General features: G+C 34.7%; 3 protein-coding genes across 9 annotated transcripts; 2 read left to right on the top strand and 1 right to left on the bottom strand.

The window, feature by feature from the left end:
• The first annotated feature begins 18,939 nt into the window (after positions 1-18,939).
• LOC113710379 (uncharacterized) lies at positions 18,940-21,479 on the top strand. The gene is made up of 4 exons (XM_027233342.2): positions 18,940-19,191; positions 19,854-20,480; positions 20,784-20,868; positions 20,947-21,479. The coding sequence occupies exons 1-4, from the start codon at positions 19,131-19,133 to the stop codon at positions 21,128-21,130; spliced, it is 957 nt and encodes a 318-aa protein (XP_027089143.1). The 5' UTR covers positions 18,940-19,130; the 3' UTR covers positions 21,131-21,479.
• A 548-nt stretch (positions 21,480-22,027) lies between these two features.
• Positions 22,028-25,561, bottom strand: LOC113710380 (cold-regulated 413 inner membrane protein 1, chloroplastic-like). The gene is made up of 6 exons (XM_027233343.2): positions 25,239-25,561; positions 24,687-24,818; positions 23,725-23,820; positions 23,538-23,602; positions 22,456-22,525; positions 22,028-22,363 (listed from the first exon to the last, which is right to left on the bottom strand). The coding sequence occupies exons 1-6, from the start codon at positions 25,433-25,435 to the stop codon at positions 22,198-22,200; spliced, it is 726 nt and encodes a 241-aa protein (XP_027089144.1). The 5' UTR covers positions 25,436-25,561; the 3' UTR covers positions 22,028-22,197.
• Positions 25,562-41,485: 15,924 nt separating this feature from the next.
• Positions 41,486-69,735, top strand: LOC113710421 (uncharacterized). 7 transcript variants are annotated; one of them, XM_027233423.2, is made up of 13 exons: positions 41,486-41,813; positions 44,055-44,155; positions 45,565-45,794; positions 54,386-54,553; positions 55,789-56,149; positions 56,244-56,387; positions 58,032-58,190; positions 58,264-58,380; positions 63,246-63,326; positions 63,720-63,869; positions 65,875-67,323; positions 67,468-67,698; positions 69,269-69,735. In XM_027233423.2, exons 1-13 carry the CDS (start codon positions 41,654-41,656, stop codon positions 69,461-69,463), a joined length of 3,546 nt encoding a protein of 1,181 aa, XP_027089224.2. In that variant the 5' UTR covers positions 41,486-41,653; the 3' UTR covers positions 69,464-69,735. The 7 variants fall into 7 exon arrangements, with proteins under 7 accessions (XP_027089224.2, XP_027089223.2, XP_027089221.2 ...); XM_027233422.2 differs by having other exon boundaries at positions 41,487-41,813; positions 65,875-66,532; positions 66,614-67,698; XM_027233420.2 differs by having other exon boundaries at positions 41,487-41,813; positions 44,058-44,155; positions 65,875-67,698.
• Positions 69,736-72,089: the final 2,354 nt, after the last annotated feature.

The raw sequence follows: 72,089 nt of genomic DNA, 5'->3' as shown, positions 1-72,089 counted from the left end.
TTTCCCAATGAATGATTTCGATATTGACTTCTCCTTCTCCTGTGTTGGGATCTTGTTGTAGTTTTTACTCCAAGGGTCGATGTAATTGAGCTGCGGTCCAAGTGCTTCTCCCAATTATGTCTGGTGTTTCGGATAAGCTTGTCCCAATTATGTCTGGTAATAGGATAGGGAACCACTATGATTAATCTAAAAACGGCCCCACGAAGTCTTTTATGACATGCCCATCACTCGCATCTTTTTCCCTGTATAGCATATTTGACAGGAGATTGACACAGGCGGTAGAGGTGTCCCCGGATTTCCCTTTTTTAATCCTTTTTTTCCTTTTTTTCTAAAGGTTTTTTTGTTTAATTCAACTTGACTCGGAATAACTCGAAGTGATTCGGTGTGATTTGACCAAGTCAACCCGTCGCAGCGACGTCTCGGCCGATTTCTCGGCGAGTCAAGTATTTCGGTATCATTTCGTCATGATATCGTATCGGGAGAGGTCGAAACGGTGACGACTCGGCCGAGTCTTCAAACCATGGCTGCGAAGGGTAATCACCATTGCCTGCCTGATTCAATCTTGTAATTGCCTTCACAATTATTTAGTAGTATATTAATATTTTTTTGGATATTGATAACATGTATTTTGGAAAAAAAATGTCTAACTCACGTATTATGAGTGACCAACTAGTATTTATAGTAATACAAATTTAACAAACTATTTACAAAAATACCTTTACTAATGTATTATCCACAAGAGTATTTGTATTCTTTTAACACTCCCCCTCAAATTGGAGCATATTTACCATAAAAGTCTAATTTGTTACAAATGTATTTCATCCTAGAACCTCCTAAATTCTTAGTAAACAAATCAACCAATTGATCTACAGATGGTACATGAGATGTCTTGATAACTCCATCAAACAATTTTGTTTCGAATGAAATGACAATCAACTTCAATATGTTTTGTCCTTTCATGAAACATTGGGTTAGACGCAATATGAACAGTTGCCTGATTATCACACACTAAATTTATAGACTGTTTATACTCAAACAGTCAAACCCAATTTCAAATAATATGTTTTTCAACCAAATCAACTCATACACAATGTGAGTCATAGTGTGGTATTCAGATTCTACACTTGATCTAGAGACAATTGTTTGTTTATTACTCTTCTACGACACTAAATTACCACCAACATACATACAATATCATATGATCGATATTCGATTTGAGACAGAACCAATCCAATCAGCATCACTATATCCTTCAATATCAGCGTGTCCATGATTTTGATACAACAACTCTTTTTCAGAAGCACTCTTAAGATACCTGAAAATTCGTATAACAGCATCCCAATGACTGGAAGGAGGGCTCTCAAGAAATTGACTCATGACACTCACTGCAAACGAAATATCAAGTCTCGTTATAATGAGATAATTTAATTTACCCACGTTTTCGATATTACCCAAGATTATTTAGTAATGTACCTTGATCTCCTACTAATTTCATACTAGCATCCATAGGAGTATCTGCAGTTTGGCAACCTAACATTCCAACTTCACTCAACATATTGAGTACATATTTTTTTTAACATAAATAAATCTCATATTTAGACCGAATTACCTCAATATTCAGAAAATATTGTAAGTGATCTAAATTCTTTGTCTGAAAGTTTGTCTGCAGATTGGACTTAAACTTCTGGATCCCCACAATATCATCACATGTAATCACAATATCATCCACATAAATAACTCATAAAATTTTACCAGTATTAGGATGTTGATAAAATATAAAGTGATCTACTTTACATCTTATCAGATTGAACTCCATGATAACACTACTAAATTGGCCAAACTAAGCCCTAGGAGATTATTTCAATCCACATAAGAATTTTTTCAAACGACAAATCGACTGTTAATTCTCCCTCTGAACAACAAACCCAGGAAGTTATTTCATATATATCTCTTCTTTCAAATCTCCATGTAAAAATGCATTTTTCACAATCAATTGATGCAATAGCCAATTATAAGTTGCCGCCAAAAAGATAAGAAAACAAACAGAGGTAATCTTTGCAACATGAGAAAATGTGTCTAAATAATCTGTTCCATACACTTGAGTAAATCCTTTAACTACTAGACGAATCTTCAATCTATCAATAGAACCATTAGATTGCACTTTTATAGTGTACATCAATTTACAACTAACAACAGACTTACCAGAAGAAAGAGGGACAACATTCCAAATACCATTTTGCTCCAAAGCAAATATCTCTTCTTGCATAACTAATCTCCAACTAGGATAATTGAAAGTATGGGTAATAGACTTAGAAATGGATATAAAATCAAGTGAAACAACAAAAGAACAATATGACGAAGAGATATGAGAATAAGAAATAAAATTAGAAATAGGATGAGAATTACAGTGTCTCTTACCTTTGCGTAAAATAATAGGAAGATCTAACTCACAAGAGGGCGTCATACCTGGATTTGAAAATTGAGAGTTAATTGGCGAAGTGCGTGGTGTATCAGGAACTTTCTCAACTACGAAATGACAAGAATAAACTTAAAAATTAGGACGAGATAATCTAATTGTGAAATCCGGTGGACTGTATAACTCAGGTAATAAAGATGAAAGAATTGGTAAAACAGGAGAAGGAAAAGAGGAATACTATTCTACCTCACTAGACATACCTTGCTTCATAAAATAATAAGTGGATTCAAAGAAAATAATATCAACACAAGTAAAAAATCTATTTAAAATTTGACTGTAATATCTATATCCTTTTATGCTCGTGCGTATCCTTAGAAAATACATTTAATAGCATGAGAATCTAATTTATCCACCCCAGAAGCAAGTTGATGAATAAAACACACACATCCAAAAATACAATAAGGTAATTTAAACACAGGTTCACAAAGAAAAAGAATTGAGTGAGGTAATTGGCCTCCAAAAATATTAGATGGCATGCAATTAATTAAATAACATGCAGTTAAAACTGCATCACTCCAAAACTGTTTAGGCATATTCATGTGCAACAAAATTGTTCGAGCAACTTTGACTAATTGTCCAATTTTTCTTTCAGCAACTTCATTCTGTTGTGGAGTGTAAGGACAAGAGAATTAATGAATAATACCGGACTTAGTTATAAAAGTATCAAAAAGAGTGAAAAAATATTCTTTCGCATTATCACTGCGAAATATACGTATAAGTATACTAAATTGATTCTTTATTTTTGTAACAAATGCACAAAAAATGGAATATAATTCTCAACAATCTTTCATTAAATAAGTCCATGTAACGCTGGAAAAGTTATCAACAAATATTACAAAATATTTAAAACCTAACTTTGAAATGACGTGATTAGGACTCCAAACATCAGAATGAACTAACAAAAAGGGTTCAAAAATCCGTTTATTAATTCTAGGGGCAAAAGAAATACGGTGATACTTTCTTAACTGACAAAACTCACATTCTAATGAAGACAACTGATTCGAAGTAGGAACCAACTTCTTCAAATTTTGTAGAGACGGATGACTTAAACGACAGTGAATTTCAAGAGGAGAAACAGTTGCAGGACATGCAATCAGACCATTGGTGTTAAGAAAATAAAAATCATTATGCCCATGTCTTCCACCAATCTTCCTCTTTGTCTTCAAATCCTGAATGACAACAAAATTAGGAGAAAAAATAATGAACACTGTAATTTATTAACAGACATTAGATTAAAAGGTACATTGGGTACGTAAAGAATAGAAGATAGCAAAAGAGATGGTTTGATTTTTACAATGCTTAGTTTTTAACTTTAGTTATAGATCAATCAACTAAAGTAACATGAGAAAAGGAAGTAAACTCTTGAATATTAAAAAAATTTCTAGAGATATCTAATATATAATCAGTAGCCCTAGAGTCAATAACTCATGAGTCAGAATTAGAAGATGTGAAGAGACAAGCCATAACATTACCTTTTTGCTAAAGAAGCAGAGGGAAGAGATGCATGATTTACAATTTAGTACTGCAGGAATTTAACATAATCTTTCTCGAAAATAGTAAAAGTCTTCTAGGACCCTTGTGCTGAAGAACCTGATTTAGTTTGATCAGTGGTAACTGCATTAGCAAACGAAGGATGTTTTCCAACTAAATCCTAACAACTATCAAGCGTGTGATTTTTCAAATCACAATAAGTGCACTCACGGGTGCCTCGACCTCCATGACGCCCAAGACCTCATCTACTTCTTCCTCCACGAGAGCCATATCCAGAACTAAGTTGCTCATGTCCAGAACTAAGTTGTTTTATCCAATTATTGTTAGTAATTAAAGCAGACTTGTCATTAATTAGAACACCATCACCCTATGCATTATCCTTAGATCCAGAACGTAAGACACAAGCATACGGCTCTGCAAAGGATGGTAATTGTTCATCAGCTAAAATTTGAGATTTGATTTGTTCAAATTATGGCTTAAGGCCAATCAAGAATTTGAGCACAAGCATTTATTCACTTTGCCTCTACATAATTGTAATATCACTTGAGAGAGACATTACAGAATTCAATTCTTCTGAAATTCACTTGAGATCAGCAAAGTATTCAGTTACTGTCTTGTTATCTTGTTGCAATTGAAAATAATCCAAAAAAATATCATACATCCGTGAAAGATTACTGCAGTATAATAATCTGACACAATTCCAAATTTGTTTTGTTGTGTCACAATGAGAACACATATAAGCAATTCGGGGCTTCATAGAATTCCATAGTGCTCCAAAAATTTGGACATCCTCTAAATCCACATTAGTCTCTTGTTATCTTCCATAGGAGAGTTATCTATGAGATATCGTTGTTTTTCTAAGTCTGTTAGATAAATCTTAACAGCTTTTGACTACTGTTGATAATTAGTATCGTTCAACTTCCAATATGTGATTTGAGGCGTCATCATTGTCATAACATTAGTGGATGCCATGACACTTTTTGATAAATTTTCAGCCATAATGAATAGCACTTCAAACCAAAAACAATCAAAATTCATGGTGAATAGTAACCTGAAACAGTAACGCGTGAACAGTAGCACGATGAAAAGTATCACCTGAATAGGACTTTTGCTAGATGTTTAACCCTAACCTTAGGACTTTAGCTCTAGTACCATAATAACATGTATTTTGGGAGAAAAACGTCTAACTCACGTATTATGAGTGACCAACTAGTATTTATAATAGTAAAAATCTAACAAATTATTTACAACAATACTCTTACTAATTTATTATCCACAAGAGTATTTATATTCTCTTAACAGATATGATCATAGCTTTGCAAGAAAGAAGTAGACTAAGTACTTGTACTGCCAAGTCAGCTTGGAGAGAACGATTTGCATCTGTGCATCACTAATTACTTAAAAGTATTTTGTTATCATTTGTCATCCAAAAATGCTCATGGCCGGTCTGGACCCTCTTCCGACTTAGAAGTTGCCCTGGAATAGCTTTGCACCTTGCACTTGGATATCAATGTGCATCTGAAGGTTGCTGACATTTTGAAGGACCCTTTGGAGCATGCAATTTGGTTTACCTATAGGACAAAAGCAGCCCACCTAGTGTTTGTGAAGCACCATGGGTCTTTCCCCCCTGAATAGGGAGTTTCGACTTCCTTTTTCCATTTCTTTACCTCTGCGAGTGCTTGGGCTTATGTATTGGGATGTGCAATTGAGTGTTTTTTAGGCTCATTCAGCCGAAAGAGTTTAGGAACTTGAGTGGAGTTTGTGCTTATGTACCATGGCATAAATTTTTCCTATTTTTTTTATTTGGATTGTTTGGCTAGCATGTTGTTGTAACGATGGTTAGGAGTTCATTCTTGAGCTATCTTTCACAGGCATGGCATGGTTTGGTCGTTTGTAGTGACAATTCTTTTATTTTAGTGTTTCAATTGCTTGCGGGGACATTTTAGCTTTAAATTTTGTTCCATCTTTCTACTGCCCCGATAGTTGGAGTCATGTTTGGACTAATTGCTAAATACTGGCTGGAGTATTCGTGGTGTTTTTGCATTTTTGGAAATGTTGTTTGAGTCCTGTTTTGTATCTCTATTGCTATTAGCTGATGTCTAGTAGGTATCTTTAGGGTTTAAAATGGACGGTAAAGCTTGTTAAGGTGCATACATGGGATGTTTTATGGTGAAATCAAGTAGGTTCTTTTAATATAAAGGTTTAGAGTGCATTTATGGCATGGTTTAACCATTCTTTGTTTGCATCAAATTGCAGGACAAATCTTGTAATCCCTTGAGGAAAGTGGTGGCTGTTCAAGCATGGATAATAGCATACACATCCAGGACAGAGATTTGGATGACAATAGTGATGAAGTTGATTTGGAGCTCGCTTTCGCCACATTGGTCCCACTGGGATTGGCTCTTTTTGACCCATACCTAAACCCTCCACCCCCGAGACGAAGGATCCGAGATAGTGCACTCTCCAGGAAAGATTGGGTTACTGAGTTGATAAACGGCCATTGGGATAGAATATTCGAGAACTTGCGCATGGAGGTTCCACTATTCATGCACTTGTGCAACTTGTTAGTTGAGCGGGGCTATTGGCAACCCCACCCCACACAGAGGGTAGGAGTTCACGAGTCTATTGCCATTCCACCGGTATGTCTTAGCCATAACAACCATCATTAGGTATTAGCCAAGCGCTTTGAACATTCCACGGAAACAATTAATCAGCATCTACGCCGTCGTCTCGGAGCAATGGTGCACTTAGGGCGGGATCTAGTTAGATTGAGGAATAACCATGGAACTCACCCACAAATTCTTAATAGGGAAAAGTTTTGGCCATGGTTCAAGGTAAAGAAATACCATATTGATATGTGGTAATATCAAGGTTAACCGAACCATGATGTGCTATTTTAAAGGATTGCATTGGAGCAATAGATGGTACTTATGTCTCGGCCTAGTGTAGAGCTGATATTAGGGAATACGTCCGAAATAGGCATGGGGGCTTATTACAAAATGTGTTAGCAACGTGCGACCATGACATGAGATTTGTCTATGTTAGAGTAGGGTGGGATGGCAGTGCACAATGGACGAGTTCTGCAAAACACTTTACTTGATCCAAACATTGCCTTCCTGATGCCACCAATTGATACGCTGAAACTAACCCTCAAACTTCAAATTTTTATTTCTTACATCCAAAGATGTTATGGCACCCCGTGGTTCAAATGAATATTTGGATGACATCAGGGAGTTGACCCCGCTTAATAGAAGAAGGAGAATCTTACATGAAAATTATTTCATTTAAAAAGTGAAATGAGACTTGTGTGGACATGTAGTTGACACCACATATACTAATATGCATGAATTTATGGTACCATTTAGGGGTGCTCAGGGAACACCTCAAGAGAGTGCAACTAAATCTCTATTCAATAAATGACATGGATCCCTTAGAAGTATTATAGAGTGCACATTTGGTGTACTAAAAATGCGGTTCCTCAATACTTAAAGGCTCAAACTTCAAATTTTTATTTCTTACATCCAGAGATGTTATGGCACCCCATGGTTCAAATGAATATTTGGATGACATCAAGGAGTTGACCCCGCTTAATAAAAGAAGGAGAATCTTACATGGAAATTATTTCATTTAAAAAGTGAAATGAGACTTGTGTGGACATGCAGCTGACACCACATATACTAATATGCATGAATTTATGGTACCATTTAGGGGTGCTCAGGGAACATCTCAAGAGCGTGCAACTATATCTCTATTCAATAAATGACATGCATCCCTTAGAAGTATTATAGAGTGCACATTTGGTGTACTAAAAATGCGGTTCCTCATACTTAAAGGCTCAATGCAAAATTATATGATGGTAACCCAAAATAATATTGTGCTTGCATGTCATGTCCTACACAATTTCATGAGGGAGCATGTGGCCAACGATGACTATTTCAGCCAAGAAACTGCTATTGAAGCCTTTGCAGATGCACACGAAGAAGGTTACCAAGTCCCACCACCACAACTGTCGCAATAGGGAATTGTTAAGTGGAATGAAGATTGGCAGGCAATTGCCAATCATATAGATCTTAATTGACACTACTAGAATAAGGCAAATGCGCGGTCCCCAACAATAACAGTTGACAATTATTGAATCTAGGCCATTTTGGGAAGTCGGTCCGGTTCTGTTTCTTTCTGAATTTTTTTTGGTGTTGTGTTTTGGTTCAATGGAAGCAGATCTGTACTCAATTCAAGACTTTCCTAACTACTAATACATCGAGATGATTTGAAAGACCATGCAAAGTTACTTTTGTGGTGGGGCTAGTTAGTTTCAACGTAGCAGTTGTATGTTTTTGTTGGATTACTAATTTCTACGGATTTATCTCCAAGATGGGGCACACGCATTTGTCTCGGTTACCATGTTGTTGAGTTTGGAAATGACCAGTAGTCCTTAGCATCTCTTGCCTATGTAAGGTAAAATGAAGAACAATTAGCAATCACCGGAAATAGATTGCAGTTGAACACGCTACATGGCCGTTCCTTTCCAAAAATACGTGCTTTATGTGCCCCTAGGTTCTGTAGAAGTTTTTGGAAAAGAAAAACAAAAATTACCTATTTTTCAAAGACAAATGAATCCAAGCTATGGGTTTTTTAAAAAACAATTAGTTTTTCATATACAAACAATCCAAACGACAATAGTTGTTTTTGGGTTAATTCCACTTTGTCCCCCCAAACTTTGGACAAGAACCCACTTCACTCCCTAAACTTCAAAATAGGACACTTAAGTCCCTAAAATTTATAAATTGGGACATTTAAGTCCCTAAACTTATAAAATGGGACACTTTGACCACCAACGACATTCAGGATTCTGTCAACAAATTTCCTTAATTGGGAGATATTTATAAGTTTAGGAATTTAAGTGTCCCATTTGAAGTTTAGGGACTGAAATGGGTAATCGTCCAAAGTTTGGGGGGACAAAGTGGAATTAACCCGTTGTTTTTAGATGTAGCATGTCGTTACACGCGAAGGCAAATGGATGTTCAACTTTTTAAACTAAATGGAGATTTAAGGTATATGGAAACATTTGTCATTTCTATTTTCTTTTCGCTAACTTCTATTAGCATAAAAAATCATGTGGCTAAAGTAAATATATCATTTCAAAAATTAGAAGATGAATAATTTATAGGCCAAGAAATAAACTCACAATATCAATCAAACCAAGACATTGATTAGTCAAAAAATAAAAGAATAAGAGTAGGGTTCGGGTGATTAATCACATGTAATTTTTGGATGGGACTGTTTTTCAAAAACTAGTTTTTCAAATACAATCAAAATTTTTAAAAAATACTCTAAAAGGTAATCTAAAAATTAGTTTAAATTTTTTAAAATTTTAAAAAATATCTCAAAATATTTTCTAGAAACTCTTCTACTTTTAAATATCCCAAAATATTTTCTGAAAATATACCAAAATATAATTTAAAAGCTCTGCTACAGCAATATTTTTCAAAAACACTCCTAAAAACAGCTAATCCAAACAGAGCAAAAAGCAACTAAAAAAAGATGCGGGGAGTAATGCTTAACATATACTAACTCAACTTTTACATGGAATTGCTCAATTAAGCTGATAAGTGACTAATTTACGTAATAATTGTATGATATTTTATATTATTTTTAGTCACTTTAGTTATATTATTGGAAGAAAATGAATCATTTTGGCTATAATTGGTGAAAAATGCTTTTAAGTGATTAAATGAGGTTTTTATCACTTTTTAACGGGATTTTGTGTATTTTGACAGTTTTGACACATTTTCGTATTTCGGTTATAACTTGAGTTACAGTGATTGGATTGAGATGATTCTTGAACCAATTTGAAGATAAGAGATAGATCTACAACTTTGGTAAAGATATCTGAATCCAGTTTGAAGGTTTTCAAAGTCAAAAAGCTAAATTACAGTAGCAAATTTCTACTGGTCGAAGCTGAAACAGGGCAATGAGCAGGCAAGGCTATTTTGGTCATTTCGCAGTCTACACAGATCCAAATGAGGTGATTCTTCATGCATTGGAAAGCTAACTCAAAGGGCTACAAGTTTCATGTTTTGGTCAAGAGCTAAATCAGCTTTTATCATCAAGAAAAGTTCAGTCGAAGTTGATGCAAAATTGGAACAGAGCTGGAAATTGAACCAGAAGTGACCAAATGGTCACTGTAGCAATCCGGCCGGAATTCGGCCCGATTTGTGGCCGGATTCCTGGCCGGATTGTGGTCAGAAAAGGCTGCTATGTACGCGTAAAACTCAATTTCACCTCCACCCAATGATGGAGCCAAGGGGGGGCAGAGGGGGTGTGACGACCCTACCGTACCCAGAGGCGTACCAAAGGGCTTAGCAGGCCGTCTGCCTAACTCGCGCCAGGACTCGAAATAAAAAAAACTAATAACAACTATTCACACCCAAACGGTTACTATACACATTATATACATGCTCAAAAGTTCACTAGGTACATCATATACAGCAGCAAAAGTGTTCTATGTACAATTCAAAAGTAGAAGTCCGGACTACTGTTTCATGCTACCACTACAACTATAACCATAAGGTGGACCCTAAGGTGGGTCCGAACACGTATCACTATTACTATTACACGCATTTCAATTGACCAAGGAAAGGTATTAAACCTAACTAAACTAGTCGAACGTCCAAATGTGGTCCCCGCGTCGACCCCTGTAAGGAAAACAAAGGGAAGGGGTAAGCTAAACGCTTAGTAAGTATGCAGGGGTAAAAGCGTAAATTTCACATGGTAGGAGCAATTAAAGTCACATAGTACCAAGTTAAAAGCAAAATAATAGCATAGATGTAGGATACAGATTGGCTTCAAAGCCAAGTAGTTTGTCATGATTGACCACCTGCCGACACTCCGTCGACCACCAATTATGGTCCGTAGAGCTCCACTTGTCAACCCGCCGTCCACCTTAGCACCCACACTGGCCAGTCACCCACACACACATAATAGCTCGAGCAAGGTTGGTTCATGCACACAGGTTCACATATTTGGTTCACAAACCAATTCACATATTTAGTTAACCTGATGATCTCAAGTCTAAGTTAGACTAGCTCCGACCAAGCCCCTGCCGGCTCGAATAGTCCAACTAGGTCCTGAGATCGGGCCCCACACATATCACATGTCACACATATCACAAATGCCACCCCGAGCTACAAGCTCTAGGGGTTCAGTCCCAACAGCATGCTATTTACACATATCAAGTACAAGTACAGGTACATTTTAGGGTTTAGGTCGAGTGTGATAAAGTACCCCCTCGCCTAAAGTCCCTTTCATTCAAAGCATAACACATAAGGGCGTTGACTTAGACACATAGCCCTAGATACTTACAAAAGTACAAAAGAGCTACAACTAAGCAAAAACGTCATCCACTCCGCTAGCGGGCCCCAGCAGCCGCCTCTTGCTCGTCGCTGTCTACAATAGATGATTGCGTCACATTAGACCATAAACGGTTATCAAATAGCAAATCATAAGCAAAACGGCAAAAACGACACGCGCGCGCGCGGAAACGACAGACGGAAACGGAAACGGAAACGGTCGGTGAAAACGGAAACGGCCGTTAGTGCGGAAATGGCAGATTTGCTACCTCTTTTCATTTTGATCATAAGTTGGGCTACAAGTGTCGGTTTAAGACGTTTGAGATGCCGTTTCGAAGCTAAGAGGATACACTATAACTTTTGTGAAGACCTCAAGAACTGAAACTGGGATCTTCTGTACCAAACGAACCAAACAAATTGGGTCACGAAAACTGTCCAAGGTCAAATGGTCAGTTTCAGGGGTGCTGGACGTTTTATATGCTACACATATCCAATTGATCTGAAACTTGACAGTTAGAAAGTTCATTCCAAGATGAACAACTTTCATGAAGGCTGGAAAACCTGAATCCAAAAGTAAATAGGTCATCTAGACCAAAACAGGTTCGGACAGATTAAGGTCATTTTCGCGGACAGGCCCTGTTTGATTGGCTATATCTCAGGTTTTATAAATCCGATTCATGAAATTCCAAAGGCGTTGGAAAGCTCTGATATAGGGCTATAAGTTTGGTGTTTTGGTCACAAGTCCAATCAGCTTGTAACCTGGTCAAATGCGAAGCCAAAGTTCCAGTTGTAAACTGTCCTGGTTTGCTGTTTTGCTGGACTAACGCGCGCAATCGCGTGAAACGAATTCGCACCACACACACAAGTTTCTAAGCCATTGCTACACCATTCTAACACATATAAAGCACTCCCTAATTGCCCTATCAAGACTCCCGAAATACCTCATGAATACAGCCCCTAAACCCTAACCTTTTCTAACCAAAAGGCAAGTTCTACATTCATTAACATCTCTAACCAAAGCTAATCCATATCTAATCAAGGCATAATCATTTAAGCCCTAATCAAACCCAAAACATCAGCCCCTCAACCTAGGGTTTCTTACCCAAATTTCGAACACCATCACACCTCACCCAACAAACGAAATTAACAACTTAAGCAAGTCATTTACAAGCTCAATTTCACCACCAAAGCATTAATCTAACATAAACCATAGAAACCCTAATTTGTCTTATCTTGGCCGAAATTCAAGACATCCAATTTGAGCAAAATTAAACCATAAAACCACTCCAAATGCAAGCCAAACAACATGAATTCACCATAACATAACACAACAAGAAACCCTAGCCAAGAAACTTGTCTTGGCCGAACCTAGGGTTTCAAATTTCCTCCCATTTACACCATGGTATATCATCACAAACCACCACGAATTACAACTATATCATCAACAAAGGCAATAACAACAAGAATCAACAATTTCAAAGGCTACAAGCCTTCATCCTCCAAGCAACTTTCAAGAGGAGTTTCTTACCTCCAACTAAGATGTAGTACAAGAGTAGGACAACCTCCACCAAGCTCCAAGATGCTCCTAGCAAGCTCCAAGACCAAAGATGAAAGCTCCAAGTGCAAGAATTTTGCAAAGTTTTTTCTCCTTTTCTCTTGTCTCTCTCACGGCTCACTCTCTCTTTCTTTCTCTTGTTGTTTTGGCTTATGACACTTATGTCTTATGACTTAAGGGTTATAAGACAAACCCATCCAACAACTAAAGATATTTTCCTACATCAACCAATCACAAAATAGCATAGGAATTGCCTTTAAGTCCTTGCAACCTTGTCTTACCAAATCCTCCACTCTTGCCCTAATAACTTTCATTTTCTATCATTTTACTCCATAGGACTTAATCTTAGCTTAATCCAAATGCCCTAATCTCACTTAGCAATTGCACTAATCACCCTTAAACCTTACTTACCTATTCTAAATCAATCTTTATCACACTTAAAATCAACCAAATAACCACTTTTATGTCAAGGCCAAAATTAGAGTATAAACTAACTTAAACACTTTAAACCAAGGGTTAACTAGGGTTTCTCCTCGTTTAGGGTTTTCTAATCTTTTAAACCCACTTAACCCTATATCAATCTATACAAACACATACCTACACATATCTAATACACATTCAAACATGCAATTGCAATAGAAATGGCTATCTAGGGTTTCGCTTAAAAATTTTCGATTTTTGAGCAATTAGGGTTTCTCAAATTCCCAATTAGGGATTTTCGGATTATTTGGAATAAAAATCACACTAAAACTTATTATTTTCACATAAAATCACAATTTAGGGCAACCGGGGTCTCACAGGGGGGCCATGGCCCCCCCTAAGTTTTGAAAATTTTAATTCATAATATGTAGATATGTGTGTAAAATAAAATTGGCCCCCCTAAATTTTTACAATTTTAGTTTATATTATGAGAGTTAATATATATATATATATATATATATATATATATATATATATATATATATATATATATATGAATTAGTCATCTTTGAATTAATTTTTTTCTTCAAAAAAAGTTATTTATTTTTTATTGTTCTAATTATTTAACTTTCAAAAATTAAACATATAATTTGATGTTCCATAGTAAATTGACCCAATGTGATGTATTAGAATAAAAAGACCCAATTCATAATTGTTAATGGGCTAAAAAGACCCAATTCATAATTGTTAAAAGCAAGAACTAGTACGTCTAAGAATAGAACTTCAACATTTTGAGCTCGACATTCCAAATCATCTTGAATTGCAAGAATTATCTGGTATTCATGAGTTATGTCAAGACTTGGTGAAGACAAGAAAATCAGTGATATATCCTCTTATTGATAGATTGATTAGACTTATTCTTACTCTTTCTGTATCAACTGCAATTATAGAGCGGACATTTTCAATTATGAAAATAATCAAGACAAAGCTCCGAAACAAGATGGAAGATAATTTCTTCAATGATTGTCTAACTGTGTATATAGAAAAGGGAGTTGCTGAAAATTTAGCAGTGATTCAATCATAGATGAATTTAGTTCTATGAAAGAGCGTAGAGCTCAATTTACTTCTAAGAAAAGATGTTGAAATTTCAAATTATGTTAACATAACTTTTATCGTTTTTCAATTGAAAATAGTTACATTTATATTACATGGTTATATATATATATATATTGCATAGGTGACATATTGGAGAGCATCTTCTCATAATGTGCAAATTGGATGGTTTGTGATGTTATAAGATATTTAATCAAAAGTTATCTTTTTTGTTAATTTTTGTTATGACTATAGGCATACCTTTATAATTAAATTTAATATTTGATATTTTTAGATGTTATATATTTAAATAGAAGAAAATTATTTTGAACATAATATATTAAGATAATTTTATTAGGAAAAAATTTTGCCCCCCCCCCCTAAAAAAATCCTGGCTCCGTCACTGCCTCCACCAACTCACATGTGATGCTAGACATGTGAGAAACATTTCCAACTGTAAAAGGGAGGTGTAAACCTCAAGTCTTAACCAATCTTTCATCTTTATATAGCCAAATTCATTGCAAGATTGAGGAGAAAAGAGAGAGATACGCGAGAAAGCTTGGACTGCAAAAATGTAGCTCTGCCATTCTTCTTAGTTTAGGATAGTTTAGCTAGTAGTTCATCCATTCTTGTTTATTAGCTAGGCAAAGATGAAGATGGAGGATGAAGAAGGCAAGGAGATGAACTCATGTGACAAGGGTTACATTCCTTCCAAACTCTTTATCTTTTGTACTTGATTCCAAGTTTAGTTAATATGCAAGTTCTGGATTTTGTGTTTAATATGTGTCTCTAAAGTTTAAGCCTTGGGTTTGGTTGAACTTTCTATAATTGTTAGTGTTTATTATTTGGTTATTTGATCGCTATGATTTGAGCAAGTTATTTAGCACTTTGGCTCTTTAAATCATGATTAATCTGGTACCATTAATTGTGATTATCTAAGGCGTTGTTTCTGCAATGAAAATTGAGATTTAATACTAGTTCAAGAAGTGCTAAACATAGGGAGTACACTCACGAAAGTAGAGGTGCACCTATATGGTTTTTAGTGATTCATTTCATGTAATTTCACTGAAAAAATGAACTTGTAGCTAATTTCATAACCATGAGAATAGGTATGGATTAGTTATAAGTATAGTTGATTCACTACGAAAGTAGGTTTCACATGTTTAAGGAAATTACACCATAACTAGCCTAGATAGTAGTAATAAATGATCCAAATATAGCACTTGCATGAGTAGTTAGGGATACCACTACCTAAGGAGTTTTTATTTGTTATTTTGTATAATTTCAGTAGATTAAATTTGTTATAATTCATTGATAGTCTAAATAATAGAAAAGCTTTAGTAATACCGGTAATTGTTCACTTTTCCATGTGGGATCGATCCAATATATACCCTAAACTACTAGTTGATCTGTATACTTGCAGTGAACGGGTGTAATTCGGTTTTTTAACTTGTACGTATATGTAAAATACCCGTCATAAGCATTCAGCCATAAGGCCGTATATATAGGAAAGAAACTAACAACTGCTTATTAGACTTTACTATCGTAAACTTGTCCTAATTGTGATATCAAAATACAACTTAATTCTAGTTTCTAAACCAACTTTGACGCCAATTATAATCTAATTACTAAATAATAAATATAATTCTAAAATTACTAAACTTCTAAAAAGGCTTGGTTTCAAATATGACAACAATGTTTCCCTTAAATCAAACTCTCAAAACTTTCAAGTCCAACTTCATCTCTAGCAACAATCTTCATGCAAATTTCAGCCCCAATGTAGCTGACATGCAACTCCAATTTAATTTTGATCTTTATTTTCACCCGTAAATGTGAGGCATACTAATACTTTGCACACAATTGAAATGCTCTTGCTGCTTGACCAAAAAATTCATCCATATTAACCCATTCACCATTAGAGCCTTCATGTACGTGATTCACACAATCTTTAAAAAATAATTCATGCATTCTTTTTAAGTAAATTTTATATATACTGACAATTTATATGCTATCATGGTTAGATGCACGCCATAACAATTTCCCAATTGTATGATTGTCAACGGATTCATTCACCCTACAAGTACCAACAATTTCTTTTACATCCTCATTCACAATCAAATTAATGCACCCACTAACATATTCTTCTTCATCAATCACCCCAAACAAAGCATGCGAATCATTTTTTTCAACCATATGAAAAGTTTCACGAGTTCTTTTTCATAATCAACAAACGCATCTTCTTCCAAATTAACTTTCCATGTCAAACCAAATTTTGATTTATGATTAGACTCATAATTATATTTCATCAAAATATAACAAAGATCTGACCAAAACTACAGAGATGATTGAAAACTAATAAAAACTCTCATGTAATATTCTTCAACCACGAATTTCTGCATTATTTTGAGAAACAACTTGGCCTTCCTTTTCTTATCATCTTTTGATGAGTCATAGAAAAAATTGATTTTGAGAATTTCATCCAAATTACGCCTTTCGAGATATTTCTCCATTGTTTTCTCCCATTCTAATATTTCATCATACATGCTCAATATGTGCAAATTTTTTAATTTTTTACTATTGATAAACTTTCTTTCTATGACAACTCAAAATAATTTACATACCTTGACCAACAATATTTTCATTTTCTGCTTGAATTTCTTAGCCTCCCTACCTTTACCCTTGGGTCTTTTTTTTTTTTTTTTTTTTATCACTGCACAACACCAACAATCTCGACAAAGTTCTTTTTTTTAGACCTCTGTCCGATTAGGGCCAACCCTCATGGTCCAATCCTTCAATACTCTACTACAATCTTTGCACCTTTTTATGGCATAGATTTCTCTATCACAAACTCTGCATACCATTCAAGCACTACAGATACCTCAAGTAACTCTTGAACATAGGATTCTGATAACACTTGTAAGCATAAAAATTATACAGCGAAAGTAAATATATCATCTCAAAAATTATATCATTCGGCTATTTTGCCATCTTCTCAGAACATTGTGAACGTAACCTAATGCATTATGCTGCTATTAAACCGGCTGAAAAAACTGGAGTAAAGATCGTGATGTTTAATTACTTGAGAAAAAGAAAGTAAAAAATCGGATCTACTCATTTTTATTAGTGTATTCTTTTTTATTAGGATAAAGAGGATTTCATCAAATCAACAAACATCGGTTAAGCTCCTTTTCTGTGTGTTCTTTTTTCTTTTTATTGTTTAGTGGTATTGCAAATATGTTTAATAAATGTTAGGGCCTTGGGGATGGGGGGAGGGTTTTCCATGCCCTTTGTAAAAAATAACCCAGTGATGTCAACAGAAGTTACAGAACGATTGCTTTAACATTTATTTAGTGTTTCCATTAAATTACATACTCCGGTGTCTCCCTGAGGACAATTAGCTTCTGTTTTAAAAAAATAAATTTTTTTAATTAAGAGATTTTCCTGTTTTGGAATTAGCTGGCAATCTTCAGATGTAGAATGCTTTGCCATTTAGGTATCCGATAGGCCATGGGAGAATAGTGCAGAAACCTTATGCAGTCGTTTAAAATAACAAAAAAAAATGTTGGATCACGTAATTATTTTGCTTTAATTGTTAATTTTATACACACTGACAGTGTATACATTATCACTTTAAAAGACTTAATAACCAATATGCAAGATAACGGTTTAAGCCTTAATGTAAATGAATAAGTATCTAAAGATTTGCCTGTGCCGCTTTATCGTACAAGACAAATAAGTATATTTTCCATTAGGGTTTGTCATTTTAGAGAAAGTATGCCAAATTGTCATAAAAAAAACAAGTGTTCCAACTCCTACAGTAGACTTCAATTTTTGTGGTATTTGTTGGCCTGCAGGACCAGAAAAAGAAAAAGGTTTGCAGCTTGTGCACTTAATTGTTATTAATGTTAGCGAGAGATCCAATTTTCGCTTTTGCAGCACACACAGAGAAAGGAAAGGTGTTGGATACGTTTTTCCTTTAGACAGGTTGCATCTATTCAAGTTCCTATGTTTGAGAGATCCAATGCGCTAGGGAGGCAGACATTTGAGAGCAAACCTTTTAGCGTCATCTAGGGTATTCTACTTGGAATAAAATCTCTCTTATTTCTGTGTATCTGTCTCTGTCTTTACCTTTTGAGCAAGTCCTATAAACAGTAGAAAGATAGGCAGAAAAGAGAATAGAGAGTTCTATACCAGCAGCATCACATTCACGAGTTATAATAAATGAAAATGATGATTCAATTGATTCTTTGTTTCTTTTTTGTGTTTTCAAGAAATGGAAGAAAGAGTAGTGAGAACTGAAAGTTCATCCGAATGCTAAGAAAAAGGTTTTTGACCATTGGAGTATGCTTGATTCTCCAATATGGTGGTATGGTGTGGATTCTAATATTCGATGAGCAGAAATACAAGAGACGTACATTCCAACCAGGTGATTCTTTAGCCTTTTCTGCTCATTACAACTTTTTCCCTATTTAGGCACCTCCTTGCTTGCAGTTTCCAACTACCAATGCCTCCTCTCTTAAGTTTTCTTATATTCCCCCAACACCAGCCTCTCTTTCACAGCCTCTTCAATGCAAGAAAGCTATGATTCTTTGTACTTTATTTATATACTACATGCAGGAGATAACTTCTTCTTGACAAACATCAATAGTTCTTCTATCATTCCAGAAATCCCATATATGTCATCCGTATTATCTCAGCCTAAGAAGAAAATTTCAGAACATCCATTTGGAACTGCACCAGATACACTATGGATGCTGGAGTTTTTCAGCTTTCCATGTTCTTCCTATTTTGTATCTTCTTTGTTTCAGGTAAATATTTAGTAATCTTTTACTCAAATTGGGTGCATGGAATCATTTTCAATCTGGCATGCTTCTGTCTAATTGCAACATATGACTGCAAATCATGAATGTTATGTTCAACTGGAATTATTCTACAATACACCCTACATGCTCTTCATGATTTCAGCTTTTCTTTTTTTGCATTTTTGTTCTGTTACACTCTTTAAACCTGCTAGAAAACAATGAATCATATTCATGCTTTCGGACTGGAGGATGGCCATTATATAACAAGAAAAAGTTTATAGGAGGCATACTAATCATTTTGTTTGGAGCACCATAACTCGTTAATTAATTGAAGTTATCAGCTAGTTCGTTTAATTCTCATAAATAGCGAAAACTTTTCCTGATCAATCACATCATATCTGGGGCAATAGGCTAAAAATTAATTAAAACACACTTCACACTCTTAATAATAGGCTAGTTCTTTTACCGGCCCTTATCTGCCACAGGGGCATGACTTTTAACAAGACCGGACTTTATCAGAAAACTGGAAAAAGGGGAAAATCAGAGCGCTGGCTCTTTAACATTTCTTGTCTTGGAATGGTAGCATGGAGCCAACCTGCATTTAAGGTCATCCAGAGCACAAATTCAAAGAATTAAAGAGTAATTGATGGTGGTTGTTTTGCCTTCAGATAAAACAACTGCACAGAAACCTCCTATCAAAGCTCTCTTTCAAAGTGGAAAGCTGACTTCTGAAGAAAATGAGATTTTCTTTTCATCTTCCAATGCTGCTACTGAGCTAGATGAAGCTCCAGGAAACATTCCAATTGTCAATCCAACAACACCAACACCAACTACTCCGATTGTAAACCCAGGAAACCCCCCCCAACCACCAGCCATGCCCGGACCAATAACAAATCCTACCCCAGCAAGCCCACAACCACCAACCATGACCGGACCACAACCACCAGCCATGACCGGACCAATAACAAATCCTAACCCAGGAAGCCCATCACCACCCGCCATGACAGGACCAACTACAAATCCTACACCAAACACTAACGCTCCTGCATCAGCAGGGGGAGCTTGGTGTATTGCCAACCCTTCTGCTTCGCCAACTGCATTACAGGTGGCTCTGGACTATGCTTGTGGCTATGGCGGTGCGGACTGTTCACCAATTCAACCAGGTGCCAGTTGCTATGACCCAGACACGGTCAAAGATCATGCTTCTTATGCTTTCAATGACTACTATCAGAAGAATCCAGCTCCAACCAGCTGTGTTTTTGGAGGAGCAGCTCAGCTTGCTTACACTGACCCAAGTAAGTTGACATTTGCTTGTGTTACTCTAATTGCAAACTCTAGTCCTAACTGCAATCATCTCTCCAATGCCCGATTGATACAATCAAAAGAATCTAATTCTTTTATTTGGAACACTCAAACACCTCTCAAAATCTAGTTAAAGCAGCAGGATGGCTTTTCAAACTATTCGGAAAACTAATTCCTGTTTATAATAGTGCCAAAGTTACTGTACAATTACTATGTCATGCCCTTTATCTGGTTCTCTTCCATATTGTGATTGAGAAAAATAAAGGCAGTACTTATGGAAAACTTGCCTCATATAGGTTACGGGAACTGTCACTTTGCATCAACATCTACCAAAACACCAACAGCGCCACCAACACCCATGACTCCCACTACACCACCCAGGTAAACTTTTTAGAGACATGAACTTTTTCTGATTATGAGAAGCTGGCAAATGAAAGCTTACAAGGTTTGATTTTACAGCACAACTACACCTGTGAATCCTTACACTCCTCCTGGATCAAGTGGTTTTGGTTCTGAACCAACAGAGTATGGTTCTGAACCAACGGGTACCCCCAGCTCTGCGGAGATGGTAGCATACAAACAGCTGCAGCTCTTAATCATGACATGTCTCACTCTATCGTTTTCTGCAGCAATTTACCTTTGAACAACTGCAGTCGTAATCAGTTAATGTCTCAACATTGACAAGGCTATTCACTTGGCCGCCTCCAGACTTCACAAATATGCATGGCGGCCTGGGAATTTTCATGGCTTAATCATTTCAAGACCCTCATTTAGGTCAATGTTATGCTTCAACTTATGTATGCCTTTTAGTTCAAGGGCAAACAGGCAGATAGCAAGTAGAGGACCTAGTGGTTCTTTATACCTTCACATCAGAAGTAAATAAATATCTTAGATAAGAGGATCTAGTTCTAGGATTATATTAGTGAAGCATCATGTACAATGTCCAATCACTAACCAAATTCCAGAAGAGTAATAAACTATTCTTCCCACTATGTACATCAGCATTATCCCACCTACCATACATGCTAAGGGTATCTGCTGCAATATTTCTCTGGGGAGTATTCATGTACTAAAGAGAAAGATCTAATTAGAGGCACCGGAGCTTTACACCTACTATCTACAACATTATTGGATAACAATTACAATCTCACAAGGTTCAACTTCTACGCTTAACTGCCAGTCAGCCAATGGACACTTATTGTCCATAAGGTCCAGAGAGCCATAAGAAAATCATGCAAGTGTTTCTTCAGATATGATAACAACAATCTTTTAACATGGACAAGTGAGAGTGGCAGTCCTTTGATCGTATGAGCAAACCTAGAGGCAATTGGCATAAATTTTTACAGCCCCTGCCATTCATTGTTCTTCTGTTTTTTCTGCTTTTGTATTACCCTGTAAATACAAGGCTCTTACTTCCAAGGAAGAGTCATAGAAACGTCTAAACATTAGTTACCTGACTCAGACTTGCATCAAAACAGTAAATGGAGAAAACAGATTTTTATCATATAGTCAAGTTAATTACCTGTAATGACAGGCTATATAGTTAAAACTAAGAAAACATTAGTTATAAGCTCCAAAATAAGCATTTTCAACATAGCGAACAAGTGGTTCAGTTACTACATTACAATTATTCATTGTCCATCGCTCCTGTATGTCAGACGATAATCTACGGACACTGCTTAGAAGTCATGTCACAAACTCCTATCGCAGTCAGATCAAGAGCAAGCATGGCACAACAACAATACAACTGATTGCTAATGAGGCAATGACAGAACCTTGGTCAAATGCTCTACGCAAGCTACCTGCCCGCGAGAAATGCTGGAAAGCCAGATAAGCCGCAATTATCAAGGAGATAATAACACCTTCCTGCTTTCCCCTGCCAGAAACAACCAAAAGAGACATGTACCAGTTTCCACAAAATGAGGATGCACTACAAACTAAAAAACCCTTATACATACTTTTACTAACCTTAGGTTCATAACTTGGTAGGGTGCCACAATTACCAGAAGTAGTGCTATAAAAAGCAACTCAAGTTCCCCTGAAAACAAAAAAAAAGTATGACTCAATGTCTCAAGAAACAAATCCTCTAAAAGTAATGCAGAGAAAAGTCGACTGGCTTATCATTTACTTGAATCTGATTTGAACAATGTCCAAATCTATCATTGCGGTATATTTTAATATTTGCGATCTTATTATGATGGGCTCAGATCAAATTGAGATAGATTTGATCTAATTAAGATGTAAGCTAATAAGTATGCAAATGAAATATCTCTCCAGTAGCAGAAATTATGTGGAGACTGTTTAAATTTCACTTGTACAAAAAAATACATGGCATGAGGCTTCTGCAATAGGTGTACAGCGTATCCTCTATAGGCCCACAGATATATGACCTCCAATGTCAAAATGAAGCAACATTATCACCTGATTTAGTTGCATCATTATTCACCGAGGAAATGTAATCCATACTATTTTTTCTTCAATTTGTCTTACTTCTAGCTCCAAGTCCTTCTCCATAATCTTCAAGTTCAAACTTTTATTAGTAATTTTTTAGATCCAGACATTCATGCTGTCCGTTAGATCCAAATTGTGTCTGGACCGTTGCAAAATGTAGCAAAACAAAAATCTGCGTTAAAAATGCCCCTGACAAATAGAATCAAGCTTCTTATATTTCAAAGGTTAAACTTTTTTACCAGGTCATAGTTAAATCCCTTCAGTCGTTAATGCAAAATACACCATTAATTTATGGATAATACTACTGCAAACTTATAATCTTCACTTGTTAGTTTCTTAAATTTGAGGTTGAATAGAAACAACATCGTAAATTTTCAATAGACTACCCCAAAATTAAACAAATTTGATGTACCTCAACCGCCATAATAAAGAAGGATTCCATCTTGTTCACAGACTTCACTTAAACCACCTTAAAAAGTGCCTAACAGAAACTACCTATAGAGCCACCAGAAAATTCCAGGGAAATCTCCCGAATCATCTAAATAACATAGCCATACAAAAGAAAATAATGTATAAGCTAGAGAACAAGAATTACTTACCTGGGATGGAGAAAAAGAGACGGACAAGAAGAGCCAAGAATGCAGTCCAATATCCATACTCCCCCCTGCACATCGACTTTCTTTTAGTTCAGTAAGACTGAAACTTAATAATCAAATAATTTCAAATTTAGATACACACAATGACCAATGTAAAAAGCAGGATACAATCTGCTAAAGAAGAGTTAACCTGATCCATGAGACAATGCTGTTAGGAGCTTGTAAAGCGAACAAAGGAACAAGAAATGACTTGTGAATAGGAGTGCCCCTGGAAAGCGTTAGAATTCTGCAAGGAGAATTTTATCCATGTAGTGGGATTCACAAAATAAGTTGGTTAGTGCATGGCACTTGGCAAGAATAAAATTTTGTTGTTCTCTTGTAACTGAAGCAAACAAATTTGTCATCCATATTAGAAATGAAACTACATTCTACAGGAGATTCACTAAAAAAATTGCCTTCCACTTTGAAGAGTAGCCATGCAATGGACTTTTCAGAGTGAAGCCCAAGGAAAATGCATTAACAAAAGACAAAAGAACAAAAATTGAGAGCTACTGATGAAATCCTCAAAAGAAGATAGCTTTCAAGCCTATGCAAACACTAAACACAATTGTTCTGCTTTTCCTCATCAGTTAAAATTAAAAACCACATTCACAACAACATAACCGTGTCATATGCGCTCCAATTTGATTGCATGTTTTGATGAAATGTACATCTTTGAGAATGCACAGTGCTCACAGTTGTCACACGTAACTTTATTCAATTAAACTTTCAAATTCATTTAATATCTAACACTACCTTTCTCTTCGATTTCTTAATATATATATATAGGCACCAAAACCAAATTCTAGCAATATAATAAACAAAATTTTCAATCCAATTTGCCACTAACGACACAACAACAAATTAATTTGTTTTCACCTTAATCATCAAAAAAACTATGCAATGTAATAAACAAAATTTTCAATCCAATTTGCCACTTACGACACAACAACAAATTAATTTGTTTTCACCTTAATCATCGAAAAAACTATCTAATTCCAAATCTCACTTCATCCGATCATCAGGATTCGAACTTCATGAAAATTCAATTGGACATCTAGTCTCAAAAATCCACAATTAACAATCAAAACAAAGGTGCAAAGAGAAGTTTACGCAGTACAAACAGCAGCAACCCATTCGAGATTAGTAGTAGTAAGAGAGGCAGCATAGCAAACTGCACTCAACCCGTGACTCCTTTTCTTCTTCATCATCACATCCACAACCTTTTTGCCATTTTCCGAAACTCTGCATCACACAAACAAAACAAACAGTTATAGCATAATCCCAAGAATCCCCAGTCAAAACCGACAAAAAAAAACTTAAAAACTCACAACCAAACTAAAACTCTGCATCAGATAAACAAAATAGCCAAAAGTAACCCAAGGATCAGCACCAAAAACCCACAAAAAACAGTCTTACAAATTTAACCCTGATTACACCACCAAACATTGGAACACCACCCCAAGAACCCACAGCCAAAAACCCACACAAAATCTTGAAACTCTTTTGCAATAAAACAAAAACTCTGCATCAGTTGCATAAACAGATTTTTCAGAACAAACCCACGATTCAACAGCAAAAACCCAAAAAAATCTCATAAGTTCAGCCTTTGTTCACTCAATCATCTCTACGCAGAGAAGCATGCAGTTCTTCATATTCTAGTACCTTAAGGGATTAAAGCCAAGAAAAGTAGAGGCGGGCTGTTGTTGCTGATTTAGCTGAAGAGTGTGAGAATACTGTTGACGGCGGTAAGAGTAACAAGACTGAGGAGCATGACACTTCGTCTTGAAAGTGACCAATCTTTTGTTCGGGAGAGACAGAGAAAATGCAGAGGAGGTAGAAGAAAGAGAAAGGGTCTGCATTTCTTCCTTCTCGTTCTGGTTGCTGTCGTCGTCTTATTATTTTCTAGCTTTATTTTGGTTTGATTGCTTCTTTCGGCCTTCGCCGGAGGGAGAACTTGGTTTTGTTGGAGTACTAATTAATTTGGGCCGTTAAAGATCTTTAGTTTTTTCAAATAGAAAAAAGAAAAAAGAGAAAGTAAACTTAAAATCAACTGTCTAGATCGGGCCACCCAATCCTCGCTCGATTTGGCACGCTAATGTAATTATTGTCACGCCAGCAATGCAAATGATCCGCATGTAAAATGTAGATATTTTATTTTGGTTCAATAAATAGTTCAATCAATTAACCACACCGCCTCTCCTGATGGGGTGGGAGGTCAGGTTCAACCTTGACTCCCACCAAATTGTCTGCCCCTCATGGGTAATTCAGTTGGTCTCAGCAAGTATCCTTAGGAGCTGGTGTCCAGTGCCCGCAATGGTCCGAGTCCCGTGATTATCGTGTTCGGGGGATGGGGTCTCTCTTCCCGGGCCGGAGTGGGATTAGTCGGGTCCCGCAAGGATTGACCCGAACACCCACTCCGTCAGCAAAAAAAAAAAAAAAAAAATAGTTCAATCAATCGCGATGACATGTATGTTTACGGTAGAAAATGCAGAACATGATCAAATGGGTGATGTAAACCAACTGGCTTAGGAAGAAGACCATCAGGTGAAGAAGCATAACATACATGTCCGGCTGTAAATCAGGTATTTTGTAGTAAAATTCAAAGAGCTAGTAGTAATATATCCCTTTGATCTAAATGTGAGATTATCGCCAATAGTTCAATTGGGTCCTCGATAGTGTAGATTAAAATAGGAATAATGTAAATGTCAGTAATTAATCAAAAAAATATGTATTAATGTATACTTTGCTTTTCTGTAAAATTTTATGGAGGGGCTTCAAAATGATTTTAATGCACAAGCATCATAGTTTGAAAAAGGACCAGCTTGCCTTCAATAAGTTGGTCACCAAGAAAGGATTTTGGATCTTTATAGACTATGGATCGTGTGTTAGAAACCAATGTTGTCCCTTTTATAGTTATTGTATGAGGGGGGCAAAAATCATAGTTTGAAGAGGGGCAAATAAACAAAAGCAAATGCCAATTTTATATGTTTTCGGGGTTATTAACATGCACCGTTCGACGAAAAAGAATTAAATACAATAATTTCTGCAAAATGTAACTAGTAGGATTTTGATTTTTTTTAAATATTGGTAAAAGATTTGAACACTAAGCATGGTTTGATTTTAAATCAAGAAGATTCTATAAAGGAGATTATGTATGCCCTTTTAGATATCATATTCTCAAGCTAAATTCACCATTGAATGGTGAAATAAGTGTTTTTATCTTTAAATTGTAAAAGTTTTAATGACTTAAAATACAAAGTGTTTTCAGCCTCATCATTATTAAAAGATATAAGTTGAGAGAATAGTACTTTAAAGGGACTACAAAATTGTTCCTAAAGATGTCAATTGTGCTTTTTGAACCAGAGATTTCAGCAAGCCCAAATTCGACTCACAAGTTATATGGATTTTCGGGTTCGAATTTTCGAGCTTCGATCTCATATTAAAATGGGTCAAATTCAGCTCACACTATTATATGAGTTTCAAGTTCAAATCAAACTTGGCTCAGATTCATAATTATATATCATATATATTTTATAATTATGAATTAATACAAATTTATATATAAATTATTAACATTTTATGTCATAATATATACTAGTCTTCAAGGCACACACTAATGTGCGTGCTACTAATAGAAAAATATTTGTGAAGTATTTTGAGTATATTTATTGAAATCATTTTTAAGAAAATTGGTTTTATATTTTGAAAATACATATGTTAAAAATTCAACAAAATAAAAGTTATAAAAAGAAGTTATTTGATAGTTATTCATAACCATAATTGGTAGTTGCTAATTAAAATTAAGATTTACTGAATAAGTTGAAAAATAGAATATGAAAAAATACATGTTACTTGGTAAAAAATCATGTTGGTAGTGGGTAGTTATCAAAGATAGATAGATTTTTGTTTATACCAAAAGTTTCCTCATCATCAAGGGTAATTTAAGAAGTATACAAAGTAACAAATTTTTGTTTACCTCAAACCCCCTCTTTTTCCTTTATAAATCATATAGATAATTATAAATTATAGATATTATTATATATATTTTACGCATATAATTATATTCATATATGGTTGGGCTTTAATTGAGTTTGAGCCTAATATAGCCCAAGCTCAATTCACATTTAATTTGAATCTAATATTTTGGTTCAATCTCTATCCAATTCAATTAAAACTTAAAACTTAGGCTTAATGAGCTTTTTTTCTGGCCGAACGTGACGAGCTTGGATTGGTTCGACTCCATTGACATTTCTACTAACTAATAGGCATTTTGCTTTCAAGCATACAAACATATGCAAAGAAGACGATAAATGGGGTTGAAATTTAGAAGAATCCAATTTGAAAAAGCATATACGATGTATAAAATTAGCATAGAAGCGTAATTCGTTTGTTCACATTTGCTTGGGGGACATGTAAGCACTCATACTTGTACCTTTTCTTCGCATTCTTTATTAGTAATGTCAAGCCGTCCGGATCCAATTTCGTTTTGGAAATCAGTGCCCTATAGCATTTCGAAGCTAAAGGCCTTAATCATGCATACAAAATTGAACTGCATTAATTAATCTGCTAAGACATTGATGGTTGAATTTCACCACATCATTATGGTTGAATGGGTTACACCATTAGACATTTGAAATCACATTTAGAGTCCGTGATCCAAGACCAACCACATCAATAATAGTCTATGACTTCACCAAACTCTTACATTTTTTGTATTGATTTACGAATGAATGAATATTTAACAATTGGCCAAAACTATTAAATTTTTTGGCAATTTGACTTATCTACTATAAAAAACTTTGGCCTATTTTAATTGTCTAAACTCTAAACTCTAGTGTAGTATAGTGTGATCACTTTGTAGACATGACCAGCTAAAACTATAAGGGGTTGTTTGATAATTTTATCAAGTGCCTAGAATTAGAATTGTTAGATTTGAAATTATTTGACTCGAATCTCTTTATTTTTTTTGGTTCAAACAATAAGTTGTAATGATTGGTCAAAAGTATACACAGTTTGAGCAAACGCTCAAATTTCTGTACAATTATGCATTTAGCACCGTAGATTGGGATTAACCCATTCCACGTCTTGGTAGTAGCCCAAGGCTTAAGCACTAGAATAATAACTAAGATCACTCTTGTTTAATTCATTCAGACAAAAGGTGTATTTTATAAGCCATTATACTTAGTTCCTGGATAACTAGTGGTAGGGTTGCAACCTATGTATCCATAGCTTTCTTCCCTTGAATTTGCTTCAGGAGATCTTTCTTTGGGACTTCCACTTTGATGATCCTCCATCCTTGCTCAACTGCTTAGATCTGGGTGGTGATTCACCGGATTCCCCTTGATTTCTTTGGGTTCCCTTTTCCTTTGGTGTAGAGTAGGAGTAGTTATAGTATAGAATCTATCGTGTCAGAAACAGAAAAAAAAAAATCCTTACTCAACTGCTTTGATAAGCACATATTTGAGAGCTTCAGCCTGCTGATGAATATGGTTGCGGGTCATCCCTTCTCTGATAGCCCATCCCATTAAATTTTGGTTTCTCCCATCTCGTGCAGCTGTACCATATCCTGCAATGTTAGATACTTTGCAACATTGAAGTGCAGCTTTCAATCTAATACATCCTGATGCACTGTCATTTGACCCTGAGATGTTGTATTGATTTACGAGCAAATGAACGTTTGAACATAGGCCAAACTATTAGATTTTTGGGCAATTTGGCTTATCTACTATAAAAAACATTGGCCAATTTTAGTTGTCCAAACTCTAAACTCTATTGCAGGATAATATGATCACTCTGTAAATATGACGAGTTAAAACTATAAGAGGCTTTGATGATTTTACCAAGTGCCTAGAACTGTTAGATTTTTTATTTGTCTCGAGCCCCTTTGAGAATTGATATTTTTGTATATCCGTTAAGACATTAAACACCTCTTAGCTTGTGACACTAGTTTTAAATAAAATATTTTCACTCAATATGGAAAATTTGATATCAAAGCTGAATCCTACCACCCTTTTATGAACTCCTTTGCCTCCAAATTAATTACTTTCCAAGTTTATTAAAGCTAAGAAACAAAGCAAATGCAAAAGTCATGGAAAAACATTTTGTAACTCTCTATTGATTCTCCTTTGTCACCCCTAGGTACACTCGCAAAAGTACCCCAGCAGCCATTTTTGCTTTTCTCATTCACTCAGAAAATAATTGGCATAAATTAGACCCATGGCCAATGAAGGTTTTAGTGTAAAGTCCTCATAAAAGTCAGTTAGAATGAAAGACGGTATATTTACCTTTCTATATTGAATGTAGAAGTTTTTACGTCTCTTCTTTAGTTAAGATCTCGTTTGGGATTGCGGTGATTTATAAAAAAGTTCTTTTCATATAAGTGCTTTTAACAAAAGTGTTTTCAAATTACCAAAAATTGAATGCTTTAAGTTACGGAAAACTAGTTATCAAACATTTTATAAGTACTTTTAGTACTTAAAAGCGCTTTTGTTATAAACACACCACAATCCCAAGCAGGGCTAAAGTAGTACACAAAATTTGACTTTTAGTCATTTCAACTAGGGGTGGGCAAAAAAATCTGCCGATTCGAAAACCCGATCTGATCCGAACAAAAAAATAGGATATCCGATCCGATTTTTCTTAGCGGGGCAAATGTGGGTTGAGTACCAGCAAAAAACGGATACGGACGCGACCCCGCAGGGTATATTATATAAATATTAAAACTTTAGCGCTCATTTTATAATTTTTAATCCTAAGTGTAAGTGAAGTGACTCACAACCTCATATTCTAATCTCATATGATCCGCCTCTTCTCATCTTGTCTAAAAAAAGCAAATATTCTTGGTGAAACCTGAACCAAATGAACAAAACAAAGAAAAATTTGTGAAACTCTATCATAAAAATTGTTCATCCCTTTCATTCTTTTTCATTTTTATTCTACCTCCATCGATCTTTCCTGCAATTTTTTCACCAATTCAATCAAAGATTTGTGTTTGGAGCTCCAATTTTCTGTTAGCTAGATAATTAAAACATTTGTGTCTTTCATTTATTTATTTATTTTATTGCAATTATGTCTCTTAAATTTGTCTCTTTTTATTTTAGTGCAAGAAATTTATTTTTCTTTTTCATCACCTTTAATGCCATAAGATCTATTCCAAAGATGTAAGAAAGTTGGGGAAAAGTTTTCAAGATTATTTTGGTTATACTTTCTCTGGAAATTATTAACTCTGTTCAATTCTTTTTCGGACTTGATTCCACAGTCGACTCATTTGGGATGTAATCTTGTACCATAACATCCTTAAGAAAGTTGAGAAAGTTGCCAAATACTTATTATCCTTGTGTTTGTTATGTTGTAAAAGGATGAAATGCGTGAGAATGGTGATGTACTCAAAATTATCATGAAATTTCGTTTTGTCTATTAGATATTATAATTCTAATATGTACTAAATTTATGAGATCGGTTTGATTATTGGATGAAATGTGTGAGAATGGTGATGTATGGATTTTGATTACAATATCTCTACCAATATTAATTAGAAAGCAGATTTTTTTTATTGAAAAACATGTTGATATTAAGTGGAAAGTAATTTTTTTTATTGGAAAATGGTTTTTTTTAGGGGCGGGTATCCTATGACCCGTCCCTTTTTTTCGGGTACCCAAAAACATTAGGAACGGATTAGGGTCGCAAAATGATTGATCCGATATATTATAGTCGGGTTAGTCAAATCAAGTTAGAGGCAGATACCTCACCCGTACCCACCCCTAATTCCAACACCGTGTATGATAGGGAATAATGCTGATTTTATTTTGTTTACGGAGGCAAAGCATTGAGGAGAAAGGGAATTTAACAAAACTTTTGGGAGGCATTTATATACAAGGAATGTTTAGAAAGTCACAAGTTTTCTTTGCCTAAATTACAATCATCTCCCTCCCTTTACCAGCAATACGTGGCTCAGCGCCTCTCTTTCCACTCAATCCATACAATACAACACGAAGTATGTTTCTAGAGTACAATATACTTACATCTCTCTATGAAATGATGAACCTACTTCTTTTAACACAAATAAAATAAACAAGTTTTTTCCAATAATATTTTTAGTACATAATTCTTTTTCCACGCAATATGGACATGTTATGACATCCTAGAAAAAGAAAGCAATGAAAGAATATAAGATACATGTTACTGGGCCTGTGAGATCAATATTCATATTTCTCAAAATTCTTATTGGGCATTAAGAAGGGATCATAGAATGAGTTTTTTAATTCAATTGCCATACATACCAGATAGTTCAATTCCATTGATTACCAACATCCATTATCTATTGAACGACTTTAGGTTTTCAACTTTACTAGTATGCTCTTGAAAATTTCAGAGCTCTATAACAAGTCCTTAGACTTAAAAAATGTCAAGTTCGTGGTGTAAGAATTATAATGGTCTTGGAATTTACATTTAGGAGAAATGAAAAATATGAGATTTTACTTTTAAGAGTTTAGATGAGCTATTTGAGAATTTTTTTTAAAAAAAAGGAGAACTAAAAAGTTTAGTGGCCTAAATGAGATTTTCCAAAAAATTTTGGTATCCATCGAGGCACTTGTACTTTGTTTTTATCCTTTCGTCCTTCTTGATGAACAAAGTATTTTTTTTATGATGATGATAGCAAAAAACTCTTTTAAAATATATATTACATTGAAAATTTTCTCCTATTGTTAGTAACAAAATAGGGTTATTAAAAAACAATATAAACGTTGAAAGAGTTTCAACATCATCCTCAAACTTAATAAAGAGAATGAAGGCTTTGGCAATGATTTTTCATTAGCTGAAAATAAAAGATTTTTACCTAGGAGATAGGTTTAATTTCAATAATTAATAAACACCATCAAGTATTGTTGTAATTGACACATTTTCTTTGATACGGGACCTTTCCTTTATTTTAGGGTTAATTACATTTACCTCTCTTGTGGTTTAACCAAAATACAAAACATACCTTGAAGTTTGGTGAAATAACATCTAGCCCCCTATTAGTGATGCCTTCCAAACTCAAAGGAAGGAAGGAATAAAATGACAAAAACACCATCTACTAGAAATATAAAATGAAAGCTATAGTCTAGGCAAAAAAGCTCAAGTACAACATAAAAATGGTTCTAAGAGATAAATAAAAATATTTTTCTTTCTCAAAGAGCATAGAAACTAGAAAGAAAAGATTCAAAAAGTTCCATATAAAAAGAAAATAACAATAAGAACATTAAAAAAAACTAATATCCTTGAAAAAAAAAGAGATGTTCAAAGAAGAGGCCAGACCATTGTTTTCAGATTCTTACCTACTATCGACCAAGAGCAACGACCGCCTTCCATTCATTGTACTATTTCTCAAACACATATTTTATCAATCTCTAAATTTTTGCCTTTTTTCCCAACTTCTGTAAATCCACTTAATGCACCACCACATCCATCATCTTTTCTACACGCTCTAATGTTATTTCTTTGTTTAATTAACACTCACACTTCCTATGGAGTCACAAGGCTAACCAACTTATGAGAGAAACAGGAAACAAATTCATACCTTACCAAACTCATTGACAAACGGGCATATATTCACACATTGGTTATTGAAATTCTACGGATTTGACATGCTATGACTGGGTTAATCACATTGATGCTCACAATTTAGATTTAGCAAAGTTCGTAGCAAGATCTAGCTCGTTTGAATTTTTTTTTTTTTCCCTGTATTTTGGAATCTAAGGCTATAAGTTGACTTTGAGCTTGTATGGAAATTGGAAGTAATTTGTTGATGGGTTGTAAAATACAATTGAGCCTAGAAAATTCTTATAAAATTGTAGTAAATTGGGGGTTGAATGTGAAAAGAAAGAACATGATAGTTGTTGATAGCAGCAAAAATAAAGTCGGTGGTGGTGCAAGTTAGGGGTGGCAATTTTCGACACGACCTGAAAACACGACACGAACCTAGCACGAAATTAATGGGTTTGGGTTGAGATTTTGGGAATTCGGGTCAGAATCGGGTTGAACCCGATGAACCCGAAAAGAAAACAGGTCGATTTCGGGTCAACCCGTGGTGACCTGATATGACCCCATCTTTTTGTAAAATCTCTTTTGCAGATTTGCTCTCATGTGTTTCTTTGAAATCTTCTACTGTAATAGTTACTAAAGCATACCATTTTTGAAATGTCATTTTTTCTATTGTATTTAAATATTGATCTTCATCTACTGGTTTTTCAGATATACATATTTCTTCTGTTTTGGAATTAGAAGTTGATGGTTGATTATCTATTAAGGTTATTTTTGCTTCTATCTCTAAATCTTTTGTTTTTAATTCTATAATCTCTTGTTGCAATTGTTTTACCTGTACTTTAAGATTATTGATTTCTGTTTGAAGATCTTTAGTGGTTTCTTTTTTCATTATATTTATATTTGGATATTTATCTATTAATTTCGAAATGCTAAAAGGTTCTATTATCTTTGGCATTTTATCTTCTTGAATAATTAAACTTTTTAATCTTTCCAAATATTCTTTTTTAGCTATTGGATCATTAATCTTTTCTATTATATCTAATAAAAATTCTTTATCTTCTTTTTTAGTTATAACATTTATATATTTTGGAGTATTAGAACAATTACAATCTTTTTCACTGTCTGAACTAGTTAAATCATTATAAAAATCATCTTCTGAACTTTGATCCTTTTCATTTATTAATAAGTCTATTAATTTATTTTTAATCTCTTCTTCTTCTGCACAAATTTCAGTAATCTTTTCTTTTAAATTACATTTATTTGCTTTATGTCCTATTTTTCCACATTTGTAGCAAATAATTTTCTTTTTAATAAACTTTCTTTTCTTTTCAGGTTTATTTTCTTCAGTTCTTTTGTACCTTATTTTCTTGTTATTGTATTTTTTAAATTTCTTTTTATATGCAGAGGGTGATTTAATTCTTTTAATTCCAAATGCATCACAAAATGATCCTACTTCTTTTGTTTTTGAACCATATTTTATTTGTAATTTTAATTCTGAGCATAACATTAATCCTTCTTTTTTCACAAAAGCAAATAATTGTCCAAAAGTAATATTTTCAAATGAAATTACATCTGTTCCCATCTCCTTTTGTAAACTATCCATTATTCTTTGTGAAAATAAGCTTGGTAATCCTGTTATAAATCTTTCTTTCCAGAATGAAGCATTACAATCAGGTCTTCTTAATACATTTGTTAAAAACATATCCTTATACCATCTAAAATCTGATAATGTTGGACATCTTAAATTTGTTAAAAATGTTTTATTAGAATTTAATTCTTCTTTTGGATTTCCTATGAAATACATTACTATTGTTACTATTAGAAATTCTGCCGCATCTGATTGGATTTGAATATTTCCTTGATCATCTTCAATTTCTTGGGTATGATCTAATATTGATAATTTATCTTGAAGTGTTAAAGCATTATCCCACCAATTTTTTAATTGTCCAGTAAATCCTGAAACTAATAATGTTGCAATATTTCTTTCTTGAATATTTTTTATTTTGTATGCTAATCTAGCCATTCCCATTTCTTGTAAATTATTTAATACTTCATATTCTGCTTTGCCATCTATATTCCATTCATAAATTGAGTCTCCATCATATTTAGTGGTACGAAATTTTGATCTTTCTTCATATTGAATATCTGGAGGGCTAGGTCTTGGATAATAATTTTTTGTACTTTCCTATTCCAGAAGTTATAAATCAGACTCAATCAGAATATTCTCCAACCCATTCACAAATGAAAGGAGAAATAAATGTTATAAATAAACCATACAAAATAAATCATAAATATTTACAAGAAGATTTTGAAGATGAAGAAAATACTGAAAAAAGGATTTGGTTCTTTCAATTAGACCCCAAATATAAAGAAAAATTGATTATAGAATGGAAAAATGAATTAGAAAAGCAAAAATTTGATTTTCCTTTCTTTACTTGGTTATCATTCTATACTTCAAAATTAGGAATAAATAATATATTTCATACACCTCAAATAAATGTTCAAACTAATTTATATAAAAAATGGAAATTAAAGGATGATCAAATTATAACATCTATACATCCTCCATTACAACAAGTCAAAATAAATATAGGACAAGGAGACATAATAGCTTCACCTTTTAAAAAAGGTAGAGAAGTAGAATCAAGTACAAATAATAATGCAATAAATTTAGAAGATATTAAAAAAATTTATCAACAAAATAATTATACAAATCAAATTCTACATACAATATCTCAACATATGGAAGTATTAAATACAAAAATAGATTAAATGGTGGGCAGGATTCAATCAACAGTTCGGAGATCAAACAAACGTGATGAGATTCCTCACCACAGGAGACAAACTCAAATGGACAAACCAATCAACCACTACAACAACTTTGCCAACCACTTCAACAACTATGCCAACAACTCCATCTATATTACAAAGGTTTCAAAGATTGTAATTGTTTTATCTGTACTTTAAGATTAGTCCAATGTCATTAGTCCAAGAATTCAAGATTAAATGGTGGGCAGGATTCAATCAACAGTTCGGAGATCAAACAAACGTGATGAGATTCCTCACCACAGGAGACAAACTCAAATGGATATATATTACTGATTTATAAATGTTATAACTAAAAAAGAATCAATTTATTTATAATATATTTTACAATCTTTGTAAATCTCTGTGTGGCTCTGATACCACTTCTACCCAGGTTACTATAACTTGAAATGAACATAAAATATTGGTATTAAACTTGAACTTACAAGAATTAGAGTTGCTAACGGAAGCTTGATATTTGTTGAATCCAACTTTGATCTTCTTATTAAAATCTTTGGAGAATGATACAAGAGTATGAATACAAGAGTAGTTGAGAGTTGGTAAGGGATTTTCTAAGAGGTTTACACCGGAGGATTTCACCGATTTTCAATCGATGCTTCTTCTTCTGATTTTGAATCTATTTATAGAGTTCTTCGAGCTTGCATTTCATCTTCATTCCCTCAAGCTTTACGCCGTCGCCTAGCCCATCTCGACTTGCTCTCACTGCCATGTCATGGCAATGTTACCTCCAGTGCTATTGCCAAAGAAGAAGACCTTGGTGAAGTCGGCATGTTTGTTATTTGTTTATCCATGAATGGGGGCCTTGTTTATCTTTGGCGTGAGATGTGACCCAATTGCATATGAGTTCAATACTTGCCGATTAAGGACAAAACTCTGCACAGTTCACCAGAAGAAGAAGCAGAATAGGAGATAGATTGTAATTTGACTCCAGAACATATTTTTGGCAGTTTCAATCAAGGCCTTAGGACTAGATTAGGTGACTATTAATTAATTAATGCTTCAATTTGTCAAGGTTTTTTTTGTTGAAAAAGATCCAATTTGTCGAGTTGCAATTTACTTTATTTTCTCTTATTAGAAGTGATGTAACCTATATGGGACATAGGGGTTTTGTAATTCTCTTTTTCCTTTTCCTTTTAATTTTAATTACTTTTTATATTGTTGCATGTGATCGAGTGGGCTAAGAGTGCACTATTCCTTGGTTTTTCCAATGGAAATCTTGGAATTAATTATTGCGTTTTGATTCCCATTTATGTGTTGCGCATGTTTTATGTGTTCAGATGTTAATTATGCTTAGATTGAATTAACTCAATTTTGGCCTTAAAATTAAACTCACAACTAGTTTTGCTGGTATTGTAAAAACCATATAAACCAAACTTCTTTCATGTAAATGTTATATATACAATACATAATTTTTTGAACTCTCTATTTTACCCTTACAAAGATTAATTTTTACACTGATCACATATTAACAAAATAATTACTTATACACATCCTAAGTATTGTAACTAGCAAGTTACTATAACCATATAAACCAAAATTCTTTCATGAAAATCTTATATAAATTTTTTGTATGTAACAAACAAAATTTATATAAAATTGATTCATTTTAATAGTTCCCTAATTGCACACACATTGGCGTGCCCTTAAAACTAGTAAGATATAAAAGGAGAGCATCATGGGGTGTAAACACATAGTGTTACTTTTTAAAATTTCTAATGTATTCTAAATTTTAAGGGCATATTTGTGCCAATTTATTCTAAAAAAATCTCCACAATTAGCAAATAGTTATTTGAATCAGATGGTATTTATCCGTTAAGTTATCTACTAATTATGAGTTCATCACACCAAATCAACTCCCAACTCCCACATATGCTGCTTCACCTATATCATTTTTTATATGAGTATCTACTTATAATATAATTTGACTCATAAAACCCATAAAAAAGGCTTTTTAAAGAGATAATATTGATAAATATATTTTTGGTTAGTTGCATACACATTAGAGTGCCTTAAACATTAGTATAAGATATTTTTATACTATATATAAATAAGAGAAAGAGGTGGGGTAAACATATTTTCTCACTTTTTAAACTTCCATGTTTATCCTCACAAAAACTAAATCTTATCCTAATTATCAAATTATATATAACCAACATTAGTTTTCACTACAACTACTAATAGGCATAACTAGCAATATAACTAACAATAAGCATATCTACTAAGATAACTATCAATTTAATAAAAAATTCATAAAAATTAATTTGTTCTTAAATGCATACACATGGATGCGCCTTTAACACTAGTAAAGAATTATGTATTTTTGTATTTCAAAGATATCAAATGGGCAAAAATCAATAGTTTGAATGACTCACATGTCCAAATATCTCCACATCGCACACCCAATGGTTGAACTACTAACTTATTGACCCGCACCCTTCAATATTAGGTTTAATAACAAATATTTGTGGTCATATATTTAATATAGAATTTTCATTGTTGAAGCAAACTTTAATCCTTTAAACTTTTTTTCATAAAATAGTCTTATATTAATAGTTATAATGCTCATGGGTGGGTAGTTATCTTGATAATAATATAAACTCCTTCCTGTGGCTTTATATGTCAATTAACAATTAGAGTGGGAACTTCTGACATGACACGATTGTATATGGCTCGAAAATTAGCAGGAGTAGAAATTTTTTTTTAATAAAATCTAGAAAATAAAAAATGGAAAAAGAAAGGCTTAGAAAAAAAAGTTTTTAATGCTAAAAAAAAAAAAGAAAAAGGCATGGTATAAATGATTGATGGTTGAACCTATGGATGATGATAATGGAAAAGACATTAATATTCATAGCATGAAGGAGGGAAGGTTGGAAAAGATGAAATCATTTTAAAATTTCAATTTGGCCCCTTAATTTACTGTTTGTTCATAAATTAATTAAGAAAGTTAGTAAAATAACAGCTAAATCGTAAATCAACTATTGGTACATTACGAAAATGGGGTTAGTATTGGAATTTTACGTCTTTCTGTCAATAATTTTGTAAATCAAAAGTCATTTGGAAATTTTAATGCACCAATGAATTAAACTAAGTTATTCTTTTTAATAATTTAATAAACATAAAAATAATTTTATCTAACTAAACTAAGTTATTCTTTTTTTCAAAGGCATTAATTACTTAATCCTAAATGAATTTATTTAATTTGTGTAAAGTTGAAATTATTATATTTGAACAAATAATATATTATATTATTTTTTACTTTTATACTATTTTAATTTATTTTATATTTTGTTTGGGATAAAACACTTTTACGGTGTTTAATTTATTTTATATTTGGTTTGGAATTATTTATTTAAATTTTTATTACTTGATTATGTAATTAGTTTTGTGAGAAATTGATTTTATTAGAAATTACAGTGATAAATTAATAAATTAAAATTAACTTTCGGGTCATTTCGGGTCGACCCGCCAACCCGCTGACCTGAAATTTTCGTGTTCGAGTCAGCAAATCTGACCCGTCACGGGTTGGCGGGTCAGGTTCGGGTCAACATATTTTCTGACGGGTTGGGTCAGACCCGACACGCCAACCTGATTTGGACCCGAATTGCCACCCCTAGTGCAAGTGTTTTGCTTTGGAGAAGGAAGGAGGAGATTGGTAGAAAGGTTAGAGGTAAAGGGTATAATGGGCATTTAGGTTCTTGTTTTCTGTTGACAGCGTTGGAATGAAGTAGTCAACGTTTGTTGACTAACGAGAGGGATTCCTTTGTTATGACTTTATGGTTTTCAAGGTTTGTTTTGTTATTTGGCCAAATTTTAAGGTTTGATTCGTAATTTGGCTAAACCTCAAGGGAGGTAAATGTAATTAATCCTTTATTTTAAGTGATATCACAGCTAATTGACTCTTTATTCAAAAAGAAAAGAAAAGAAAAGAAAAGAAGAGAGGATCAACCTTAGGACTCACCTATCCCCTTAATGAGTTGAAAATAGAATTCAAGGTCTATTAATTACAATTAAAGTGTCTTATCAATTAGGTTGCATTTTATTGTCTTACTAACTAAATTAACTCTTCTATCCTTTAAGTAGCTGAACAAATCCAGAGGCTTATGATGCGCATGTTGAAGTTAGGATAATTTTGCATTTGTCATAGTGTATATGGATTACTAAATTCTTTAAAATTTCATGAAATTATTTTTTCTTGTATATAAATTCATATTTTCCTCTATGAGTGGTCCAAGCATTATTGTAACTCTAGCAATTTTTTCTTTCTTGTCATAGAAATTATTTTGTACTATTTAATAGTTTTCTTATTTTTTTCTTGGAAAAAATGCATAAATCATCCCTCACATATTACTGATGTTAAAATTCAATCCCTTAGAATAAAAACAAGCAATTTTAGTCCCTCACACATAAAAAGCGATTGATTTTGGTCCTCCGATGCCTTTTCTAGTCAATTCTAGTCGGAATTAGCCAAGGGCCCACCACATACTCCAAATATTAAGGGTAAATTTGGCAATTCAATTGCTGCATTGATTGAAAATGTAAAAAACCTATTTTATTTTATATCTATATTCTCCAAATTGGGGTTTCTTCATCACTAGCAGACCAAATTTGAAGAACTTCAAATCTCCATGACAACCCCAAACTGTGAAGTTTAAATAACTTTAAGAAAAACTAAACTAAAATGTGAGTTTCATAGTAGAAACACCAAAAAAAAAAAAGAATGAATAATCATTTTCTTGGGTAAATTTAAAAAAAAAAAACCATTTTCATAGGCAACAAACGATCTAAACAAGCATTTTACAAAATGTATGCTTTTGAGCAAAGCCCTCACTGGCATATGAGGTCCTGGACAAAATTTGTTGACAAATTAGCGGACATGGTCCAAAAAAAAAAAGATTATTATTTAAAATATAGCAGAAGCAGCGATATATGCTAACCTTTTCATTCTTTTCTTCTTATTGAGCTCCATGGATTCATAGGTACCTGGTTCTTCAGCATCACTCTTGGGCACAATAGTAGATGGCGCCAGAGGGTACCCATTTCTTGAAGAGTTGCTTTCACTGGTGGGGTTTCATTTAAGCTTTTGGAGAAGAAAAAATATTAAGTGTTTTTTGTCATAATTTGGAGAATAGGGATGAAACAAAATTGGTCCTTCACATATATTAAATTGGTACAATATATTTTTCTATAAAAAATTTTAAAAATAGCAATTCATACTGGGCCTAAATCAAGAAGGGTAGATCTAGCCTCACTCTTAAGTCTTAGCTCAAGGCTGAATCATTTCCACTAGGAGGAGTTTTTCATCATTGAACTGTTTGGCACTTGAGTTTTTTTGCCAAGTTTTTAAAAAACGGTCAAAATTTTTTTTAAAGTTTTAAACTATACACTTCAAAATATTCAAAAATTTACACACTTCAAAAATTTTTTAAAAAACATCTACAGTAAGTTACAGTAAAATTTTAGATAAACATCCAAAAAATTCACTTGCCAAACGGGGCAATATTGAACTCGGAATAGTTTCAGCCCAGATGTTCTTCCAGTCAATTTTCCAAAGCCCACAGCTCGAATTCCAAAAATTCAAACGAAAATAGAAAACAACAAAGAGGTCCAAAAAAAAAAAAGAAAAGAAAAGTAAAGGCGGACGTCTTCTTCTTCAGTATTCCTTCCACCAGTAAGAAAAACCTGGGCAGCTGTCACGTTCTCTGCATTTAATCTATGTTCAGGCACAAATGTATATAGACTCTGAAGTATTGGGAGAAGGATTAACAAGCACCGGAGGAGCAATTTTGAGTTATTCTTCTGCATTGGCGGCCGCTTTACCCATGGATGATGAGGCGGACAAGAATTCTAATGCTGCTGCACCACATAATCCAGACGAGCAAGCTCAAGGTGAGTTCATTTTGGTCATGATTTTTTTCTCTCTTCAGTTGGAACAAGGTGATTTTTTTTCTTTTTTTTTTGGAAATAATTGTGGTATTAGTTTTTGGTTAGTGTAATTTTGTTGCTGATTGTGTAAAATTTCATGCATGTTTACATTTTTTTAGTTGCTTCTGGTGAATGATTTTGTGATTCTTTTTACTTAGCTTCGAGAATTGAGATGTTTGATTTTGATTTCTACTTCCTTTCTTACAAGACTGGTGGAGGAATTGTGTTTTAATTACTTAAGCATGTCAAGTTCTTCTTTTTTCCCTTTATGCCAGCATTGTCACGGGCGAATGATAAGGTTAGACATTTTTTTTTGGTACTTTATCCTGCTTTTTCTTAATAAAGGGGCGTATTTTTGTCATACCAGTTTTTAAATAGTGAATCTAGTCGCTTGTGGTGTACAAACGTATGTATCTACATTTTTTTGGCTTTGTGGTTATGGTTAGTTGGATTAAAAGGTTAGTCTTTCCACCCGCTTCATCAAAAGAGCAACGAAGGATTTGTTTTTCCTTTTTCTTTTTCTTTTTTGGAGTTTCTAAGTGTAATTCAAGTGCTCAAGTGTGTAAATGTGCATATATTTTGGCTTGTTATTTTGTTTTTTTGGATTCCCAAAGTCTTATGATGCTTGTACATCTGTTTGAATAGGGGAAAGGTTGTGTGGGAAAGCGAAGTTTAAGAAATTAAGGTGAAGCAAAATGAAAATCTTTTTCCAGTACACGTTTGGTTACCAAGAAAAGAATTTGAGAGAAAATGGGAAATTTGTGATAGTTAATGGCAGTTTTTGGAATTTTTGTGTCTAACTAACCAGTTTCCTTGAAATCCTGCAAAATTTGCAACACACCAAAAACTGGAAAGGGAGAGTGTAGAGAAATTTTTTAATTTTCTTGCCGAACAAACATGCACAAAGGAAAAAAATAACTAACTTTCCTTCACTTTCCCATACTTCCCCTTGCAAACAAACATTGAAGGATGAAGCAAAAAGGAAAAGGTTTGGTTTTGTTTGCTGACGGTTATTTTAGTGCTACAGCTAAAGCTACCAAACTTATAACTGAAAAATTTTTTTGTCAAAGAGGGGTATCAATACTATGATAATGTATAGAACGGGGATGCCATTTTTGAAGCCAGAGAGATATTTTAGCTTATGAATTTTTCCTGAAGTACCGGATTTGGACCTGGCATAAATGATAAGGCTACCTTGCGAGCTTTTATTTGTTTTGTTTGTGAGGGGAAATGTCTTATTCTTTAAAGAATATGGTTTAATTGGATTTTCTAGATTTTAGGAGTGGAAATCCTTGCGAGCTTTTATTTGTTTTCTTTGTGAGGGAAAATGTTCTATTCTTGAAAGAATATGGTTTAATTGGATTTTCTAGTTTTTATGAGAGGAAATGCTATTTAGTTCTTGTAAGACCTAATGGGCCTAAAAGGGTGATCATCCTATGAATTACCGGCCCAAACCTCCTTTTATTTTTTGTTTATTTATTTGTTCATTTATTTTCTATATCAAGTGTTAGTATTGTGTAAATTAAATTGAAGGACTGGTGGTCTGAGTCAGTTTGTGATGGAAATGTAGGAATTTCCATCACAAACTGTAATGTGTATGAGTCCTGGCAGGAAAAGAAATGGATAACTGTAATACATAGTCTTCCACCTCTGTGATTATCGATAGAAAGTACCTGGAATTGGAACAACAGATTATTTAATGGATTTGGTGGAGCTAGTGTTTTGCTCCAGTGTAGGTTGAAACTTTCTTATACTTGTTTTCCTTGGGTTTGCCAGCTCCACAGGTGCAGACTAACACTTGTGGCGGTATACCAATAACCAGTGTAGTTTCCATGGACTGATATGCTAGATTGTATTGATTATTCCCTGTTAACTCGGTTATTCTGAAGTGATGGAAGATGAAATTTACAATTTTCATACTGCAACTTTCTTTCATCTATAGTTAAAAGCTCTCAATTTTGCTAGGGTGGTTTTGGAACTTATCTTTGGCTCATTGTTCCAAAGAAGCCTCGAAGATCCATTTCAATTTCCTCCTAGAATGTCCTAGATCTGGCTTAAGTAGGACCTTTACCTTTGGCATCTTAATCTTGATTAGGATACCATCCAAGTACTTGATTAATTTTTTCTAGAGTTTCTTATATTTGCTTGACATCCAATCTTATCATTTTGCTCATATACAAGCTTTATTTTTGGGTTCTTTTCCAGCAGCTGCTTTTCATAAAAGAGTACATGAAATGGTTGCTAGAGATTCCCGTAATTTTGATTCTTGGACTGGACTAGTTGAGGAGGTTGAAGGAATGTGCCCTGTAAGTCCATCTTGAATGCACCTATTGTTGTATAAAATTATCTATCCTGATTTTGGTTTCAAATACTGCTGTCTTTGTTGGGTGTTGGCATAATATAAACTGCAATCTGATTAGAAGTTCTTCAATATTTTCCATTTGGGCCATGTCCTTCTCTGTTCAATCTATTTGTACTAAACAAATATGACCAACTTCTTATTTCCTTTTCTGCTCATTTTATTAGTTGTAAAAATGAGAACAAGAGAACTATAAGAGACCTATGCTTTTGGAGCTTGTCCTCCACACTGAAATAATTAAATGGAAAATGCCCTTCTCCCTTTAATCTACTTGTGTCAACAAAATATGGCCAACTTTTCCTTTTTTCTGCTTGTCGAATTAGTTGTACAATTGAGAATTGACAAAACCATATGCGGGCTAGGCTCTTGGAGCTTGACCTCCACAGCAGGATAATTTGGTAAGACAATTAATCTCATCTGTAATGTGCAAGAGTCGTATAATTTACCTGTGTGCTAATATTTGTGATTTGTGTCAATTCAATTGCCTGATTACAACATTATCTTGCCATCTCGGAGACAGTCAATTACCCTGGAGAACAATTCCTTAAATAAAGTCTAGTTGCCATGTGTAAAGCTTCATGCTCGTTTTGAGATTCATAGACGTTTATGTTGCTCCATTTGGTGTTTCTATTCATGAGTATATGCCATAATCAAGTAATCACATTTACTAGAGACAAAATGGATCAGAATGGGTAAAGTGATATGATTCCGATGTTTAAGATCCCTCAATCTACTGGGGAGACCACTGACCTCCAAGAAATGAAGATTATCAAGAAAATTCGTGAAAATAGTGGTAACTTTTGCTGATCAATAATCCCCAACCTCCTTGTTCAGCTTCGGCTTCAAATGGTAATTTTGATGTCATATTCCTTATACTAGAGTGTGTAACGTCATATGGTTATATAACGTGTACATGTCTACTAAAGTTTGCTGATTGTTCGCTAACCTTAGCTTGAAATCATTCTTGGTAAAACCCAGATATATTGGTGCAGGAAATAATAATATATTGATTAAAATATCTGCAGAGATGCGGAGCACTAACTTTAAATTCGTGATTGGTCTTATTGACTGATTATAAACACATCCTTCTCTAAATTCATGTTGTAATTTTTCGTGACCTAACAAGCTTTGAATTCGTGAATGGCTTACATGATATTTCTTGGTGATCAGTCTGTATTGATGTTTGACCTTGCAATAGAAATGAAGTCTTTCTCATTCTGTCTTATCTGTATTTCCATATTCATGTATGTTCTTCATAATTATCTTTTCCATTCTTTGCTGTAAGGGACTGAGACTATAGATTATCTTTCAGTATATATATCTGGTAAATACATAAAATATGCTTTGAAATTGCAGGATAATTTGGATCTCATCGCATTAGCATATGATTCATTTTTATCAATGTTCCCTTTGTGCCATTGGTATTGGACAAAGTATACTGATCACATCATACGGCTATCAGATGCTCATAAAGCTGTTAAAGTTTATGAACGTGCAGTGGATTCAACACCATTCTCCACTGGCTTGTGGGTCGACTATTGTTGTTTTGGCATGTGTTTCTATGAGGATCCATCTGATGTTCGTAGGTAATTCTTTTCAAGTTGACATGCAATTAATATATATATATATATATGTATATTTTTCAAATGCAGGGGAGGGGTCGAATTTAAAAAGCAGGGAGGGGGAAGGGGGAATTGAACCAGGACCTTTGATTCCTAGGCCTCAACCTTAGCTACTAGACCAAGGCCTCATCAGCCATGCAATTACTATGTGTTTATTAGAAAATGACTTTTTTTTTTTTGAGAAAAAGCTGAATCACCATGGAGCTTGATGCTTTAGGTTCTAATATACAATGGCAATTATTAATTAGTCAAGATTGGGAAACCTTACCCCACAATGACTATAATCATCTCAAAAGTGTGACTTTTTCAGAAATATTTGATCACAATTGTTGGGTACTTAGCATAGTTTTGCTTTTGGAGTAAATGTCTCCTTATGGTCAAGTCTTTTGATCGAGTTCTTTTGTTACCTTTCATGACTTGTGAAAACTAAGAAAAAAGGGAGAGAAAATACTCTTCTTCATATTCCTTTGGACTACACAATATACAAATATATACACAAGTGTAACCTAATTTAGATCCTAAAATCATGCTTATCTAAATCAATCTATTACCTAATTAATATCTGATACTATAATCAAAGCAAATCAAATCTAATCTTTCCTAATATTTACAATATCAAATCTTTTTATAATATCAGATCACATATCTTCAACAACTTGTATTCCTTGATTGACCTAGTTCTTTGTTGAATAGTGAAGAAACATTTTCTCTTAAACATACTCGAGCTTTTACTGGATGAAGTTTAAGCTGCTGGTTGCCAGCAAATTTCTTTTGATAGCTTTCCAAGCAGTAAATAGCAATTAAACAATACACAGCTAAAATAGGTGAAAAAAGTAGTATTGAAGGAAGGAGAAGGATAAGGAAAGTCTATAATCTCTCCAAGAAACCTCCAGGCGTGACATTTAAGGGTAGATTGCAGCATACAAGCTCCAGAAGATGCTGAGATCTTGACGACATTTTATTAATCTGAAACCTCTCTTCAGGAAGAGAAATGCATTCACGCATAAACTACTACAATTTACTTCTTACTGGTAAAAACGAATTCTCTAGCTGATACTTTTCCAAACCGTAAAAATTTTGTAGTTTGACTCTGAGACATATATAGGGTCCACATGGATTAGGTGTCTTTAGGGGTGTTTTTGAAAAGCTTTATTGTAGCTTTATATGTTACAAAATTTCACTGTAGTTGTATTTTGGGGTTGTTTTTAAAATTTAAAACTTTATTTGGGTGTTTTTAAAATTTTCTTTATCCTCCCCACCTCAACCACCCATCACCCCATCAGCTAGTAGCATCTGTCCTGCCTTTGCTCTCCCTCTTCCTCTTCTCCCTCCCTCCCCATCAAAAAGATGATCTAAAAGAGCAGTACCACATCACCTTGATAATGAGAGGTTCTTGAGTGGATTTGATTATTACTTGGTTTCTTCTGCACTTGCTATTGTCATTGGCAAGAAATTTCATCCTAGCCTGCATGGCAGATAATGTTGGAGGTATGGTGTTAGAATCTTGCTGTTAAGAGAATATAAGTATTTTTGTAGATAATAAATTAGTAAGGGTATTCTTCTAAATAGTTTGTTAGGTTTGTACTCCTATAAATACTAGTTGGTCACTCATAATACAGTGACTAGATATTTTCCTCCCAAAATACCTGTTCTCATGGTATCAGAGCAAAAGTTCTAGGGTTAGGGTTAAACATCTAGCAAAAGTCTTGTTCACGCGATATTGGTCATCGCGTCATGCGAACTGTTCATCGGACTGTTCACGAGACTGTTCAAAAGTACTGTTCACGCGTTACTGTTCATCGCGAATTTTGACTGCCTTTTTGTTTGAAGTGCTATTCGCTATGGTTGAAAGTTTTGCTAATGCGGTTACCACTGACCAAGTTGAATCAAGTTCTTCAGCACATGGGTCCCAGAAGACTTTTACTATATCCGAGGAAGATTATGTTAAATTCCTACAGTACCAAGGTACAAATCACGCATCTTTTCCCTCTGCTTTTTCAGCACAAAAAGGTAATGACTCATGGATTATTGACTCCGGGGCTACTGATCATATGTCAAGTACCTCTAAAAATTTTTCTAATTTTCAAGAGTCTACTTCCTTTTCTCATGTTACTTTAGCTGATGGATCTACCACTAAAGTTAAAGGACTAGGCACTGTAGAAATTAACCCATCTCTTCCACTGTCTTCTGTTCTTTACGTACCCAATTTGCCCTTTAATCTAATGTCTGTTAGTAAACTTACTAAATCTCTACAGTGTTCAGTTACTTTTTCTCCTGATTGTGTTGTCATTCAGGATTTGAAGACAAAGAGGACGATTGGTGGAGGGCATGAGCATAATGGTCTTTATTTTCTCAACTCCAATGGTCCGATTGCATGTCCTGTTACTGTTTTTTCTCTTGAAATTCACTGTCGTTTGGGTCATCCGTCTTTACAAAATTTGAAAAAGTTGGTTCCTACTTTGGGTCAGTTGTCTTTGTTAGAGTGTGAGTCTTGTCAATTAGGAAAGTATCATCGTGTTTCTTTTGCTCCTAGAGTCAATAAACGGGTTTCAAAACCCTTTTTGTTGGTTCATTCTGATGTTTGGGGTCCTAGTCGAGTCACTTCAAAGTTAGGTTTTAAATATTTTGTAATCTTTGTTGATGATTTTTCCAGAGTTACATGGCTTTATTTAATGAAAGATCGTTCAGAACTATATTCCATTTTTTGTGCATTTGTTACAGAAATAAAGAATCAATTTGGTGTGCCTGTACGTATACTTCGCAGTGATAACGTGAAAGAATATTTGTTCACTCCTTTTAATACCTTTATGACTAAGTTCGGTATTATTTATCAGTTCTCTTATCCTCACACTCCACAACAGAATGGAGTTGCTGAAAGAAAAATTGGACATTTAATCGAGATTGCTCGAACACTTTTGTTGCACATGAATGTGCCCAAACAATTTTGGAGTGATGCAGTTTTAACTGCATGTTATTTAATTAATCGCATGCCATCTAATATTCTTGGAGGCCAATTACCTCACTCCATTCTTTTTTCTCATAAACCTGTGTTTAAATTACCTCATTGTATTTTTGGATGTGTGTGTTTTGTTCATCAGCTTGCTCCTGGAGTGGATAAATTAGATCCTCATGCTATTAAGTGTATTTTCTTAGGATACGCACGAGCGCAAAAAGGGTATAGAAGTTACAGTCCAATTTTAAATCGATTTTTTACTTGTGTTGATGTTACTTTCTTTGAATCTACTCCATATCTTATGAAACATGGTATGCCTTGTGAGTTAGACCAGTGTCCCTCTTTTTCCTCTCCTGTTTTACCAGTTCCTTCCTTTTTATTATCTGAGTTATTTAATCCACCAGATTCCATATCTCGATTATCTCTTCCTAATCTTCAAGTTTATTCTCGTCGTTCCATGATTGAGAAAGTTCTTGATATGCCACGCACTTCACCAATTAACTCTCAATTTTCAAATCCAGGTATGACGCTCTCCTCTGAGTTAGATCTTCCTATTGCTTTACGCAAAGGTAAGAGGCATTGTTCTTTTCATCCTATTTCTAATTTTGTTTCTTATTCTCGTCTCTCTATGTCATATTCTTCTTTTGTTGCTTCACTTGATTCTGTCTCCATTCCTAAGTCTATTACCCATGCTCTTAATCATCCTGGTTGGAGATTAGCTATGCAAGAAGAGATGTCTGCTTTGGAACAAAATGGTACTTGGGATCTTGTCCCTCTTCCCTCTGGTAAGCCTGTTGTTGGTTGTAAATGGGTGTACACTATAAAAGTGCAGCCTAATGGTTCTATTGATCGATTGAAGGCTCGTCTGGTAGCTAAAGAATTTACTCAGGTGTATGGAATAAATTACTTAGAAACATTTTCTCCTGTTGCAAGGATTATCTCGGTTTGTCTTCTTATCTCTTTGGCAGCAACTTATAATTGGCCATTGCATCAGTTGGATGTGAAAAATGCATTTCTACATGGAGATTTGGAAGAAGAGGTATATATGGAACAACCTCTTGGTTTTGTTGTTCAGGAGGAGAATTCGCGATTGATTTGTCGTCTTAAAAAATCCTTATATGGATTGAAACAGTCTCCTAGGGTTTGGTTTGGCCGGTTTAGTAGTGTTGTCATTGAGTTCGGTCTGACAAGATGTGGAGTAGATCATTTTGTATTTTATCAACATTCTAATGCTGGTAAGATTTTATTAGTTGTTTATGTGGATGATGTTGTGATTACAGGTGATGATGTTGTGGGGATCCAGAAACTTAAATCCAATATGCAGGCAAACTTACAGACAAAGGATTTAGGTCATTTACAGTATTTTCTGGGTATTGAGATAGCTCGATCTAAAGATGGGATTTATTTATGTCAAAGAAAATATGTACTTGATATGCTGAGTAAAGTTGGGTGTTAGGTTGCCGACCTGTGGATACTCCTATGGATCCTAATGTGAAATTAGTAGGAAATCAAGGTGCATTATTAGATGATCCTAGACAATATCGAAGACTTGTGGGCAAATTAAATTATCTCATTATAACGAGACCTGACATTTCGTTTGCAGTGAGTGTCGTGAGTCAATTTCTTGAGATCCCTCGTACTAGTCATTGGGATGCTGTTATACGGATTTTTAGGTATCTTAAGAGTGCTCCTGGAAAAGGGTTGCTGTACAAAAATCATGGACACACTGATATTGAAGGATACAGTGATACAGATTGGGCTGGTTCTACCTCAGATCGAAGATCGACCACAGGATATTGTGTGTTTGTTGGTGGTAATTTAGTGTCATGGAAGAGTAAGAAGCAAACAGTTGTCTCCAGATCAAGTGCAGAATCTGAATATCGCGCTATGGCTCACACTGTGTGTGAGTTGATTTGGTTGAAGAGCATGTTACTTAAACTTGGATTTGAGCATAAACAGCCTATGAATTTAGTGTGTGATAATCAGGCGGTTGTTTATATTGCGTCTAATCCAGTGTTTCATGAAAGGACAAAACATATTGAAATTGATTGTCATTTCATTCGAGAGAAATTGCTTGATGGAGTCATCAAGATATCTCATGTACCGTCTGTAGATCAACTGGCTGATTTGTTTACCAAGAGTTTAGGGGGCTCTAGGGTGAAATACATTTGTAACAAGTTGGGTGCTCATGATATATATGCTCCAACTTGAGGGGGAGTGTTAAGAGAATATAAGTATTCTTATAGATAATAAATTAGTAAGGGTATTCTTATAAATATTTTGTTAGGTTTGTACTCCTATAAATACTAGTTGGTCACTCATAATGCAGTGACTAGATGTGTTCCTCCCAAAATACCTGTTCTCACTTGCCTTGAACCTGTAAAAGAAAGAATATTAGGTGAAGAGGGTGGAAGATACTAATCTTTGTGGGTGTCAACTAGATGATAACAAGGCCAAGAAAACACTGGACAGATAGACACCAAGCATTGTTCTTCCACTTAATTATTTTCTTCTTGAAGAGGATTCTGAAAGATTTGAATGTTGGATTATAGACTCTATAGTTTAGAAAATGATGTAGAAGCAAATTGCCAATAATGTTGAGGGACTTGTTTGATACATTTGTAGGCTTATGGTTGGTGATGTGGGTACAAATCAAGGTAATTTGTGGAAAAACTGAGAACATGATAAGAAAAGCTGCAGAAAATCTAGGAATGCCACAACAGAAACCTTTCTACATCATGCTTAAATTTCACATTGCATGAAATAACCTCGAGAAGAGACTAAAGTCTGCAGGAACCATTAATTGCATTGTTAGTATGGAAGAGAAGTACAGACAGGTTCCTAAACATTTTCCTACTTTTGAGTATGATTTACTTCTTAGCAAATGCAATAAGTAAATAGCCCCAGAAACATGGAACACAGGATTGGCCTCATGTCAAGAACTATTGGCTTAAGACCTTGGGATGAATGAACTCTTGCTTCAGAGAAGATAACAGAGGCACTTGTCATAAGTGCCATTGTTAATTAATCGGAAATAACTACCAAGCCAAAAAAAGTATGCTTTTAATAAAGTATCCTCAAATATGACCCATAAAGCCCCCAAATTGGCAACATGTCCTTTAGGTGTGCCAAAACTTATGCTTGACCTAAAACTTTTTGGAAGCTTAAGTTTAGAATTTCTTGACTGGCTTTGCATTACGTGACTTCTCTGGTTACACCTTTGGAAGAAGCTAGTGAGCTAGCCTTCACTACAATCCGTAATCAGGCTTTATTAGAATTAACAAAAGGATATGAGTAAATGTTGTGCATCCAAAGACTTGGGATCCAAATAAGTAGGTAAAGCATGAGGAGATATCATTAGCACAGAGTTTGCATTGCTAGTGCTGTTGGCATTTCGTTGATGACACAACGTGCAGTTAGAAAAGCGTTAGATGAAAAATTTGTTTGGTTGATTTTTGGTGGAACAGGAGTGACCTAATCACTGGTGGATGCAAGGGGGCACCGGGAGGGGCAACCGCTCCCCCGAGTTTTTACGATTTCTTTTATGACCCCCCAAAAATTTGTAAATGTTTTACATATATCCTTGCAGAAATAAGGTTCTGTCCACCCCCCCCCCCCCCCACAAAAAAAAAGATTTTAGAAGTCTTTTTATATCCCTTTAAAATACTAAAAATTTTCAAAATCCCTGTAAATTTGTAATTTGTCCCCTGGATTGTTTATGGAAATATAAGAATGCCCCTTAAATATGTGTCTTCATAAATCTCGCTTCCCCCCCCCCCTCACACATACACACACACAAAAAAAGGCCGAAAAAGTCCCAAGCTCTGGTTGTGCCAGTGGATCTAGTACTTTTCATATTTAGTTTTCCTCTCTGCTGGGGATTCTAAAATGACTGAGATAAAGTACCATTGCCTTCTCAGAAATATTGAAGGTGTTTGCATAATAATCCAGTGTTATATATATATGTGTGTGTGTGTTTGCGTAATAATCCAGGGTTTTATATATATATATATATATATATATAACAATTTGACTCACCGCAAATAGTGAAAAGCTATTGCAATAAATGGTACTCTGTCTATTATTTTTTCTTTATGGAGCGTAGGATGAGAAAGATGATCACCTATGGCATGTCCATCCACATTAGAAATTGGAGAAAAATCTCAAACATCACAATTAGACAAACTAAAGGACTCAAAATATGCGATTTATTGATATAGGCTAAACTGTTGTACATACTTTGGATATGTATCACTTCCAAAAGTGCAGCATTTAATTTAAATGAAGCAAGCGGTTCTTATACTGTGAAACCTCTTCCCAATAGTTTTTGAGGATTTGAGCTATAACATACAAAACAAACTCAATAACCCTCGTTACATGATAGTAATTGGCTATCATTTATTCACCTTTCCATAAGCTTTTCTGCAACTTGTTAGGGTAACTGAGTTCAATATCTAATGGTTTACATGGCAAGGACTTTTCCTCAAGTATTGTTTTACATGCATAAAGTCATATTCCTAACTTAACCAGGTTTTCAATGACAATTTAAAGATCTTTTGATATTGATTCTTTTTAGGTAAAAGTGGGTAGTAAGGATTCGAAAAATATAGTAGTTGATGGTTATATTGTAATAATTGAGCCAACAATGAGCTGGAGGGATGGAGACATGAATTAAAGTGGTAATAATTTTGGTAATACTATTTATAAAGTTTCTCATATGTGATTGATAGTACTGTTTAGCTGTTGAAAAGATCTTTTGTTCACATGATCCATAAATAAGTTTCAACCAGAGGCAGGGAAATCAGGAAAACTTTTCTGCGTGTGCCTGGGAAAATGCTGAAAGTATTTTTCAGTAAAATGTTTTCAGTTCTACCAAACAGACCCATAAAGTATTTTCAGGAGCAGAAATATTTTCTAGGGTCAAGGCTGCAAAAACAGAATTTGCACCTGTTTGCATATCTTATGACATTTGTTCATGTGTCATCAGGATGCAGTAAATTGCTTTCCCGCTTGTAGTAGTTAGAGATTGAATTTTGATCTGTTGTAATGCAAACTAACTGGCCTTTGAGCCACCCTATGTAAATCATTTCCTTGCATCAACAATAGAATTGTAGAAACTTCTAGGTTTTGAAACCCTTTATAATTGATGTAGCATTGGGGATCCCATGCATATATTTCACTTATAACTATGTAGTTTTCTCAGTCATCTGTGACTAGCAATAATTTGTGAATAATAGCAGAAGAGTTTTTTTTTTTTTTTTGGGTAATGCATGGGAATAGGATGTCCTACTGATAGGTGTATGAGTTGAGCTTTTATTTCTCAATAAGCTTAGCGTTGTTTTCCTGTCAACTGATAAGTCTGGAGTTCTGGCTGACTGGTGAGCTACTTTTGCATTATCCAGTGCATACATTTATGTGCTTGGTTTCAGTCACCAAATAATTTTTTTAACACTCCCTTGTATGAAAATATGTGAATCTTTTGGACAAGTCTTCTGTTGCCATGCTTCTTACCCTGCACGATACATCTCAATTTTGAGGACTTCATATTTTGAACCTTAGGCACTTGTTCTTGATTCTTATGTTCTTGTTACTCATCTGACAGGTTGTTCAAAAGAGCCCTATTGTTTGTGCGGAAAGATTACTTTTGTCATGCCTTATGGAATCAGTACATAAAATACGAATTTACTCAGCAACACTGGGGCTTTCTTGCAAATATTTACCTCCAAGTTCTCAAGTTCCCTACGGAGTATTTGGATAGATATTATGAGAAGTACGTGTTTCATCAGATTGTTCCTTGTTGAATTTTGCTGATCATACCATTCTGAGTTTGTTTTGGCATTCATGGTGTTTTCTCTATTTTTACATTTTTACTGCTGTGGTGTGAAGTAGACTTTAAATCACCATCAATTTCGTTAAAAAGTTGGTTCTAATAAGTAGAAACATGTCAAGAATATAAGATGAGTGACGCCTTAAGGTTCTTAAAAATTATAACATAACTATGGCCTTTTATATTGAGAAGTAGCATGAAGTCTGTATGAAGAGAGTGTGAATGTTGTAAAAAAAATTTGCACGTTTTAACTTGTTTGTACAGGTTAATAGATTTATGTCTTTGTGCTACTCTTGAAAAATACTTTCTGCTGAATCACATCCGAGCCCAACTCAACCCATTGTACCTTTTTTATTATTTATATCTTGAATTCCGAAATTAACTAAACTTGGTGTTTTGTGCCCATGAAATTGAATTGTCTGCTTAATGAGAATTTAAGCTTTTGGACGAGATAAAGAACAAATAATTAAAATTAACTTGGAAAGGATCCATTTTGGTTGATCAAATCTTTGTTTACACTAACAATATCATAGAATCTAGGTACCATGTACATCTTTTGCATATCTTAATACCTATGCTCTGGATTTTCCTTGTCTCTTGGTTTTTCTAGAGTTCACTCATCTGATATACACCTCCTTTTTTATTTGCTACTTCCTCCTTTTTAGATGTTTCTAACTTTATTTGCTCTTGGTTTTATTCTTAACTGTTTGCATATCCTTTCATCAGGCAAAACATTCTTCTTTTCTGTACTAACAGGGTTTTACAACATTTTTGGGGCTTGGCCTTCTGGAATTGGAAAAATTCTTCATATAGTGCTCCTCTAATCTGAAGATGACGGCGAAAATACCTGTGATGTTATTCTTTTTCTTGTCATCTGAATACTGTCACAGTTAAAATTTACCTAGGTTGGGACCTTGTCTCCCATCCCATATAGTTTCTGGTCTATAATTACAAAAAGACTTTCCCAACCTTTTGGCATTGCATAATGGCTACAGAAGCATGCCTTTCCAGTCTAGCAATGACTATATCTTATGTCACCATGTTGTTTTATACAATTTTATCTACATTTGAGATCTTCAGCATGAAGCTTTCTCTTTCCCTACCATTGACTTTTTATTTTCAGTTATATATCTGACTGCAACAATGACCTTTAACTGTTATGCCTTTTATTTTGTCAGTTTCAAACAGTTTGTTGTGGGACTGGATGAGGAGATGAAGAAGCACGAGAACTGCAGTGCAGATGCAGACGCTGGATCTCTGCCAAACCATTCAGCTAAGTTGTCTGAAGATGAAATTATTCAAGTCGTTGAGGACTTGCAGAATGCTTCTAATGAAGCCCTCCTACGAAAAGCAGTAAATAAATATAAACTTATAGGTGAAATATTCTACCAGAAAGCAAAGGAGTTGGATGAAAAAATAAAAAACTTTGAAACTAATATTCAGAGACGATATTTTGATACCGCACCACTTGATGATGCACAGCTGAAAAATTGGCATCACTATCTGGACTTTATCGAGAAGCAAGATGATTTTGATTGGGTAGGATCCTTTTTCATATGTTCTTTTTGAATGTTTCCAGATTTATGTTGCTAATTGTAATACATCTTTTTTTTTTTTTTTTTTTTTTTGACAGGCTCTGCAACTGTATGAGAGATGCTTGATTACCTGCACTAATTATCCAGAGTTCTGGATGCGTTATGTGGAGTTCATGGAAAGCAAGGGAGGACGAGAACTGGCAAATTCTGCACTACAACGAGCTACGCAAGTCTTTCTGAAGGTACAGTACTTGAGATAACTTCTGCATAGTTTTACGCAATGCTTGACCGGAGTCATTACACAGTTTTATGGTATTTATGAATGCTGCCAATAGGATATCTGGTTTTTACTAAAATTAGTTTCTGCTCTGTTTAGCTCAATTTTGAAATACAATTTCAATTTGTAGCTATCTTTTATATAATATCTGTTCGTATAGTTGCATGTATGTTTTTATGTTTGTGAGTTGGTGAGATAGATGATTAAAATTGATGTCTTTTTGATAACAAGTTGAGGACCATAAAGTTTTGAATTAATTACAGAAGAGCCTCTGAACAAGTTAATGAACAAACTAGAACACTAGACTCGTTGCCTAGGGGGTTTTAACCTTCGGGGAAGAGTTGAAATTGATTTCCAAAGGGACTCTAAATGAGTTAGTGTATAATCTAGGCTACAACAAAAAGAAACGGTCTCTAAACAAGTCTAAAGGCTTTTGATTTGGATTGGATGCTCAAGTTCCTGAAAGCTAATTAGCCAAAGTCATGCAGTGAGAAAAGCAAATTTAGCTGTTTATCAGCCAAGCCCTCTTGGTGACAGCATAGTGTTGTACGGACATCTTGTTTGTTGTACTTAGCAGTACCCAGAGACTGGACCTTAATCTAAATGTTTAGAGTTTTATAATGTTTTCACTTTCATCTGTCAATGAAAGTTTACTTAAAATATTAGCTCACAAATCCTTGTTTACACAAAAACAATGTTTAACATTCTCCTGCCCTTTCAGAAGCATTATTTCCTTTAAGTTCGTGTAATCGAGTCGATTTGCATCTGCCCAATGATTTGGGTTCGATGAGTTAAGTCTTTTGTTAGCTAGTTTTTTGTCAACTTGTAGTCATTATTGACCTTAGTTTTCTCTAGCTTTACTCCTCAGACATGCTATAGCACTATGAACTGAGTCTAAGTCTTCTGCTCTGTTTTCTAAGCCTTCCATCTTGTTTGCACCTAAATTTATTCTTAATTCATAGTATGATAGATTGTTTGGCTAATCTGAGTTAACCTGTTTACGCTGAGTGAATTTTGCTCCATTCTGAACCTAAAATAAGAAAAATTTTTGTATCAAGATTTTTAAATTTCTGAAGTTCATGATGTTGTCCTATCTGGTTGATAACATTCTTATGGAAATCAACTTCTGCTCATAACAGCTGATGTTGCACACAAAATAATACAATACCTACATAGCAGATTGACTTCTTTTTGGTAAAAACACTATCAATGTGAATGTACTATGGATACTTTTTATTGATGTAGATTCAAAGATGTTTAGATAACTGTGGCAACTAAGTCCACTGTGATAATAGTGCCTAGATCAGCTTATATGTTAAATCACAAGTATGTAGTGCCTGAGAGTATACTGTCTTCAAATATCTGTTATCCTTTTTACGCTGTCTTGATTCCATGATAAATTCTGAATGAGATGGTCATATTATTTTTCCAACCTTTAAATGTCAGTATTCTTGATCAGGGTAAAGTGCTATCCTAGAATGTCACACCTTTTTCTCTGTTGTTGGTTTAATAGATGATACACTCTCAGAGGTTTTATTTATTAATTTCATGCAAGAATTGGCTAGACTTGCAAAATTCATGACTTTAAGATTGTTTGGAACTCTTGGAGTTTTTTCAGGGTGTGCCCGAAATCCATCTTTTTAATGCCAGGTATAAGGAGCGAATTGGAGATGTGAATGCTGCAGTTGCTGCATTTCTCAACTCTGACGTTCTATCTGATTCCTTACCCAGACATATTGTAGAGCTGGCAAATATGCGAAGGCGTCTGGTGCGGATTAACTTGCCCTTTTCTTTGTGCAATATGTATGGATTTTAGTAAAGTTTGCCATGCTAATTTGCAGGGTAATCTGGAAGCAGCTTCTGATACATTAAAAAATGCAATTAATATGGCAGAAAAGAAGCAGAAGTTGCATAGTTTACCTAGCCTGTTCATTCACTATTCTCGGCTCAAATATATGGTACGAAATCCAGGAGTACCTGAATCTGCTGCATCTGAAGCTACTTAGTTTTCTTTATGTCTTAATAGTGTTTTGGTCAGTAGAGCTTTATGCTTGGCCAGAAAAGAGTGTATAGCTTTTGGTGGGTATGCTTGAGAGGAGTAGAACGAGCAGTAGGTAATGCATTTAATATAGTACTATTAATATATGTTCAAGGTTTTGCTATCTTTTATAGCGATCAAAATCCGTATATAGAGCTGGTAAACCTATTAGTGAGTTTACAAAATTGGAAGTATGTCTCATAGATGCTCTCTCTGAAAACTTGTTTGGGGATTAGCTTGTGCTGAAATGCCTGCATTAATTAGTAGTTAACATAGCTTCCACTTTAGTGCCAGATATGCTTACATGAGGTAGCTTATAATGTCAGTGTAGCTTGCTTAGTTGTGCGCTTATTTTTTGTCTTAATTGTATTGATGCCTGCTTACTATTAGCATAGTTGTTGCAGCCCATCATAAATGACCCAACATGATTGGCAGGCAACAGGCATAACACGGACCATTGATTGATAGTATGTGATACCTTCAGGTTGACACCACCACTCTATGCATGTGCTCTCATAATGATGGACTATGTTAGGATCAACATTTTGCTTGTCTTTTCTTCAATAGTTTTTTGAATCTTTTGCAGAAGACTATTAAAACTTAGGATTATTGGAGGATCTTACTTGGTTTAACCGTATTGGTCATGGATTGGTATTTCAGCGGATGTACTTGAGGATAGGGTGTGTGCTTGGGAAAATGTAAGTGGAATCAGGATCTAGCAAATGGAATCTGTTTAGAGATTGGAAGAAGGAATCTAGGAAGAGAAGAGACAATAAGAAGAGGAAGGGAAAAGGGAAGGAAACTTTGGATTCACACCGAGAGAGAGAGAGGTGTCATTCTCAAATTTTTTTCATTCGTATAAAATCACTAATACATATTTATAGACTCTTTAGACACAACAAACTGGCAACTTTCTTTCACAGATTGATTGCTAAAGTAGTCTGCAAAAGCTGATGTTATTGATGCTGATTATTGATCTTCCACTGGGGATTGACAATTGGACTTCCAGCAATGCCTAGCTCTTGAACTTCTAAGCAAGGCCTGGCCATTAAAGTCCTATAGAGGCCTGATCCTTAAACTTCCACAAGTAGCTGCATCTCGGTGTCATTTATTTGGCAGTCAACCATTACTAACCAAGGCTACCCCAGAAACTAGCACATATACTTGCAAATCAAACGCTCACCACATTCAGCAAACGAGCCACAAATGTTAAGTCTTAAATCAATTCTAGAGCTAAAATAATTTCAAAAGTAAATTTTCTTTTCTTCAGGTATTGTGATAGCTTTGCTGTCCTGCATCAACTACGCTACCATTTTAGGTATGGATGATTTTATTTAAATGGCGGTGTCTAAAGAGGAACAGCAATTTTAAATGAAGAAATGTTGATATTGGTCAAAGCTCTTCGTGCCCGTTTTCAGGTTGATAATAAAAGAGAACTGTGCCTTTATTCTAGTATGAGAATTACAGTTCCTTGGAAGAGTGATTATTGAACTTTAGCAATACACATAAGGAATGGGTAAAGGGTAAAAGGGAACAAGAAGTAGATGAAGTTCACCAGAGGTTTGCAGATTTTCTTGCCTTTCAATCTACTTCAAGTAGTTATTCTCAGTTCTGTACAGGTAAAGCCGAGACATAAGGCACTTTGCAATGATGACCAATTTTCTTCTTTGTGCTGGTTCAAAATTTTGAAGCCATCATTTGTGCATTTTTTAAGCTGTGTTCTGCTTGCAAAATTACTACTTAAAGTAACATCGACCTCTTTCTCTTATTTCAATAACATGCATGAAGAAATTCAGTTCTGCACCTCAATTGAGTTGCCACTCACGGAAAAGGTTATATTGCTTATGATAAAGCCGAGACATAAGGCACTTTGCAATGATGACCAATTTTCTTCTTTGTGCTGGTTCAAAATTTTGAAGCCATCATTTGTGCATTTTTTAAGCTGTGTTCTGCTTGCAAAATTACTACTTAAAGTAACATCGACCTCTTTCTCTTATTTCAATAACATGCATGAAGAAATTCAGTTCTGCACCTCAATTGAGTTGCCACTCACGGAAAAGGTTATATTGCTTATGAGTATATTATTTTTTAGTTTTTATGCCACATAAGTCGAAAAGCTTGATCCTAAGAGGCCAAGCATGGTACACCCAATTTAATTTGATCTATCCTTGCTTCATTGCTGTGAGACATGACCTTATGTGCTATACTATCTATAGACGAGAGTCAATTGTTTGTTTCTATATGCTGCTGATTACAATTGAAGGTTACATAAAGTTGTCTTCATAACCAGTTGGAGAGTTGCCTGATACAAGGAATTTATGCATGTTTTGAGTAGCAAGAAAATCTACAAAGAGGGTCCTTTGATTATGCTTCTTCTAGGAAATAATTGAGAGCAGCTAGATATTTTAGTATCACTCAATTAAGACAGAAAACGGTATGTCCACGAATGTTTTTGTTTTGTGATGTAAGCAAGCATCCATACAGCTGAAAACTATGGACAACATAATCTGTAGTAGCTAGTAGGTTGATGATAATTAGAACCTAATAGGGAGTAGCACATTAGAAGCCATCAAGAAAGCCAGAAGCAATAAAGACACCTCATTGATTAGATAGAAATGGGTTCTAAACAATGTTCCTGACTTTTTACCAGAAAGCAAATGCCTAAAATGAAATCCTATGTTGGTGGACTTTTGTGTCCAAACATTGCAGGATCTTGTCTCCTCAAGAAACTAGAACCCAATGAAGAAAGCATTTACTATTTTTGTCAAATGATAGGATAGCGTCATTGTTGACCAAATGGACAATAATAAATAGAAACCTTGTTTGGAAATTACGCAAGGAAAGGGAGGCTCGGGGTTAAAGTTCCTGATTCCCCATCTGAAATTCAGTGTTTGTTGACAGGAGAAAGCAGCTTAACTATGTTAGCAAAGATTCATAGGTCCCACCCCTTTTAGTGGACACCATTCATCTGGTAGTCACTTTTTTTTTTTTTTTTTTAAAGTGGGACAGCTAGTAATCACTTAGTTATATGAGTTCATAGGTTGCTCTCTCCTGCTTGAGCTTATGGATGAGTTAGGTAATTTATTATTTTAGTAGAATAGGCGGCTTGGTCTGAAATCTGCTGCCCTCTGACAATCATCCGGCCCATTTTTGCGCTGGTGTATTGGAGATGACAAGTACATTACTTTTGAACCAAATTTAGGCAAGGTGGATTTTAACTATGGTCTAGAATCTAGGATTCCACCTGTTCTTTAACCCCGGGTTACCATTGAACTTTGACATCCCCACTGACATGTAGGTTGAAATTGACGATGGCCTTTGAAAACTGAAACCGCTCATGAAGCCTGGTTGGTTACTATGACTGAAGCTTATAAATCTCAGTAGTTAGGCTGAATGAAGCCTGAGAACCCTCTAAGCCTGGAAAGAAAGAACCAAGTAGCAGTGGAACTATGAACATGGGAGTGGATGAACAAAGGCTTCAGTCTTTGTACAATACGAAAGAACCCGGGCATCAAGTCAATATCAACTAGCAGTGTCTAGAATGGACAAGATGTTATTATCTTAGTTTACTTCTTTTTATGCTGAATATGTTTGCAGAGTTTGTTGTCCTCCCTGACTCTAATTTTTAAATTATACCTTAATCAAAAATGGAATATTTGTTGATTATTTCTTAGACAAAAAATAGCATATGAGTTAATAGTGTAGAAATAATGACTGATAGTTGTATGTTGCCAAAGCACTTTCTGTTGCAGGACTAACTAACTAATCAAACTACTTTAGATACAGAAATTAATATCTCTAATGTGAGCTTGTTTTAGATGTAATTCTTTTAAATGGCACACAATATAGCCTTTTAGTGGCTCAACTTTATGCAAATTATCCTTTGTGTCCTGAACCTTCTCTAATAAAGATGAATCTGGGGTCACTGAAATATGTAATGGTATAAGATTGTCAAATTTTGAACGACATGCTGATGACTATTCGGATCAATTTCTTTGCATTCTTAAAGCAGATGTAAAGGGTTAGAGACTGGTAGCCCTACCAGGATTATGATTAAAAGTTGATTGAGCTTATTGATGATCTGAACATAGTATACGATAAAGCTAGTCAAAATTTATTAAGAGACTAATAGCATGTAACAGAATTCCTTAGGACTAGATGAACTTAGTCAAAATTTATAGAGATTAAGTTCAATCAGGACTAGATGAACTTACGACTCTGTCTACTTTCCAGAGCAACCGACGATAGCCTTCCTTTTATCTCATTCATACTAAAAAATGCTTTGGCTGTCAATTGAATAATTCTTTATCAAAGCTTTTAAACTTAGAAGTTGGGCAAGCATTATATGATCATCGAGAACGCATTTCCCTTTTGCAATGCCAAATGCTACAACACCTAAGGAATGAAATCTCATCTATAATACGTATGTCTGGCTTGTATATGCTTTCAAACCTGTTGCTGGTTTGACAAGCTTGGGTATTTAGCCATCTGAGTAAACAAAAAGGAAAAATACTTCAGGATATATTACTTTGCAACCATCTTTGTATTTACTAATTAAATGCTGGTTTGGAGTTAGAAAGGAAAAAATTTAAACAGCATGTAAGAGATTCTCATTTGAGATTGATTTGACTCAATTCCAGTCCCCTGTCGTGTCATGTATATTGTTTCGTGTACATATATTCTTCATATTCTGGATTTCCAAATATGCTGGATTCTATTGCATGATTTGTGGTCTGCAATTGCATAATATTTGTTGTACTAATTCTACTATTCAATAATTGGTAGATCACAGGAAGTGCAGAAGCTGCTAGAGATGCTTTAATAGATGGAATTCAACGGATTCCTCATTGCAGTAAACTTTTGGAGGTATTAATCCCAGCCCCCCACACCATCCCACCGCCCCCCCCCCCCCAAATTATCAATTATGCTGCCTCTGGTTGACTAAAACTCTGCACTCATGGTCAAAAGAATATTTGATACTTCCATTAATTATTTGCTTAGGCTGGCTCTCGTTGAACACTCTGCATTTCATAGGAAATGAAAATCGAATTGCTTCTCATTTGCTGTAACTTGTACAATAGCTGCTTTCGTGTTCTTTGGATTGTGGACAAAGGATATTTGCTGCATGTCTTGATGCTGTGCTGATGTGCAGATCTTGAGTGTGTTTGAGTAACTATAATCAGTTTTTTATAACTTTTTTCAATTTCTTCCCTTGTTAAAGAGAGGATATAATGAAAAGTGTTAAGTTCACTTCTGCAGGAATTGATTAAATTTGCAATGATGCATGAAGGAGCCAAACAAGTAGATCTAATAGACTCAATTATAGGTCATGCAATTTCTCCCAGCTCTGAGGGAACCTCTGGTCTGGCCCTTAAAGATCGAGAACACGTATCATCTTTGTTTATGGAGGTTTGAGAATTCTATTAAATTCTGTAAAATTCTATCTGTTCTACCATTTCACGAGTTTATTGCGCATTTCTTGCAGTTTTCCATTGACACAGATTCTCTGGCCTTTTTTCATCACAGAAAGGATCAGTTGGTTGGGTAGTGGGGGTATCTTCTAACAAATATTACTTGAGTTCTAACCAGTGAATTATGCCTGTTAACCTAATTCTTGCTTATAAAGAAATCTGTAAATATCATTTTTGGAAACTACAAGACTATCAACAAGACTATCAACATAGTTGCTTGCCAAGTTCTGTTATGCATGTGTTGTCAGGATGCATATCTGAATGTAGTGATTAATGCTGCTGGATATACCAGATTTACTGCTTGATTTGTGTACCAAGCAAGCATGTGCTTATGGTGGTTTGTAATTAATTACCCTTGAAAATTGGCACTTGTTTCTATGGACATTCTTAATTTCTGAACCAGCAAATCAGTATAATGCAAGATTGACAGAGAAACTGTCATGTGTGCTAAGATGATAATAAATTTCGCTAAAATAAGTAAATAAAAACTCTCACTATGAATACATCTCATCTGCAGACAAGTACACTACATGTAGTTGAATGTATGATGACCATTGGGTTGTTTAATGATTTTTTAACACTGGACTGCAATGTTTGAAGTGATCTTTGTGTGACACATTTGCATATTTGTATAATCGCATATAAAAATACAGGGTAAGTTGGGCTTTATCCTTCTGCATTTTGCTTTAGCCAGATCAATCTAGTACTATAATGTAGATTCCTGTTCTAAAGAAATAAGAGTGGCCAATAAGAAAATCACAACTACAGGTATTAGAAATGTCATATACCTTTTTGCCTGTTGCAATTTTTTTTTTAATATCATGTTTGGAAAAACCTGTTATTTCACAAGGAACTGTCCAGCCTTCTGCATTTTTAAATGACAGTTCATTGACATTCAGATCTCATTCCTTGCAGTGCCACTCCCTGTGGATTCTCATCCCAGTTTCATCCAAGAAATGAAATCAAATGGGTTTCCTGTAGCATGGAAACCACTACAAAGACTTTGCTGTCCCTCTCCAGTCCCTCTTTTTGTCCCTAGCTTCTCTTATTCCCATCCTACACACCTGTTGTACTTATCTGTTTCCCTGACTGCACAGCCCCCATGGTCATTCCTCGCCTTTCTGGGTATTTTGCTTGAATGATGAAATTAAGGCTCAAATGGCCCATCTGACCAGATTTTCTGCATGTAATATAATAATAGAAACTTTAGGTGGATTGTGTTGGTTCTGTGGGTTTGTATGTCAAGTTTAGGCCTGATTATGTGGATTTTGGAGCTGATCTTATGTTGATTTAGGTACAAATTATGGTAACTTTAGTTTGTTTTACTGGCTGATTGAAGGAGTCTGATTTAATAGTTCACTGGAAAAAGCATATATTAGAAAACTTGATTACAATACAACCATGCTTTGATTCGAACCCATTTTCCTATTATATTTCCCCCGAAGGAGAATATAAATTAAAAATGTTCAGGTTTCTGCTACAAAAGCCAGAATAGAAGCGTTTTCAAATGAATTTTACATCTGTTTGGTATCTCTCTGAATTAGACTTCTTTAAATTCATTAATTTCCACCTAGTGCAACTATTGTCAGCTTTGGATTTCGATTGCTGGCCCTGTTCACATAATTAAGAGAACAAAAAGCACGCCGTCATGCCTATCAGAATACTGTGTTTCATAAAATGCTTGTTTTTATTTTACATTCTATCTGCTTATGAAATTTGTTATTTCCTGCTATCTCTCTTCTTTGTTTTTGGGCTTTTATTTTTGGCATCCCTTCAAATTGACATCTAAGCTTAGCAAGGATGCCCACTGGGGTAATTGAAACTTTTTTGTTTTTTTCCTTTTGGGTTCATTTGGTTGACTTTACTACACATTGTGTTGAAGAGCACGATATTGCTTAACCAAAACATTTTTCTGATAATTGACTAATTTGATATTTATGCAGTTTGTGGACCTTTGTGGAACAGTGCACGATATTAGTAAGGCATGGAATCGTCACATTCAATTGTTTCCACAGTTGGTCAGGAACAATCTAATAGATAAGGAGCTCGACTTAGGAAAATGCCTGTCTGATCAAATGTTGGTCATAAGAGAGAGCGGTTCTTGTGCCTTTCCTAATTTGCTAGATGAAGACCAGCATAGTAACCAACCAGTCGAAGAGCAGGTAAGCTTGTTACCAGCAAATCATGCCAGCAAGGATGAATTGGTTTCTGCTGATCAGACCCCACAGAAATGCAATAACACAGTTGACTGCGAGAGAGGGGAACACTTATCTACCCAGGAGGCAGACAAGCGAAACTTTGGTGCATTTGAAGTGGATGAAGTAGCTCATCACTCAATGCTTCAATCAGCAGATGATACACCTAGAGTAATGGAATCAATGGACAACTTGACGGAACAGCATAAAGAAAATGTGCCTGCACAGATGACTCCTGCATCAGTTCAAATTTCAAGTAAAGCTACCTCAGAACCAAATGCATTGACTTCTAACTCTAATTGCCAGTCAAGTGCAACTGTTATTTTAGAATCTGCAGAAGAGCATTCCTGTCCAATGAATATGCAAGACCAAAAGCACAAACAGCATCCTAATCCAGTTTCTTTTGGTAATCTTTCCTTAAATTCTCAGGAAAAGGCCTCTCAGAAATTAATTGCTATGGCTTCTGATGAACATGATGCTGCTTCAGATATTTCCAAGTCTACAGATTGTTTGAATGCAAATAGTCCTCCAAACAGAACTGCAGCTGCTGATTCTGTTGAAGTTCAAGAATCCCCAGATGAAACTAGATTGGCTGGCTTGTTATCCTCAGCAACTCAACAAGTGAGTACACCAACGAAAATGCATCCAAGTTCAATGCTGTCCCCCAGTGCCGGTGGAGAATGCCATCAAATGCTCAAGGGTACAGTTTCTGAAGGAAAATCTTCAGAGATGCACTTGCCCACTACTCATCCATATCCTCAGCATTCCCTAGTTTGGAAACAAGGGGACCACGCTGAAGTTTATTGCAAGGAAAATGCTCCACAGGAGAATCTAGCAAGTAAACATGTCTGGCTGGTCAATAGTATGCCAGACATGAGCTCCTCATCCACAAATCCATCACATATCGCAACAGATCATGGTCAAACATTAAGTCAGACATTGCCGTATCAGCAACATCTTCTGCAACAGCAATACCAACAGCAGCTAGTTCAAATGCTGCCACTGCATCATCAACACCAACAATCATATTTGCACCACCAGCAGCTTCTGCCACAACAACAGCAACAACATCAGCAGCAAGCGTCTTCCTGGCAACAACAGCAATATCATCAGCAACATCAGCAGCTGCTTTCATTACCATATCAAGGACTGCAAATTCAGCAACAGATGCCCCACTTGCAGCAGATACATCAACAGGTACAGCCGCATTACCATCAGTCAGCAGAACAGTTACAACTACAGCATGCTCAGCAACTGCAGCAGCAATTTGCACCAGTACCTGAGCAACAGCTGCAGCTATATCATCAGTCACAAAAGCTTGCCTATGATATGCATCAACAGGGATATCAAGGACATGCAGCACAAGTACATCAGACATTATTCCAGCAGTACCAATTGTATCAACAAGGCTATGGACAAATGTTGCAGCAGCATCAACAGCATCCGTATCATTATAATCAAATGCTTCTGCAGCAGCCCCCACAACATCAGCAACAAGATGAACAGCAGGAGCATCATCAAAAGAGAGCTTCAAATCAGGATCTATCACAAGGCATCAGTCAACATCTATGGGTGAGTTCTTTTCATCTGATTATCAAATCTTCTTTTCAACAATTATAAATGAGATCAAACTTTTTTCTTTTTCATGGAAGCAAAGAAAAGGTAACACATCTTGGTAGTTGCTCTCATTGGTCATGTCAAAGTGGGAGTAATTATTTCCAGTTGAAAGTTCTGTATGAGAGGAACTGTTGTGGAATAACAAATAGAGCTTGTTGACTGGTTTAAAAATTAATATCCATGACTTCTTTTATAATGCTATAAGAACTGAGTCCAATAGCATCTGTATATTTTAGTGTATTAGCATCAATTTATTGGCTTGTGGTGCAACCCTGTTACCTTGCACATTCTCATCTACACGTTTACTGGAAAAAGTAGAGCAAAAGGAGTGAATATAGTTTGAAAAGAGATAACATTTTAGGTGAATGAGCAAAGCTTAACTGGTATGGATGGTTTTATAAATTAGATTCACTCTTGCATATTTCCAATATGAGGTGACATATGTCAGTTCGTTGCATATTCGTCGGGTGACATTTAGCCAGGATGGTGGTAATTGCAATCATTGAAATATTATGGATGCCATCAGTGCTGACACCTAGACTTAGTTTTGGCGTTGATTTGCTGTCAGAATTCACTCTTGTAATGATGCCTTGTATTGGAGGCTGTCCATGGACGTTCTGAACAAGATTTTCTCTGGATATTCATCCAGTTTGGAATATGGTAGCTTAAACCAATTTGGGATATGGTAGCTCTTCCTTTGCTTTTGTCCATTCTTCCACTTTTATGATGCAGATCCTTTTTCTTTCCTTAACCCAGGTCTCTATTGTTATTTGACGAATACTTCCTATACCTGGCCTTTCTCCAAAGTAGCTAGGCAATATAATCAGAAATTTGTCTGTCTTCACTGGGAAACTAAGTGAACTATGAGATTAGGAGATTAAGCTTCAGTGAGTCCATGGATCAATCATTTCATAGTGTTTCCATTAATTTCCTGTTTCTTAAACATCATCCCCCTTGTGATGGTTTTAATGTCCCTTTATGTTTTTTTTTTCCCTGACTTTTGTTGCTGCAACCACAACCTTACCCTTTTACTTTATAAGCTGCATTAATTTCTGTATAATCATCTTGGCTAATTAGATTCGGCTCTTTCTTAGACTCAAAGAGACAGATATATCTCTACCAAATATGTGTACACAAACACGTTTGTATATTTATATTACAGAATGCAGCAAAGAGTTCATTTAAACTTCTGAAGGTACTTCATGATCATGGTTTTCATAGTTGAAGTGCAAGGGAAGCACTGGTTGCACAATTGAATTACCTGGAAGTCCTTGGGCTATATTTATATATTATGTCTACATACTAAGGAATGATTTGACTTCTGAGGTACCTGACATGGTGGTTTAGAATCTGATGTGCAAGCCCTTATCACACAACAACTCAATTACCTAGCAGTCCTTGTATGTGTCTTCTTTATGTGTTCATTGGTGCCAATGCAAATCTGCTGCTTATACGGATTTCTAGTTCATAGTTGTATCATTGCCATTAGTTGTGTGCAATCAAAGACTAATTTTCTGAAATGCAGGGCCAGCAGACTGCACCACAAGGTGCTGATTCTACGCTGCTTCGACACTCATCACCACAATCTATGGCTCAACTGAACACAGAAAGGCAATCTGGGCTAGTTGCATCATCACACCAGCAGCCTTTCCATGGAATATCCCCTTCCCGTAATAGAGACACACCTGAATCTGCTGCATCTTCACACCATGGGCGTTAATCTCCCTAATATCTGCCGATTCTATGTTCATTATGACCATCATCTCTTTGTTAATTGTCATTTCCTAATTTGAGAACGAGTAAAGCGTAAATTAGTTTTCCTGCTTAAGAGTACGCATTGCCTCTTTATTACGTGCGTCTGGTACAATCATCATCTAAAGGCATGAAACGTTGAACTTTAGGTTTACTGTAACACTCGTCTTTCTTGCAGCCTAATATTTGGGCACGTGAGTTGCACATTGCGATAATTATGCTTTTTGATACTTAATCAAATACATTATTTTGTTGTAGATTAATTAAAAATGTTGTCGACTGTTATAATATATATATATGAAAGTAGCTATTTTAATTAGAGTGTTTCTTACTTCTATGTGGCATCTTTAATTGAAGAGAATTAATGGATTATGGGTCATTTGAGTTTTACCCATATTAAATATTATATTATATATTTAAAAATCATCCCTAATTTTAAAATAAATTTAAAAAATAACTAATCTTATTTATATCTAAAATAATTTTAAAAAATAACTAATTTTATCTTAATGATATTTGTTTTCTATCAAATTATTACTTAGAATTATAGTAAAATCTTTTTCAAATTACAATTATTAAAATCTTACATATTCGATAAATTATTTCCTTTCATCATTATATTATTGATTAGTATTCAAATTGTTCATCTCTTCCTTAATTTTTAATTAACTTAGGGTGCGTTTGATAAAATTGAAGTCTGAAATCTGATATCTAAAGTTTGAATTCGTTAAGTCATTGAATTGTTAAATATTAAATTTAATACATCTGAGTGCATATTACATTCAGTGATAAATGAATAGTTAATCATTTAATTTTGCGAGTAAATTTTGTCTAAGAAATTCAATGTTACTTAATTAATTTAGATGTTTAATTTTTGGTTTTGAATATGTTAAAATCTGAATCTATTAAATTTAAGTGTTGAATTAAGTTATCAAAAGGATCTTAGTGTAAAAAAGAGAATTAACTGTTATACCGACAGAATTACCAATATTGTTGGAAACTAAATATTTATTGGTGAAAAAAATGGATTGCTAGATCTTTTCTACTTAATTTAATGTGAATACATAGTTCTAGATGGTTTGTTTCTTTTGAAATTTAAACTAACAAAGGGGGGGGGGGGGGGTTTATAAAAATGGTAATAATTAAGTGGTTCAAATAAAAATAAATAGCCAACTAAAAATTAAATGACAAATTATTAAAATTAAATTAATAATAACTAAGGTCTAGTCAGGAAATAACTTCGGCAATGGTTCACCTAATTGATTATCGATGCAAAGGTAATTTCAATTATTAACTAATAAATAAGTTATAACTGCTAAACAAGTGATGACAGTCAACTTCTCCTTACTGTGTCGGTGATTAAGGTACGTCCGGTAATCCCTACTCTAATCGAGAAATAATATTAGGTACGACCATAAGATTTAATTCCCCAATTGCCTTACGTATTAGAGGAGTCCTATTCTAACCAAATAATACACTACTAGGGTTATTTTAGATTAGTCCGTGTATTCCCCTGACACAAACCCAATTATGCCAGTTGCCACAATTTTAGAGCGATTAAACAATTACGGATTTAACGCTCCAATTGATATTAGGTTGCTAAATTAATTCAACGTCCGGGCCCAGGATACTCAATTAATAAAACAACCATAAGTACTACAATCAGAGAATATACAAATACTAATAAATAAGAGGAATAAATAAAATTAATTCTATCTCACAATTTTTAGATAAATCAAAGGTTCCGTTGTTTCTTGACTAGAAAAAGAGATTTAGTTCATCTCCGTCGAAACAATCTCATGCGATATTGCAGAAGTAATTGTTGCGTACATTGTCCTCAATTGAGATGATTGAATTCGATGGAATAAGAACAAGAATACGGAAAAACTACAAAGCCAAAAGAATGACTAATGTTTCCCTTTTTTTTGGATCCCTCATACGATGGAATAAGAAAATACGAAAATAGCCTCTGTTCCCCAAAAGCTAAATTCCTCCCTTCCTTTTTTGCTTGTGGCAGCCTGCCCTTCCAAAGCTCAGTGGAGTCCTCCTTTCAATTGACTTCTATTTCCTCTTCAGCCGCAGCCAATAAACTAGGAAATCTCCTAATTGGCACGTTTCCTATTTTTGCTAAACTACCTTTGTCAATTCAAATCAAACAATTACTAATGGAATGTTTGCAGCCCCACATTGCAGTTCCAATTGGCAGTTGGTGTCACATGTCTTTCCCGCATTTTCTGGACACGTTAAGGCCTGATGCGACTACGCCAAACAGCAATTATAGTGAGAAATTTACACCTTTTTACCACATTTTGTTCCAACTCCTTGCAATCAGCACAAATTCCCAAAAATGAGTAGAATCCACCAATTAATACCCATTTGGTAAGATAATAGGAGGGAATTAATTATAAAATAAATGACAAAATTGTGACTTATCACTAGATTTATGGTCATTATAAAAATTTAAATTATCTAAAATAATATTTATAAAAAAAATATCTACCAAATTTTTGATATGGAATACACTATTTGATGTATATTAGCATATTATAGTGAAAGTATGTAAATAAGTTTTTAAAAATTAGTAAATAATTAAA

Source organism: Coffea arabica, chromosome 9e (genome assembly GCF_036785885.1).
Source record: "Coffea arabica cultivar ET-39 chromosome 9e, Coffea Arabica ET-39 HiFi, whole genome shotgun sequence".
Classification (NCBI taxonomy): domain Eukaryota; kingdom Viridiplantae; phylum Streptophyta; class Magnoliopsida; order Gentianales; family Rubiaceae; genus Coffea; species Coffea arabica.
This window is presented reverse-complemented; position numbering and strand designations above follow the sequence as displayed.

What these genes read in the sequence shown, in the direction of transcription:
- LOC113710379 (XM_027233342.2), top strand. Translation starts at nt 19,131, where the DNA reads ATGGATGCTGGAGTTTTTCAGCTTTCCATGTTCTTCCTATTTTGTATC. An exon ending in GCTTGCTTACACTGACCCAA is followed by an intron (nt 20,481 to 20,783) that starts GTAAGTTGACAT and finishes TGCCTCATATAG; the next exon opens with GTTACGGGAACTGTCACTTT. An exon ending in ACTCCCACTACACCACCCAG is followed by an intron (nt 20,869 to 20,946) that starts GTAAACTTTTTA and finishes TTGATTTTACAG; the next exon opens with CACAACTACACCTGTGAATC.
- LOC113710380 (XM_027233343.2), bottom strand. Translation starts at nt 25,435, where the DNA reads ATGCAGACCCTTTCTCTTTCTTCTACCTCCTCTGCATTTTCTCTGTCT. An exon ending in CTTGGCTTTAATCCCTTAAG is followed by an intron (nt 24,819 to 25,238) that starts GTACTAGAATAT and finishes TGTGTGATGCAG; the next exon opens with AGTTTCGGAAAATGGCAAAA. An exon ending in TCTCTTTTTCTCCATCCCAG is followed by an intron (nt 22,526 to 23,537) that starts GTAAGTAATTCT and finishes TTTTGTTTTCAG; the next exon opens with GGGAACTTGAGTTGCTTTTT.
- LOC113710421 (XM_027233418.2), top strand. Translation starts at nt 41,654, where the DNA reads ATGTATATAGACTCTGAAGTATTGGGAGAAGGATTAACAAGCACCGGA. An exon ending in TCCAGACGAGCAAGCTCAAG is followed by an intron (nt 41,814 to 44,054) that starts GTGAGTTCATTT and finishes GTTCTTTTCCAG; the next exon opens with CAGCTGCTTTTCATAAAAGA. An exon ending in GATCCATCTGATGTTCGTAG is followed by an intron (nt 45,795 to 54,385) that starts GTAATTCTTTTC and finishes CTCATCTGACAG; the next exon opens with GTTGTTCAAAAGAGCCCTAT.